The following is a 72,089-nucleotide window of genomic DNA, read 5'->3' on the forward strand; positions in this document are numbered from 1 at the left end:
CTTGGAAAGAAAACCATCTGGCTATATGCCAGATCACATAGTCGTAGTAAGCAGCAATCGCAAGCAAAATCTGAACTGATTTTAACAGGGCTACAGGTAAAAGGCTTCATCAAAGTCAATACATCGCCTTTGTTTGAATCCTTTTGCCACAAGCCTGGCCTTAAAGGTCTCCACCTGGCCATCTGCTCTAATCTATCTTTTGTATACCGTATACATAGATTCCATTCTGGATTTCATGGTATTATGCCATTTCTCTGAGTCAACACTACTCATAGCCTCATTATAGGTCACAGGGTCGTCATCATCAATGATCGACAACTCATTGTCATTCTCAATGACAAGGCCATATTACCTCTCAGGTTGGCGAGACACTCTCCCTGATCTATGAATGGGATGTTCCACAAAAGGTTGTTCAGTCAGAACAGGTGTTTCCACTTGATCCGTAGTAGTTTGTGCTTCTTGAACTTCATCAAGTTCAATTTTGCTCCCACTGTTTCCTTCAAGGATAAACTCCTTTTCCAAGAAGGTAGCATGTCTGGAGACAAACACCCGATGATCGGTGTAAAAGTAATACCCTAAAGTCTCTATAGGATATCCCACAAAACCACATTTTACGGATCGATATTCCATCTTATCTGGGTCAGCTTTCTTGACATAAGCTGGACATCCCCAAATCTTAACGTGTTTAAGACTCGGTTTCCTTTCTTTCTATATCTCATACGGAGTTTGAGGAACAGATTTGGAAAGCACCTTATTCAGTAAATATGCTTAGGTTTCTAATGCATAACCCCATAGGAATACTGGAAGATTTGCATAGCTCATCATGGACCGAACTATGTCTAACAAAGTTCGATTTCTCCTTTCAGATACCAATCTGGAGGAGTCCACTGGGAGACTATACCATTTACTTTGAGATAATCTAGAAATACTCCATTAAAGTATTCACCACCTCGATCTGATCGAAGAGTTATAATACTATGTTTGGTTGTTTCTCCACTTCATACTTATACTCTTTGAACTTTTCAAAGGCTTCAGACTTGTGTTTCATCAAACACATATCCGAATCTAGATCTATCATCTATGAAAGTAATGAAGTATGAAAATCCACCCATGGCTTGCGTAGACATTGGTCCACATATAACTGTGTGTACCATTCCTAGCAAATCTGCAGCCCTCTCTCCATGTCTACTAAATGGAGACTGCAGTGCCACAATGAAGTGAGATTTTCATCATCCCTTTTCTTTTATTAGTTTGTTCAATCTGAAGTAAATTATGTCACATTTATACAGACCATTATTTAAAGTACCACGTCCATAAAGAATATTATCTCTAAAAATAGAACATTCATTATTCTCAATAATAAATGAAAATCCAGCCAAGTCTAACTTGGGAATAATATTCCTCACAATCGAGGGAACAAAATAACAATTATTTAAAACAATAGTCTTGCCCGTAGGCTTATGTAAATGAAATGATTCTACATCTTCAGCAGCAACTCTTGCTCCATTTCCATCAGTAGAATCACCTCCTCTTCCTCAAGAGTCCTACTTCTCCTTGGTCCCTGCAACAAATTGCAGATATGAGAACTACAGGCGGTATCTAATACCCAAGTAGAAATGACATATTCACTTCTATCATGAACATACCTGAATCAGAATCGGTAGTCTCACTACCCTTCTTCTTCAATTCTGCAAGGTAAACCTTGCAGTTCCTCTTCCAGTGTACCACCTTGTTACAGTGAAAGCAAACAACTTTGCTCTTGGGGTCTTCAGCTTTTGGTGGAACCGGCGTTTTCTCACCTACTTTCTTCTTCTTGGAAGACTTCCTCTTCCTTTTCTTAGGATTGGAACCTTCACCAATTAGAAGAACAGAACTCTTCTTAGGGGGAAAATTCGATTCCGCAGTCTTCAACATGTTGTGGAGTTCAGGCAGGCTGACATCCAACTTATTCATGTGAAAGTTCACAACAAACTGCGACAACGAACTCGGAAGCGATTGCAAGACCAAGTCTTGGCTCAGCTCCCCATCCGTGGCAAAACCAAGTTGTTCAAGACGTTCAATCAAATTGATCATCTTAAGTACATGGTCATTCACAGATGATCCCTCAGACATCCTACAACCGAACAACTCCTTTGATATCTCATATCGAGCTGTCCTCCCTGCCACATCATACAACTCTTGTAGATGCATGAAGATAGTGTGAGCATCCATATGCTCATGTTGCTTCTGTAGCTCAATGTTCATGGAAGCTAGCATGATGCATTGAGCAACATTTGCATCATCTATCCACTTACGATACACAACATGTTCATCATTATGTGCATCACTAGCAGGTTCAGTAGGCTTAGGTGAGTCAATCACGTATTCCAGCTTCTCAATCCTGAGAACAATTCTCAAGTTTCGAAGCCAGTCAGCATAATTAGGACCAGTCAATTTGTGAGCATCTAGTATGCTCCTGAGTGATAGTGCAGAAGACATAACGTACAAAGTAAATCTGTAAATGATAAACACATAACAACACTTAGCAAATATTCGATTTCATTTCAAAACACTATATGAATCGGGTCTTTATTCATAAGTGGCTCCCACTAGTTTTCCTAATTTATTCAACCCCCTACGTGAAAAATTAAGCATTCATAATGCTAGTGGGAATAGGGATCCTACATTCCATTACACGACCCCGGCTGTAGCACGAACCGCCATGTAATGTTCAATAGGCAGACAACTTTTGTCAATTACATCTCATGTTATTCCCTAATCAAACTTTAGCCTCTTGAATAATTGAGTCTCGGCTGTAGCACGACAAACTCAATATTCTAAGTCAAGTCTAACCCAACATTCCGTACTATTGAATCAGTCCCCAAAAGCCCACGGCTATTGAAACAAAAAAAAAATAAAATTATAGGGGTGTAACGTATTCCGGGAATGCGTTACACACCTGTGGCGCATTCACGGAATGCGTTACACCCTTTAAGGGCTTAAAAGGGGTGTAACGCATCACCGGAATGCGTTATAGCCCGTCTGTTGATATTAAAATTGATTTTCTGGGAGTTTCGTAACTCCGTTTTGGGCGTGCAATATACCGTTGGATTCGTTTTTTTGAGACGGATCTAATGGAGTGATCAATTTTAGTTTATATAAAAGTTTTGAACTGTTTATATTTCCATGAAGTGTTTTAAAGATATTTTTAACTGTTTAAGTTGCTTTTAAATGCTTCATGTGATACATAGAGATGTATAATGCTTAGAATAATGTGCTAGATGATATAACATGCCTACCTTGATGTTTATTCATGTTGATATATGTGATATATGCTTAGTTTATCATGCGATGATAGATTTAGGTGAACTTAAATAAATATAAGGCGTTTGTTAGACAACCTAGTATAGTGAAATTATTTCATAAGCTTAATAACAATATTATGAATACAATTATGAGATTCTTGTGTTTGTGAAACACGTTATTGAATATGAATTTTCGATATGAGAGAAAGGATGATTCTGTCAACAACAGATTTCTATCTGTAAGAAAGGGTTATTAAGTGACGCCTCTTGACAATGCTCCACCCGATCTGGGAATCATCTGATTATTGATTATTGATTTGAAATATTTAATTTAAAAGGAAGAATCTCTTTATAATATGATTATGATTGTAACGTAATATAATCCCTCTAAAATTAAATAATATCAAGTAGTAATTGGCCAATGATACAACGGGCTTGTGTCGGTCATGGCCTTCCAACATGATAGAAAGTAGTTCTTATTTTTGAATCATTGTCGTTTCGTGCCACAGCCGAGGGCTTTGATTTCGAAATAAGAAATACTTGTCTATGGATTATGATGAGATCATAATAGTGAGACCTAAAAAGATGATAACTCTAAACTTAAATAGTTCCTGGTCATAGGATTACTAACTGGTAATTAATAATCCGCAAAGATCGGTACATACTATGCTTGCTTCATTATGAAGGATGTCTGTTCTCATAGACATTTGTGTGGTGACACTATAGCTAGTATGTAGGTGCTTATTATAGAATAAGTTCACTGAACATGACTCGCACAGCTGAATAACTGATGGAGTTCACTCACGTGTCAGCAGTTATTCACATAGTGATAGTTGTACAAGTATCCTTAGACTTGAGGTCATCATAGTCATCTTGTGTACACTGAACTATGCTTTGGTTTAGTTCTTAGTCTCCAAAGACAATTATTAGGGCTCTTCTGGGTATAGGAATTTGTACACGAAGATAGTGTATGATCAATAAAGGATCTACCCCTTCCAGTGAAGGAAGCGAATGTTCAAGGCTGATCCACTTATGCTAGTTCAGGAATCTCTGGCCAGAGTGAATGAAATTAGAAAGGAGTTTCTAATTTACATAGAACTACGCATAGTAAATGGTAAGCAAGTGATTGAATTAGATAGGCTTGACACGAGATCCATGCCTTGTATTTAATCGGGACATTGTAGGGTAGAAGGAGTTTATTGTACGGTAACTATTCACTGACAGGTTCTTGGTATTCTAAGCAGTGAATTCATATTATCCGGATAGTCGCGATATGTTGAGAAGCATCACTCACGATGTAGAATAAATGTGATTAATTAATTAATCATATTTAATAAATTAGAGAATTTATATAAATAATGATAAAATAGTTTTATTATTATTTATTTCTACTACCAGCTTAATATTGAACCTACAGGGTCACACCATAAAAAGAGAATGATTTAATGGTGGAGGAATTAATTAATAATGGCTAATAATTATTTATTTATGAAATAAATAATTAATTGGAAAATTTAATAATTGATTAAATGAGATTTAATTGATTATAAATTAATTAAGAAAAGTTCTTAATATTATTAATTAAGAATTTAATTTTTGGAAATTAAATCAAGAGAGAGAATTATTTCTAAAGTGTTTAGAAAAAGGATTAATGATTAAAAGGTGTTTTAATTATTAATGAGAATAATAAATGGGATAATAATAATAATATTTATGGGAAAATTTCAGCTGAAAATTTTGCCTATAAATACACTATTATAGACCCTAATTTTATTCCAACCTTGAAACTCGAAAACCCAAAAAATTTACAAAACCCAATTTTCTCCACCTCCTTCCTCCTCCTTAACATCGTTTTCTTGGTGGATACCGGTGGAGTGCTTCACACTTGAGGAGCAACTGCTAAGGATCTCTGATCGTTGTCTCCGAATTATTTTAAAAGGTTAGATTCGATCCCTCGAATTTTTATTCACGATTTATATGCTTTTATTTGGATTTTGTATGTGTAAAAGTGTTTTGCCATGCCCCCGCTGCGTTAAAAATCCAACAGAAAGTACTTTTAATGGAAGCATAATATTTTTCTGAGTCTAGACGCGTTCGTTTCGTATTAAACGGATGAACAATCTATTTAATATGAATTTTTGAATATTTTTCAGAATTAAAAAAGGGTCTCTGAATCCTTTTATAATTAAATAATAGGGTTCGAATACTCGAATCTGACTCTAAAATAAATTTATAATAATTATCGAGCCTTGAAAATAATTTTAAATAATATTTTAAAGCTCGAAACTATTTTTCAAAATTTTTAAATCAAAATAAATAATTAAATCCAATTAAATAATCAATTAAAATTAATTAATGACTAATTAAATTAATTAATCAATGAACATTTAAATTAATTGACTAATTAAAATTTAATTATCAACTAAAATCAATCTATCAATTAATTAAGATTTATTTCAGAATTAAAAATAATTTTCAGAAAATAAATAATGATTTTTTTAAATAAATATAAATCAATTTCTGAAAATATTATAAAAATAAAATACAATATCTGAAAATAATTAAACAGAAATCTAATATTTGAAATTTTGGTAAACAGAAATCCAAGTTTTGCAAGTTCAGCAAAAACACCGGGACCTATCTGCAATTTGTCCGCGTCCCCGTCCTCGTTCGCCGACGATCGCCATTAACGGCGATCCCGAGCTTTTCCGGTGACACAAAAATAACCCAGAACGCTGTCAAATTAAAAGGGGATATTCTTGAGACTTCCAGGAATACATCTGCAGAATCAAATCACTTAAACAACTGAAGAATCAACCAGAAACGTCGCCTGAAAATCCCGCCGCCGCGGGGTTCAATTTTCCGACGAAGCCCTCCCGCCTATCGTCTTTTATCCAAATATATATCATTCGAATCGTCTTTCGACGATCTACAACTTGGTATAATCAATTTCATACTATAACCCCTACCAAAGAAACACCCAATTTCTAATTGCAAATATTCATAGTTATAAACCCTAGTTCTTCAATTCGAGAATCAAAAAATAATTTAAACATGTTATTGAACTCTAAATCAGTCATATAATATACCAAAATGACCAGGACAAAATTATCTACATGATTCAAGCATCAAATCATATAAACAACCTCAACATCAAAAATTCCTATTTTAATTACCAATTAATTCGAAGTAAAATAAATAAATAAGAAATTAACCTTGATTCATGCACTAAAATTGATGATTGATTATGAAAGAACTTTTCGAGAGCTTCGATTTGATATGTGGCACGTTCGAATCAGAGTTCGGTAACGCCTTCGTTTGTGCGTTTGATTTTCAAGAACGCAATGTTTTTAGGGGGTTTTCTCTGTATTTTATCGGTTTTAACTGACTGGTTATGATTATACGAATAAAATAAGATAACAAATAGGCAATTTATATTTATGGAATATTGGTTCATGTTGGATCGTATTGGATCGATAACTTAGTTACTTAGCCGCTAAGTAACTGCAAAAATGATCCGATTTGATACCCGTATTGGATAATTATCCAAACTGGTCTTTTAATAAAATACTTTATATGAAAATAATGTAATAATATCCTGTATTTCGAGAATACGGGTTTTGTTGATCCATCGAAATGATTATCGTATCAAAAATCCTGCGCCGGGACGCGCACGGGTCAAACCGTAATCCGGATTGAAAAAGTCAAAATACGGAAAATATCCGAAATTATCAGATTATGTTAGGAAGGAGTTTTCGGAAGAGTTCCGGGTTGTAAAAATGTAAAAATGGTTGAGGTTAGACGATTCCCGGCTTTATAAAATAGTTTTGTAATTATTCTGAAAATAATTAATAAATTCATAAATTATTATAAAATTATATAACACTCCAAAAATTACAAGAAAATATCACAATCATCTATATTTTATTCTGGACATAATAACAATTTTAATATACTGTTATTCCCAGTGGACTAACAATGAGATTTACAAAAGGGGGGTTGAATGTAAATCTCAAAACTTTTTCAAGTTTTGAGCAGTTTGTAAGACTAAGTGTTTGGGTGATCAAATGTGTGTGAATTGCTTGGAGCTGATGCAGACAGATATATATTCAAACACAAATGTACTAAACACAAAGAACTTAAAAACTTTTCTGGTGGATTTGTTGTTCCACCAGAGATGTGTTATTTCAGAAAATCTGTGATTCAAAAACTAAAATCACAGCTGCTTCCTAGTACAAACTAGATGATTTTCTCTCTTGATATTTCTAAACAGCTCAGTGAAAATTCATTTCTAATTACTAGCTGCTACTTGGTTTATATAACACCAAGTTTACAAGTGAAGACAAAGATAAAGTACAATAAGACAATAGTTCTCCACTTGTTTCTGTTCCATTTTTATCCAGTGTAATATGGAATTATCTATTGACTTTCCATTATGAACCAGACTAAAAACGGCTGCTTTTTCTGCTGTTCCTGAAATAGGCTACCACATCTCTGTCAATCCATGTGCATCTGTCAGCTTTGTTAACTGTCACTATCAACTGCTATGAGACTGAGCATCCGTTGAAGCTTTCATCCGTTGATGCTCTAGCAGTTGAAGTTTTATCCGTTGAAGCACTTATCCGTTGATGGATATTATCCGTTGAAGCATTAGAGACATCCGTTGAAGCTTAGTTTCTTATCCGTTGAAGGTCTTCAATATCCGTTGACACTTCTTCACTTATACAAAATTACAAGGCATGAAATATTTACAATTAGCCCTCCTATTTGTACATCCATTAGTAGTCAACATGACTGATTATCTCCTAACAACATCTAAGAATTACAGCTTGAAATCAGAGAGTGAGATGTGCTACAATACCAAACTTATTGCTAAGTAAGGCTACTCCTTCAACGGATAGCCAAGATGGTCTTATCCGTTGAGGCTACAAACACTAGATTTCTACTTAAGTGTTTTGCTGAACTTATCATCAAACTAATACACATATTCCTAACAATCTCCCCCTATTTATGTCTACTAGAACTGTAGGCATAAATTTGGGTTTAGCTTAATGATAACAAAACACTTAACAAATATATAAACTATAACAAAGCAGAAATTCAAAAGTGCTGCAAAAGTGTATATGCTGAGATGAAATTGAAGAAATACATTATTTCCAAGGGTGCTCCTTTAGCCTGAGCAAATTACTTTCTTTTCCTTTGATCCCTGGTTTTCTTTCCTAGCCTCCTGTCATTCTCCTCTATTTGAAGTTGAAGTTGTCTGTAGAATTCAGCTTCATCTTCTTCATTGATATCTAACTTGGATTGCATATCCTTGAGAGCTTCATTACTGGCAATCTTTAGCTGATCTTCAATTCTGAAAAATCTTCTGACTCCTTTGTTGTCTCTGAACTCCATCAACCAATGAGGTGATTTGTGAATTGTAATACCTCTCTCTTGAATGAGTAAAGTTCTAGGCAAGGCATTGGGCTCCCTCCAAGTTTTCCTTATGTTGGCAATCTTGTTGAGAATCTCAGTCCTGGCAGTTCTGGTAAAGCCAGAATCCTTATTTATGGCTGAGTAGACTCTAATCAAGGTAGAGTAGCCTTCATTCAGAATTCTGTGAAGAGGCCATGTTCTTTCCCCAGCTCCTTTGTATTTGAACACTAGTCTTTCTGGTAGCTGTCTGTAGGCAGCTATTCCCCTTACATCCTCCAGCCCATCCAGATAGAGTTCAATGTCTGAAAATTCTTTTATGTCACTGATGTGAACATAATCATCTTTAGAGGTTTGAGGTTTAGGCTTAGGCTTCTGTGTGAATTTGATTGAGGCTTTGGAGGGTGTTGATTTGATTCTTCTTTTCTGCTTCTTTGATGGTGGAGAAGAGGTTAGGAAGGTGGGCAATTTGATGGTGTCCCAATCAATTGGTTCCTCCTTGGGAATGATTGTTTCACCATGAATGTTCATGAAGGGGTCAGGTACAATGGGTTCAGGAATAGAGGGTAGTGGTTTGGATATTAATTGGGTTTCTTCAGTCTTATCTACCTTCTTTCTCTTTGCATTGACCTTCTTTCTTTTCCCTTTCTCCCATTCTTCCTTACTTCTTTCCTCCATCTCAGTACCAACCATGTCCCCCATAGCTTCATCTTCACCTTTGTCTTCAATTTCTTTCTGTTCTTCAGCCTGACTTGACTTTAGCTGTTTTTCAAGCTTTGCTTGTGCTCTTTTGTCAGCCTTTAGCTGTTTGGCTTCTTCCTTCAACCTTTTGGTTTCTTCCCTCTTGGCTATTGAGAATTTGGGATGTCCTTGCATCACACATATGCTTTTTCCCTCTCTGAAGATAATAGCCATGTTTCTCCTTACAGCCTCATCCATGGTCTCTTTGAGATATACAATACTTCTTCCTAAAAGCTTGTCCTTATCAGCTTTTGGAAGAGGAAAATCCACCTCTTTTAGAGGATTCTTTGTAGAGTCCTTATTGGATCTGTTGTTGGGCTTGAGAACCATAGGTTGCAGATCTTTGGAAGAAGTTTCTCCATCCTTATGCCTCCCTACTGGCTTGAGTTCCATAATAATTGATTCCACTTTTGTGCTATGCTTCACAGATTGTGATTGAGAAGTTGTAGAACCAAATATTAGTTGCATCTTTTCATCAATCTTCTTCCTTTGCTCTTTGACTTGCAATTCAGCTGCTGTTATCTGGATTAGATCAATTCCATCTAGCTTTCCTTTGACTTGAATTGGTGGAGAAGTTGTGATGACAGGAACTAGCACTTGAGAAATCTGAACTGTTGTAGATGGCTCTCCTTCCCCTTCCCCTTTATTCTCCCCCTTTTTGTTATCATCAAGGGTAGGGGTCAAGCCTTGTGCTTGTGCCAGCTGCATGCGTAGATTTGTTTGAGTTTGTTGATTCTGAAGAATGGTGACCATAGAGTCTTCAATGATTTGAACTCTATCTTCCAATCTGGCCAGCCTCTTGTCAGCATCAGATGCCTTCCTCAGTCTCCCCAACAAATCTTGCATAGTACCATAGGGTATAACTGAATCCAATTTCTCAGCATTGTAGGATTTCAGATCAGCAATGTCCAGCTTGAGCTCATCCACACTTAGATTTTGTTGGTAATGCTGCAACTGCAAGAGATGCAGAGATTCCAGATGAGCTTGAAGAATTGCCTTGGTACCAGCATCCTGAGTCTCCTGAATGGCCTGCTGAATTGTCATGACTTGTTTGACCAAAGTGACACCAAACTCTCCTGGTGTTGATGGTTTTGCCCATGCCCATGTAGGAAGATTAGGAACAGAACTTGAGCCTGCTACTCCCCCTAAGTTCATGCTCTCATTCAAAGAATTAGAGTCATCATCATTAGAATTTACTCCAAATTCTTCAGATGGCTCACCAGCTTGAGAAGGCAGCCTGTTGACAGCAGCTTTGTCTCTGAGAAGAGATTCTGAAGTGTGTACAATGTGTAGTGTCTGTTCTGCCTCCACATTGCCCTGTGTAGCCAATAATTGATAGGCTGAAACAGGGTGAGTAAAAGTGTCAGCATCCAAGGAAATGTTATCAATGACAGCTTTGTAGTGTTGCTGAAATTGTCTTTCCTTATCTGCATCATCCACTTTCATTAACTCACTAGCAATGGCTGGATCCACCCTTATAGCTTCTGTACCTTCCTTTCTCTCAATTTCTCTCTTTTCTTGCATCAGGGGCTCCTCCTGGCTCACACACACCCTCACACCCTCACCTTCACCTTCTTAGGTGGCACTCCTCTCACTTACTTTTGCCATGCTGGAAGAAATAGCATGCATTTGGTGATGCTCAACCTCTCCTTTTGCCTGGGAGCAACCCAGCCTCTCACTCAAAAAATCACTCCCTTCCCTCAAGCCTAAAAGTGATTGTACAGTTGCCATGTCCTCTACAGTTGGAGTTGTTTCTGGTAAGTGTGTAGAGGCCATCAACGGATAAGGAGTATCCGTTGAAGTAGAAACTGATGGTATCAACGGATAACTGCTGTTAAGCTTATCCGTTGAAGAACAACCACTTGTCAACGGATGAGAGATATCCGTTGAAGAAGGAAATGATGTAGAGATAGAAAGTGATATAATTGTTGAATCTGTGTAGATTGATTTTAAGTGTGGTGACACAGATTCTGCAACTACATCTGAAAGAATTGGCTGATGATCCAACAAATCATCTAAAAGACGATGATCACCAGGTTTTGAGTGGGGCTCCTCCCTGAGTTTTAATGAGGGAGAATCAGGAATTGATGTGAATATCATATCCACATCCAGAGAGGGTGTTGGAGAGTTTGAGGAATGATGTGTTTCTATATTGAGAGAATGGGGTTGTGATTCCACATTTGCTGGAATCACATCAAGCTGAATTTGAGAAGGCACAGATACTGGTGGATGTATCTGTGCTGTGTGTGTCCCTTGTGTGGAAACTAGGGTTTTGGCCTTCTTCTTCCTTAAAAAGGCTTGAATTCGTGAATGTGGAGCTTCAGTGTCCCTCCCTCTTTTGTTCTGTGTCCCTGGTTGGGGACTATTTTCAATAGTTACATCCTTTTGGGAGGATGCAACTAGGGATGTGCTGGACTCCTTTTGAACCACTACAGTCTTTTGAGAGACTGTGGCTTGGCTGGATTGGGTACCACTCACCTCTCCCACCTTATCCTGGGGGGGCTTTTTGATGTTCACCCCTCCCCTCACCACTCACACCCTGTTTACTCCCTTCAGGGTTTATGGTAGTTGTTACAACTGTTGTCTTTTGAGAAACAACAGAGGTAGGTTTCTTTGACTTGACTTTGGAGATTTTAGATTTGGTGGCTTTGGTAGGAGCCTGTTTGGACAATGACACAGGTTCCATAGCCACACTAGAAGGAAAAGAAACATTGGGGTTGGAAATAGTAGGAGTTATAGAAACATTTACCTCACTTACCTGTGGTGCATTCATGATTGGCAAGTATACCAATGGCACCTGGCTGTTGAGGTTCATTCTCAAAAGGTCTGCAAGGACCCTTTTCTCTTGTGCCCAGCATTTGAGTTTATTATTCTCATTGGATATAACCAAACCTTCAGCAACATGGTTAGCCAATAACATAAAGAATCTAGCAAAGTAGATGTTATGTGGTCTATTAGCTTTGTTACCTAATCTGGAACCTAATTCTAGCATAACACAGTTGCTAAAATTAAAGTACCTATCAGAAACTAGCATATAGAGCATATTAACAAGAGATGAAGTGATAGCATCAAAATTGCTAATCTTCCCAGAGAAAACCTTAATAGAGGCATCTCCAAGAAAACTCCATTCTTTCCTAAGGCCTTTCCTTCTAATAATACCTAAACTAGCAGAATCAAAAGCATAGCCTATGGAATCTAGCATAGCAGAGACATCTTTATCAGTGTGTGGTGTCATGGCATTATTCTCAGGCAACTTAAAGCAAGATTGTAAATCATCACAATTAATGCAATAGTCCTTACCTTTGAGAGAGAAGGCAATAGTCATATCTGTGGAGTTGAACTCTGCAGTTGTCCAAATCTCCTCAATCACTTCACAGTAGATGGTTGGGGCTTCCAGCATTGCATAACTCAGTTTGCAGTTCTTGATGAAGTCCATCATCTTGTGATAATCTGAATGGGCTTCCTTCTTTTCAACCAAGACTATGAAATTATTATTTTCATAAACAAATCCTGTTTGAGACATAATTTTGACTACTGGTGCCATTGTTGTGAGTAGAGGTTGCAAAGAAGAACTTGAGAATTGAGAGAGAAAGAGAATGATAATTGCAAGAAAGCGTAAAGTGAAAATAAGAATTCAATTGGGCTTTTATACTTTCTTGAATTAAAACACAAATAAAATAATTAAATGATACTTTTAAGTAAGTGAAAGCCGTTCAGGAATAAATGAAACTGTAGAAATTCTGAAAACTACCGTAAATACAAATACATACAACACTGTATATCTGTATCAACGGTTGAGTAAAAGAATCAACGGCTGTGACTCACTGTCGTGACACATCAACGGATAAGGTAAATAGTTATCCGTTGTTGAACAACCCTATTTTATCCGTTGAAGGATAAAATTACCAGAAATGTATTTGTCTTTCAACGGATAATGAATATCCGTTGATAGAACAATTTTGGCTTTCAACGGATAGGGAATATCCGTTGATAGGATAAGTCTTGATTAAAGCCAACTTTGTTCTTGCAGCAAATTCATTTCAGGCTACAAGACAGATTACATAGATGACATATATTATGAATAGTTAAGCATACCTAACTCACTTACTAATCTTGTGAATGTTGATTCATCAAGTGGCTTGGTAAATATGTCTGCAATCTGCTTTTCACTTGGAACAAAATGAAGTTCCACTGTACCTTTCATCACATGTTCCCTAATGAAGTGGTACTTGATATCAATGTGCTTGGTTCTTGAGTGCTGCACTGGATTTTCAGTAATGGCAATGGCACTTGTGTTATCACAAAATATTGGAATTTTGTCAACAGTTATACCATAGTCAAATAACTGGTTCCTCATCCACAGTATTTGTGCACAGCAACTACCAGCTGCAATGTATTCAGCTTCAGCTGTTGATGTGGAAACAGAATTCTGCTTTTTGCTGAACCATGATACAAGCTTGTTTCCTAGAAATTGACAGGTGCCTGTTGTGCTTTTCCTGTCTATTTTGCAACCTGCATAATCTGCATCTGAGTAGCCAATTAGATCAAAACCAGACTCTCTAGGGTACCAAATTCCTAGATTTGGAGTCCCCTTGAGATATCTGAAAATTCTTTTAATAGCCACTAAGTGAGATTCTTTAGGGTCAGCTTGAAATCTGGCACAGAGACATGTAGAAAACATAATATCAGGTCTACTGGAAGTTAAATATAAAAGTGAGCCAACCATGCCTCTATAACTTGTAATATCCACAGACTTTTTAGCCTTGTTTAATTCAAGCTTGGTGGTAGTGGCCATGGGAGTTTTTTCAGGTGAACAATCCATTAAGTCAAACTTCTTTAAAAGATCATAAATATATTTAGTTTGACTAATGAAAATTCCACCACTAACTTGTTTAACTTGTAAACCAAGAAAGTAAGTTAGCTCTCTCATCATGCTCATTTCATATTTACTTTGCATTAATTTAGCAAACTTTTTACAAAGTTTATCATCTGTAGATCCAAATATAATATCATCTACATAAATTTGTACAAGTATCTTAGAGCCATTAACATTTCTAAAGAAGAGAGTTTTGTCAACAGTACCTCTTGTGAAGTGATTATCTAGAAGGAACTTTGATAAAGTCTCATACCAGGCTCTAGGTGCTTGCTTTAGTCCATAGAGTGCTTTCAACAAATAATACACATGGTCTGGAAAATTTGGATCTTCAAAACCTGGAGGTTGGCTTACATAAACTTCTTCCTCCAATTCTCCATTTAGAAATGCACTCTTGACATCCATCTGATAGACTTTGAAATTGGCATTAGCTCCATAGGCTAGAAAGATTCTGATGGCTTCAAGTCTTGCAACTGGAGCAAATGTTTCATCAAAATCTATTCCCTCTTGTTGAGAATAGCCTTTGGCAACCAATCTGGCTTTATTCCTTATGACAATGCCATTTTCATCTATCTTGTTTTTGAATACCCATTTTGTGTCAATAGAACTCTTGTTCTTTGGCTTGGGTACCAGCTTCCACACTTTGTTCCTCTCAAATTGGTTTAGCTCCTCTTGCATTGCTAAAATCCAATCTGGATCCAAAAGAGCTTCTTCCACTCGCTTAGGTTCCTCCTGTGATAGAAAGCTACTATACAGACATTCATCTTGAGTAGCCCTTCTAGTTTGTACTTTAGATGTAGCATCACCAATGATCAGTTCAAAAGGGTGATTCTTGGTCCATTTCCTTTGAGGTGGTAGATTAGCCCTTGATGAGGTTGCCTCAGTATTGTCATGATGTGAGATAGAATGTTGATTTGTTGAAACTCCCCCTGAGTTGCTGATCCTTTGAAAGGAATTGGGAGTTCTATCAACTGATGAGGTGAATTGATTATCCATTGACAGACTGTGATCAACGGATGCTTCGTTATGAACTTCAACGGATGATGCACTTTGTCTTTCAACGGATGCTGCATTGCTTCTTTCAACGAAAGCTGAATTATGACTTTCAACGGATGCAGCCTTCTGTGCATTATCCAAAGGCAGACTCTGGTTTCTTCTTGAGATGCCTTCTTCATCATTCTCATCTTCACTATCATCACAATATATCTCAATATTGTCAAATTTGAGTCCTTCATGATGTCCCTCATCTGTTAGTCCATCAATCTTTTTATCATCAAACACAACATGTGCAGATTCCATGACAATGTTGGTTCTTAGATTGTAGACCCTATATGATTTTCCAGCAGAATAACCAACAAATATTCCTTCATCAGCCTTTGCATCAAACTTTCCTTTGTGATCAGATTGATTCCTTAAGATGTAACATTTGCAACCAAAGACATGTAGAAAGTTTAAAGTTGGTTTTCTTCTCTTGAATAATTGATAGGGAGTCATGCATTTTGCTTGATTGATTAGAGAAATATTCTGAGTGTAACATGCACAGTTAACAGCCTCAGCCCAAAAATAAGTTGGGAGTTTTGACTCCTCAAGCATTGTCCTTGCAGCTTCAATTAGTGATATGTTCTTCCTTTCCATCACACCATTTTGTTGTGGAGTTCTTGGAGCTGAGAACTCATGCATGATCCCATTTTCTTCACAGAACATCTTCATGGTTGAATTCTTGAACTCAGTTCCATTGTCACTCCTAATATTCCTTACTTTGAAATCAGGATGATTGTTGACTTGCTTGATATGATTGATGATGATTTCACTAGCTTCATCCTTTGATCCAAGAAAATAAACCCATGAAAACTTTGAGAAATCATCTACAATCACTAGGCAGTATCTTTTCCTTGAAATTGACAATACATTGACTGGTCCAAAAAGATCCATGTGTAGAAGTTGCAGTGGTTCATCAATTGCAGATTCAAGCTTCTTACTGAATGATACTTTCTTTTGCTTTCCTTTTGGACAAGCATCACACAGTCCATCCCTTGTGAATTCCACTAGAGGCATTCCTCTCACTAAGTCCTTTTTGACTAGATCATTCATTGTCTTGAAATTCAAATGGGACAGCTTCTTGTGCCATAGCCAACTTTCAACTGGACTTGCTTTGCTGAGAAGACAAGTAATGGATTCTGCATCCGTAGAGTTGAAATCAGCTAAGTACACATTCCCTTTTCTAACTCCAGTTAGAACCACTTTATTGTCCTTTTTACTTGTGACAATACAGGCTTCAGAATTGAAGGAAACAGTATTCCCTCTGTCACATAGTTGACCGATGCTCAATAAATTGTGTTTGAGACCATCAACCAATGCAACTTCATCAATGATGACATTTTCTTTTGAAATCAAGCCATATCCCATAGTGAATCCTTTGTTGTCATCTCCAAAGGTTATGCTAGGGCCAGCTCTCTCCTTAAACTCTGTGAGCAGGGTGAAATCTCCTGTCATGTGTCTTGAACAACCACTGTCCAAGTACCATAGATTCCTTCTTTGTCCCTGCACACAGCAAAATCAATCAAGTTGATTTTGGTACCCAAGTGTCCTTGGGTCCAGCCTTGTTAGTCTTTTTCCTAGACTTCATTCATCCTGCATCTTTTGACTTAGGTAACTTTGGGTCTACCTTGGTCTCAGATGTGGTTGGTTGAAGTGTAGGGTTAGTCACAGAATCATTTAACACATTTGATTGAATTTGATAAGGCATAGGTTGTGCAAACATGTTATTCCACATAGGCATATTGTATGGCATTTGAGGCATACTAAATGCAGTAAAGTAAGGATTGTTAATGTATGGCATGTTTGTAAAATGTGCATGGGGATTCTGGTGAGACATAACAGGCATAGTATGCAGAGGTGACATAGACATGTTAGGCATGGAGGGATTTGAAGGCATGGGAGCATTTTTAACAGATTTGCAATTATCAGATAGGTGATTAACACTTTTACAATGTACACAGCTTTTTCTAGGAGCATACCTATCAGGTGTGTAATTGTTATGTTTATTAATCCCTACCTTCCCATTTCTTTTAGATTTTCTTTTAGTTTCCTTCTTATCCTCAACCAACTTAAGCCTATCTTTCAACTGATCTAAAGTCATGTGTCCTATATTCACCTTACTGACATTTTTGGATGTGCTAGCTCCTTCTTTGACAAAGTTCTTGAGAGTTGAATCATTCTTTTTATTTTTAAAAGAACTTGCCTGTTTTAATTGATGAGCCTTCAACGGATGCTCCTTTTCTTCCTTCAACGGATAACTTTCATCATCCGTTGATTCCACATCCGTTGACAATCCATCAATTAATTCTAACTTCTTTTTGTTTTTCTTCCAGGCATCCTCACAGAATGATTCAATTCCCTGAACCTTGGCAATTTGAACACCAACATCCCTAGATGTTTTCCAGGCCTTGATTACCTCTTGCTCACTTTCTAACTGTTTAGAAAGAATTTCTACTTTCTTAACAGCTTCTTCTAGTTCACTCTCAACAGTCAAGCATTTAAGTTTAATCTTTTCAAGCTCAATTACCTGACTCTCTAACACAACATTCCTATCACTTAAAAACACATTATTTTCTTTGATCCTAGTGTTTTCTTTAGCTAGTGATTTAAGAGAAACACGCAAATGATATAATTCATTGGACATATCATTTATGGCTTCATTGCATTCATGTTTAGAAAGCTGAGAGAGATCAGTAGTAATTATCTGGTTGCTTGATGAACTAGTTTTATTTTCATCAGAATTAGCCATCAGGGCTAGGTTGACATATTCCACATCATCATCTTCATTTACCCCATCTGCTGCCCAATCATCTTGAGTGAGAAAAGCTCTTTCCTTTTGTTTGAGCAAATCAAAATACTTCCTTTTGTAATCAACTTGCTCAAATTTCTTTTTCTCAGAATTTGGCTTCCTACACTCACTTGCAAAGTGTCCACTAATGCCACAGTTGTAACATTTGAACTTTGATTTGTCCACCATGTTTTTGTTTGGCTTAGTGAACTTTGTGTTTTTCCTGAACTTCATCTTTGCAAACCTCCTGGACAGAAAGGCCAGATGTTCATCAATATCATCAGATCCATCCTGACTGGAATTGTCTTCATCCTCATCAACTTGCTCTTTACCCTTGCTTGATTCTGATTTGCTTGTGCCAATTTTGAGACTTGGCATTGTCTTTTCCTCATTTCTGGCTTCAACTTTTTCACTGTCAGCTACAAGTGCAACTGATCCTCCTTTTCTCTTTCCCTTTTCCAACAGCTCATCTTGCTCCATCTCAAGTTCATAAGTCTTCAAAATTCCATATAATCTTTCAAGTGTGAAGTCCTTATAATCTTGAGAATTTCTTAGAGAAACAGTCATAGGCTTCCATTCCTTTGGTAGAGACCTTAGAAATTTTAAATTGGAGTCCTTGACTTGGTACACTCTCCCATACAGCTTTAATCCATTCAATAGTTTCTGAAATCTGTTGAATGTATCATTCAATGATTCTCCTTCTTCAAAATGAAAATATTCATATTGTTGAATGAGAAGCTGCATTTTGTTTTCTCTAACTTGCTCAGTGCCTTCACAGATAAGCTGCACAGTATCCCAAATTTCCTTAGCAGTTTGGCTATTGATGACATTGTCAAATATATCTTGATCCAGGCCATTAAATAAAATGTTCATGGCTTTCTTGTCCTTGTGGACCTCTTCAATATCTTCAACAGTCCATTCTGCCTTTGGCTTGGGAATAGACTGTCCAATAGCAACTGTAGCAGTAGCAGCTGTGGCCACCTTGTGTGGGATGTGAGGACCATTCTCAATGCAGTTGATGTAGCTTTCATCTTTAGAGAGAAGATGTAAATGCATCTTCACCTTCCAGTGATGATAGTTATCTCTTTCCAGGATTGGAATCTTTACACCAATATCCTTCTTACTCATGATGTTAGCAGAATAGATCTTTAAACTCTTTGTATGTTAAGAGCTTGCTCTGATACCAATTGTTATTCCCAGTGGACTAACAATGAGATTTACAGAAGGGGGGGTTGAATGTAAATCTCAAAACTTTTTCAAGTTTTGAGCAGTTTGTAAGACTAAGTGTTTGGGTGATCAAATGTGTGTGAATTGCTTGGAGCTGATGCAGACAGATATATATTCAAACACAAATATACTGAACACAAAGAACTTAAAAACTTTTCTGGTGGATTTGTTGTTCCACCAGAGATGTGTTATTTCAGAAAATCTGTGATTCAAAAACTAAAATCACAGCTGCTTCCTAGTACAAACTAGATGATTTTCTCTCTTGATATTTCTAAACAGCTCAGTAAAAATTCATTTCTAATTACTAGCTGCTACTTGGTTTATATAACACCAAGTTTACAAGTGAAGACAAAGATAAAGTACAATAAGACAATAGTTCTCCACTTGTTTCTGTTCCATTTTTATCCAGTGTAATATGGAATTATCTGTTGACTTTCCATTATGAACCAGACTAAAAATGGCTGCTTTTTCTGCTGTTCCTGAAATAGGCTACCACATCTCTGTCAATCCATGTGCCTCTGTCAGCTTTGTTAACTGTCACTATCAACTGCTGTGAGACTGAGCATCCGTTGAAGCTTTCATCCGTTGATGCTCTAGCAGTTGAAGCTTTATCCGTTGAAGCACTTATCCGTTGATGGATATTATCCGTTGAAGCATTAGAGACATCCGTTGAAGCTTAGTTTCTTATCCGTTGAAGGTCTTCAATATCCGTTGACACTTCTTCACTTATACAAAATTACAAGGCATTAAATATTTATAATTAGCCCTCCTATTTGTACATCCATTAGTAGTCAACATGACTGATTATCTCCTAACAACATCTAAGAATTACAGCTTGAAATCAGAGAGTGGGATGTGCTACAATACCAAACTTATTGCTAAGTAAGGCTACTCCTTCAACGGATAGCCAAGATGGTCTTATCCGTTGAGGCTACAAATACTAGATTTCTACTTAAGTGTTTTGCTGAACTTATCATCAAACTAATACACATATTCCTAACATATACTAACATTTTATCATGTATAAACATCCAAATATCAACACCAATTATTAGATAATTCACCAAAAATCACATAATAATCACATTATAATTATTTATTGATAAAAATAATTACACGCTATATCCCGGATATTACACTTGACATGGGTTTTGACCCTCACTATCAACAGTCTAATGAAGCTCTGCTACAAGGCGAAGTACTGATTTGCTTCAGGTGGCCAAAAATGGTGTGAAATTTATTTATCTTGGGATCCAAGTAGTTGGAGGTCAAGGTGTTGCAGGGGTGTTGGAAATATATGGTGTCATTTTTTAATATCACCTTAATGATGAAGACATCCCGCTTGGTCCGGTGGTCGATCATAGGTGGAAATGGTGTTTTACATTCAACGGAAAGTTTAGATTTGAGGAACACATTATTGTAACAAAGGGCATTTTAGTCTTGGCTCGTTATGAAGTAGTTTTGTGAATGTGTCTGCGACTTTGATGTGTTTATTATTAATGGAAGCTACATTATGTTTGAAGAATTGAAAAGGATGGAAACGGAATGTTTACGCGGAATAAAGTATTTTTACCAAGAGCGCATAATCAGTTTTTTTATTGAGGATGTGGAATGCTCTTGGAGCTCGAAACTTGATACATTATGTTGTGATTATATTTGCAGTTAGACTTTACTTTTCATTTTTCTTGCAAGTTTGTGTATTATAGGTTGACATTACCTTCCACAAATGATAGAGTTGTTTTCCGATCCTATGGCAACACTGCTAAAAGAAAATGTATTTTTTATATATCTTTACCTATAATTTTTTTTACTATTATTATATTGTTTGTTAAATTGTACTCAATAAGAGTTACCTGATAACATAGTTTAGAGTAATATTATGTATTATGTTCTCAATACATATTTTGTCATGTACATATTAAGAAAGTAAAGGAAGAGGTATTTGAAACATCTAAAAAATCTCATGGGACTTCACTATGTGGATTATAAGGATGCATTAGCTAATCCTCTTATGAACACATAATCTGCAATGAACAGTCTGAATGTTAGTACAGTACTATAGTAAAAAAGTTTGTTGATGTAAGTACTAAAAACATATATATATTATGATATTTTTACTATCTCCTTTATGATCTCCGTTAAATGTTATTTTTACATATCCAATCAAGAGAGCTGTAGGTTTTTCAAGCCATTGATCTTCTAAACTTTCTCAAACAAAGTTTACTGCCCCCGAATTGTGCTTGCTACATCAGAAGTTGTGCACGAGGTGTATGTTATCTTATTTTATATTTGCACGAGGTAATAGTTAACTTAAAAAGATTCCTGAAACTGATAGATGATGAACGAAGAAAACTCGGTATAAAATAATACTGATGTGTGTATACCTGCAATGCAAATTTGCTTATTCTTTTTTATATAAAATAAATATTAACTACAAATTACGTATTTTAAAATGAATGAATTTTGGTGAATAGCTTTTTGTAATTTTTAGTTCATGTATTTATTATTAATAGATTATTAATTGATAGATAATATAATTTTATTTAAAGCTTACATAGTCATATTTAAAAGAATAATTTTATTTAAAGTTTACATAGTCATATTAAAAGAATTAACATTATTCTGTAATGTCAAATTTTAATTCTCCCTTTATATCTTTGCATGATAGACTTTATGGAAACCATTCCTTTAGTATGTAGTTAGTAATCTTATGCCTCATGTTCCAAAGAAAAGGTCATCAAACAACTCATCTTCAATGTAGCGATAAGAGGCTGCTAGTTGAAGTTTGATGCACCATATGAAGCCCAGTTCTTGGTATATTTGTTAAAATCTTAAAATTGAAAATTTATTTTGTTAAGCACTAATTCATGATAGTTAATCCTTCATGCCGCATCTTTTCATTAGTCTACTTCATATATATTATAATAGTGACCCTTCCCAACAGTTGTACCTTGTCTTGGGTCGGACATTATGCACCAGAGCCGTGCCTGAGGGTGTACGAGTGGTGCCACTGCACAGAGCCCTCAGATATGATGGGGCAAATTTTTCCATATACAGGTGTATATATATGTATACTAAAACAGGAAAACAATGTTTAGTTAAAGAATATAATTTTTTAAGGTTGAAAATTTGTAAATGAAAAATAATTGAAAAATGTTATACATTTAAATAATTTTAAATTATTACCTAAAATAAGTCACATTAATTCTAAAAATACCAATATAAAAATTATTTAAAAATAAAAAATGCCTTGTAAATCTCCTTCAATGCTCTCGACTAGGCAAACTACTAGTTTTAATAAAAAAATTATAGTTAACTAATATGATTATATACACTTACTTTTTAATGGTGACAATATATACATTATTATGTCATTTAAATAATGATTTAAATTTTAGGTATATTATTCATCTTAAATATATCCATTTTTAATGTATATATTATATGAAACAAGTAAATTTAATATAAAAAAATAAATAATGGATTTAACAGATCTAAATTACAAGTTTATGTATAAATAAGTTTTATTTGACTATTTATTTTTTTATCAATATTATATCTTACTTACTTATAAAAAAATATATCATAAATCACATGTATAACTTATCTCTTTAAGATAAATATTTAATTTCTTATATATAGCATAACATATTAAAATTTAAATGTATAACTGTTTTTTAGTTAATTTTGATTATGTCATAAAATCACTTTTTGTACTTTAATTATTATATTTTGTTTATAAAATTTAGTTTTTTTTATTATTTGATGTAAAAAAAATTAAAAATTTAGTATGGCACTTTTTTAGATTTTGAACGGGGCACTGAAAATTTCAGGCACGGCTCTGTTATGCACTATTGGACTTTTTAAGTATTGTCAAATATTTTATAAAAATGTCAATGAACATCAAAATCTTCTTAGTAGAGAGAGTTGACAGAAAGTTATGACTCATGCAAATGAACATTTTTTGCCATTAACTATACCTGTTATTCATCATAATTGAGTTAATGTACGTGTTATATTAATTATCAAAACATTCAGAGTTTTACTAAGTTCACTTATTATAATCGTCATTTGTTTAACGTTGAAATCTTCTTGGCAAAGATAATCCTGACATTGATTCGAGATTTTAATAAATCAATAGGTTCATGTAATTTTCTTTGAAAATGATGATTATGTTTTTTGGTGCATATTTATGTATTTTAATTTGCTCGTTAATATATTTAGGAATTAACCATTTCAGAATACGATATACCGATTGCTTTCATTTATATAACAGTTTATGTTTAATAAATTATCGGATAACAAGTATGCGTAGCGTGGACAAAAATCCCTAGTCTAATTTAAGAGTGATAGGAAGCATGTTTAAATAAACAAAATTACACTTTAACTACTGAGATTTTACATCCATCTTTAATTTACAAGTGTTATATTAGATATTAAAAATGATAGGTATCTGAATTCACTCCCAAAATAATTCTTACATGTTCATGTGTAACATGTATAATCGATAACTTCACTAATAATAAAATATAACCCGTGTATATACACAATTAAAACATTTTAAGTATTGTACAAAATTATTAGTGAATTTTTGTGAGAACTAGTACGGGATTCTTACCACTACCCTTTAGATATACCATCCCTTCTACTAGTACGATGAGTGAACTTGCTCCGACAAACTACGATCAGTGAACTTGCTCCGACAGACTACATTCGAACGGTGCAAGAATTTTGGTTCCATTTGACCATTTTTATCACAAATTTCATATCTTGTAACTTTGATTAGAAATATGAAATGAGGTAGTCCTTAGGGGTATGGTGAACATTTCCCATAACAATTTTATTAGTACCTCTAGCCGAACATTAGCTTATGTGAATAATATGTTGATTTTAAATTAGAGTTAGCTGGCCCGAGGATGACCTCAGGCAACAGGTAGACTAGTAGCATCAAACAAAAGTGCTACAGCCTACATATATATAACGTGAAGAACATCTCTGTATTCTAACAGTATTTTGATGAAACAAAAAACTTAAGGGCTGATATATTTAAGTACGTATGTATACATGGGAAATAAACTGGGAACAAATACTTGTTTTATTTCTACTTCTTAAAAAGAACTACATGCAGGATATATATATCCTGTAAAACAACTGAATACCAACTAAAAACTAGCAACTATCTAGCTATTTCTTCTCCACTACGTACACCCACACTCCTAGTAAGGCAGAACAACCCGAGAGACTAGGTCCAAACTGTAGACACGGACTCAATTTCACAGACTTGGTTACAACGTGTATTAATAAAACAAATAACTAAAACTAAGCTAATAAATAAATAAAAAAAAGCTAAGTTTAGATTAAAAATCCCAACAATCTCTCCCTTAATCTAAACTTAAGGAACACTTTCTCTTCGCCTGTGATGCACTTCTCACCACCATCAATTTTGATGCACTTTCTCATCAATAAAACACTTTGGAGCACTTTCTCTCCATGGTGCACTTCTCACCCACAACTCTAAAGGAGTGGTTCTCCCTCGATCAATTGTGCCATGATTTCTTCATCATTTTGTAATCTACAATTCTTTGTCAGATTCCCATATTTTTTGTATTTGTAGCATTGTGGCTTTCCTTTGTACCAACAATCATTTTCTTCATGACCAATCTTATGACAGTGGTTGCATTGAACTCTATTACCTGTGCCTTTTGAGGATGAAACTTTAGCTAATAGGAGTCCCTCATTTTTTCCTCCAATTTCTTCCTCCCTCATTGATCTCCTTTGGTCCACGGCGTGAAGTGAATTGATCAATTCTGAAACAGTTAATTTCGAGAGATCTTTAGTATCTTCAAGTGAGGAAATTTTAGTTTCATACCTCTCGGGAAGAGTCACTAAAAGTTTGTCCACAACTCTTTGACTCGAGAAGTCTCCACCAAGTAATTTGATTTGGTTAACAATGTACATCAACCTACTCCCATATTCCTTGACGCCTTCGTTACTTTTCATTCTCATCATCTCAAACTCTCTCTTGAGGTTCAGAATTTGCATCAGTTTGGTTTGTTGGTTGCCTTCAAATTCTTCCTTAATTTTTGTCCATGCTTCTTTAGGAGTATCACAACCCATAATAGTTGTAAAGATCTCTTCCGACACAGCTGCATGTAGACATGAAAGTGCCTTTGCTTCTCTTGCCACTTCTTCATCACGTTTTTTGATTTGGGCTGCTGTTGGATTTTGTGAAAGAGGGGTTAGCTCAACATCACTCTCAATTGCTTCCCACAAACTCATAGCTTTCAAATATGATTTCATTTTGATAGCCCATGAATTATAATGATCTCCTTTGAATAATGGAATAGAGACTGAAAAGTTGTTTGATGCCATTGAATATGAAAAATAAGTACTTTAATATATATAGACAGATGTATGTACAAAAAAAAAATATCAACTCACAAGCCCTAGATCATGAGCTCTGATACCAAATGATGAAACAAAAAACTTAAGGGCTGATATATTTAAGTACGTATGTATACATGGGAAATAAACTGGGAACAAATACTTGTTTTATTTCTACTTCTTAAAAAGAACTACATGCAGGATATATATATATATATATCATGTAAAACAACTGAATACCAACTAAAAACTAGCAACTATCTAGCTATTTCTTCTCCACTACGTACACCCACACTCCTAGTAAGGCAGAACAACCCGAGAGACTAGGTCCAAACTGTAGACACGGACTCAATTTCACAGACTTGGTTACAACTTGTATTAATAAAACAAATAACTAAAACTAAGCTAATAAATAAATAAAACAAAGCTAAGTTTAGATTAAAAATCCCAACATATTTTACAGTTACAGTTACAGTTACAGTTACATACATGGGTCTACTAATCAACATTAAAGAATACAAGGAGATCACCAAATGACATCCATTAGCTTGTGATTTTAAGGCTGCTGCAAAATCATCGTTTCAGTTCGTTGCAAGCATTTTACCTCCGACCAAGGGAAGGACATCTTTCCATCACGCAACAGATGCACAACTTCCGAAGTATTCACTTTTATTTACTAAACTTAGGTTCTCCCAGCAATAACTTGAGAAACCTGCGGTGAAGATATTTGCAAAGAAATCATGTACAATAGAAGGTTATAGTCTTATAAATGGTGTATTTGATAGTAACTACGTAGATGTGAAAATGCAACATGAGTTGCGTGACCAACTGAATGTACAACCTCAAAAAAAAATGTAACAGTTGAGAGATCTGTAGAGTGTGTCAAAGGTAAACAAATTTAGCTTAATACTTGCGACAAGATGTTCAAGCATGATACTGGGTGAGTCCACAAGCTTTAAATCATTAACGCATATTAACCGGTAATCTATTGGCACATACTGTCTACCGGATGAACTTTACCTACCAGGAACTACTAAAAACATATGCTCACAATATTAACATTAGGGTCAACTTTATTAAGATTCTGGAAAGTAAGACCAGGTGGCTATATTAATATATCTGTATATAAATGTCTTCCGTGTAATGTGTTTGGTCATTTGAAAACGTAGATGGGAGCACCCCCGAGACAATACAGATATAAGTAAAGTCTTACTTCAAAGGGGTTGGAGAACCAGTCCTCCGTCATCATCCTGGTGTGCTTTAGATTTTCTTCGGATGTAGAAAGGTTGGAGAGTCCATCGAATAAAACGGCTCAAAAAATCCTGTGGACCTTCCATTTCATAATGTCCAAACTTCCAATCTCGTTCAATATAAGGTCTCATTGAGGGTTCATCGAGGCCTCCTGTTAAAACAAGGATATACAGTTATATCTAGTCTATACATGAACCTCATCAAAAAGAACGGAAACTGCAACTTTTTGGTTACACGTTATTTCCCATGTATTGCAATGTGAGAATCAGCTTGGTAGGTGAACTTATAGATTTCGTTTGTGCTGTGATTAAAAAATGGACTGCTGGCAGTCTTGCAAAGCTACTCTACTCTTCTTAATAAATTAGGAAATATATTAAGAATGGAAGATGAGACGGAATTTAATTTAGGCTTCTTATTTTTCCAAATCTAGGTAATTTTCAAATTTCAGGAACTTAGATAAATGGTGGATTACACTAGGACAGGGTAAGCCAAACTGTTTCGCCCAATGTAGATAAAACACTTCAAAACTTCACTCCACAGGGGAAACCTTCAATGTGCTTAATGTGAGCGTGCATTAAGCAGATCTGTCGTATAGTGTCCATACTAAAAGCACAGGTTTCTTATTTAAGAAATAACAATGTTAGAAGCCAAGTGACAGAATGAAGTAATTAAATGGAGCCACATATTAAACTAAAAGTTTAGTATGTGAGACTGTACTAAGGAACTAAAAGAATACATAAATATACGACCTACCTGCATACATTAAACCATATTTGTTAACTATCCGGTAAAATGGTCTTGTTTTTTTCTCTCTAGCAGCTCTTTGAAGTTCATTCCATGCTTGCTTCCTCTCTTCACGAGTAATTATACCTGAAGTTGCTACCTTAAAATCCAGGATGCCAATCAAAAACTGAGTGATAAGCACAAAAGGAGGAAGAAAGAAATAAGAATAGTTAAATTCAAAGCAAACATATAGAAAGGTCTTACTTTTGTAAACAAATTATACGACGGACGTGGGATCCGTGCAAGGTCATTGAGACGATCAACTGCAACAAGTCCAAATTTGGGACCATAACCATCAGCCCACTCCCAGTTATCTGAAATTGTCCAAAACAGGTAACCAATCACACGGACACCCTGAAAAATGATCATTTACAGTTTAGCACTACAACTTAATAGATGCTAAGAAGACACTGAATACGAAAAGTAAGACGAGTTAAGAATCCAAACCATCAACATGGCTGCATAAAGTGCAAGTAAATGTTCCAACATGTATGGTCGTCGGATCAAATCGGTCTCATCAGCAACCCCATTTTCAGTAATGATGAATGGAAGATTTAGGTGTTTGTATCTTTCATGGAAGTGCAAGAGCATACGGAATAAGCCATCAGGATATACCCCACGTCCAGATTCACTATATTCATCAGTCTCTACCAGCTTCAATCCAGCCCCAGCTATAACTTCCTAGTTAGCAAACAAGAAACTTTACTGGGCTAGGAAATGGTGCTTTGCAGGGAAGTCCAGAGGGACTATTACGTGTTTAAATTTTTTTAAGCACTCTTTAAAGAGTTTAAATATACCTGTCCATAGTAATTTAACCCTATATAATCCAACTTGTTGGAGACACTATCCATAAATGGAAAGAGAGTCATGGAATTAGCAACTGATACAGAGGCGACATCAAAGAGCCCATATGGACGCATAAATGACACATGATGTGCCACTCCAACTTTAGATGTCGATGACCCATTGCTGAAATTAAAAAAGGACTTGTAATATCAAAACAATGAATAAAGAAATGGATGCCTGCAGTAATTAATATTGTGGCAATGTGCATGCACACGCCAATAACAAGACTAGATAACCTTATAGGCAGGCAGATCCATTGTCAGCAATACAGAAAATATACAGAAAATATAACAATCCATGAACCCCATTTAGGCAGAATCACAAACGAAGAAGCAAACCAGACCAAGACCCATTCTTTTCCAGAAAAACCTATCTATTAAGATATTTCTATCAGCTACAACTTATTTCATCAAGGCAAATAATAAACTTCAAACATGTAACTTTTGACTGCACAACAGAATGTCATAGTATGCTTGGTCTTTTAGCAAACCTTTGTTGATGAATATAGTCATACGCCATCGCGTGAGCAGCGGAGATGCTATTCATGGTTTGGTTAAATATACCAGTAGGTAACGCAGAAGTAGCAACCTCCAGCATGTCAGGGTTACCCCCGGGCCAAGAGCCAGCGCAATAGGTGAGCATGCAGAAGACATGAGGCTCATTAAATGTTATCCAATAGTCTACCATTTCTGATACAGAGTCCACGACAAGTCTGCAATGAGAAAGGGAGCATATCAATAAGGTAATAAACTAATGTAAGAAGTACAGGGAATTTTTTGCATGTCAATAACATGACAGACAAAAGTAGAGACCATAAGTTCTGCTTCAGGTTTCTATCACTGTTAGACAGAATACATGGAAGTTCAATTTGTATTTCTTCTTAAATTGAAACTATCAGAGAATAGTCCTACTAGCGTAGATCATTCTTTAACACCAGATCAGTTGTGCATTGTAAATTTTTTGATGGGATATAGATGGAGTTAAAAAGGTGCATCATATCCCACAAAGAAACAAATATAATCTCATATGAAGCTTGATGCCATTCTTCCTAATACCAGGGTAATATTGCATTGCCCTTCAGTTATAAATGCTTTAAACTTTGTAGGCAGGATTATGTCCGTGTCAAGCAACATTACTAGTTCTTGGGGGTCCTTCACAAGAAATACTAGGTCTGCATATGATTAAAGAAATATATAATCCTAGTCTACCGCAATCGCAGACGAACTAGATCTGCCACTGCTGCAAATAGTATACTATCTGCATAATACTACGATTTTATATATTTACCTTCCATATACTTGGCAGTTATGGTAGTTGTTAGCAGCCTGCTACATGCCAACATACCAGGTTATAATAAGTACACATCTTAATCTTTTTTTTTTCAAAATTAACAGCTGGACCTGCAAATCTCATTATTTTCTCTTGGTTGTCCGAGTATATTGTTAAACAGAAAGTAAATAATTCTTACCGGACTTTAACTAGGTATACCAGAATTTGAAGATACATTTGACTTGAATAATGCAAAAGCACTTCTCTTTTCTGTAAACAAACTATGAATTTTTACACAGGTAACAGCTGGACCAGAAAATCTCACCATTTGCTCTTGGTAGTCCTAGTATTGCTAAACAGGGAAAAAAATATATTCGTACTGGACTTTAACCAGGTATGCAATAACATATTAATATGAAGATACATATCTGATATAAATAGTGCAAAACCACTTCTATTACTGTAAACGAAGTGGAGCGGAAAAGTATTTTTTAACATGAAAAATATTAATTATTATAACAGTGATATATTCAGCTTTGTAATTCAGGGAAAGACTAACTTGGTGAAGTCCATGAAATAATTGACAGTTTTCTCCGATCTCCATCCTCCATATTCGCCAGCCCATGGAGGCAGAGAATGATGGAAGAGAGTCAGCATCACTTTCATACCATAAGAACGGACCCTATTGATGATCCACTTATATCTTTCCAATGCTGCATAGTTTACCTAAGAAAGAAATGAAGCATCTAAATTCACTGCAGCTAAAAGCTAGACAGGTACTACATAATAAAACTCTAAAAATATTACAGCAGATATATAACAAATTTGTATTGCCAATTCACTATAATAAAAAAATAAAATGGTGCACATGGTAACAAAAATAAGCACATTCGAGGAAAGCATACACAGATGGAACAGGCGCATACTTTAACATTAGCATACATAGACGGTCTTGAGGAATGCACTTATTAAAATAGTATTTTTCAGTTCTAGAATGGGCAAATCGCACATCTGAATGTCTGTGTACAATATGGTCATTATTAGGCTTACGGTTTCTTTGATCCCATTAACCGGCTCTTCAGGCATGATCCTTGTCCAATCAATCCCCATTCGAAAGACACGAATCCCGGTCTCTTTAGCCAGTTTCAACTCTGTGTCCGGATCAGACCAAAACCTTAGCCTCTCCTCCCTGAAAAACAAGGATTCTGTATACTCAGTAGTCAGTAGTAAAAATATTACAGGAAATTGGAATTTTTTTTTCTCCAATATAAGCAGGAATACATTTTCTTCAAGGCTAGACCTAGTGAAATATCATATAAGGCTAACGGAGATTATGCTAGTTGAAAACTGGAATGTTTGAGGTAATTATTAACAAACGATTAGAACAGGTTACTTTTTAAATTATATATATCAAACATCTCACTCACGGGTGTGGAACATTGTGCCAGGCAGCTACATTATGTTGAGATTCTTCAGAGACCGGGGGTGGTCCTTCCTCTTTTATGTAATTACCAAATCCTCTAATTTTAGCTTCCATGGACATCTTCAGGGGCTTCCTTCTCTTTAGAGTATTCTTTGCATCCGTTCCGGATAATGGAGCTTGCTGGGATCCACCGTCTCCGGCAGCCGAACCCATTATAGCATCTACCGTCTGCGCAATTTGCTCTTTGTTGCTAGGCTCTTTTTCCGCAAACTGGAGCCAAGCATCATTTAGTCCATCTTCAACATGTGCCGGTGCCGTTGCCAGTCCAAAAAAAAACTCATCTTCCCCTTAAATCAAAGAAACACAATGTACCAGTATTATATAAGCATTAAAACATTGACAATTGATAAATGTTTCCGAAACGAATGGAGCTCAATCCATTCTCAAGACTATATGAGTGTATAAGGTATGTCAACTCCATTGAGCAGCAAGTTGAAGATCAAACTTCAGGGGAATATTATTGAGTAATGGATGAAAAAAAAATAGAGTGGAACACGGATTGCCTCCACATATATGACTACTACGCAAGAAAGCAACTCTTAAAAGAATGTATCATTCCAGATTTCGCAAAATATGTACACATTAATTTCCAAGCAAGCAAAACCGAAAATTCAAGGATAAACATTAGGCCTAAACTTGTCAATCATCAGAAAAATGAGGGGAAAGGCTGTAAACTTGTTCATGTAGGTTTCTTTGGCATTTACAACAGTAAAATAGCAATATAACTTCACTTTTTAACCTAGTGATGCTTCCTGAGCTAGAAGACACTTTTACTTGCAGGCTATAGCAGCATAAAACAACCACAAAATTACAATAATAAATAATTAAATATACTTCACCCTATAATACAAAACTCCGAAAAAAATCCTAATTTAACCTGCATATTCGTCAGCAGCAAAATGCATATTATTTTCATCTTCAAATATTCGAGTAACACCAAAATAATAGTAACAAATTACCTAGCTCCATTTCAGATACTAACTATATCCATTTACATACTTAATTATATTAGCTTACATAATAGCCACACAATTCCTATCTCAATTTTAATTTACTCATTATGACTATAAATAAATACACAATTATGCATACAGAAAAGCAAAAAACACACTAACAAGTGGAGTAACACACTGTTACTATCAGTAAGAGGTAACCTAATATATATTTCCTAACTGTGTGCGCGAGTATTTAAATTTCTCGTAAAATTAGGATTTATAATACAGAGTATGAGTTACCTTCAGCTGGATTAACATTAAAGACGGCGAGAGTGTCGGAAGTTTCATCGATCGGAGAAACAATTGGATTGAGATTCTTTTTCCGGTAACGGTCAAACGAGAAAATGTTGGCGGCGACACTGACGGTGACTAAAATTCCGGCGAGCTTCGTTGCCGAGACGAACAAAGCTATTATCGCCATTGTTGTACGGACCGTTGATTGACAAATTAAAACGCAGTAATAAATAAAAAATAGTAGTCATAGAATATATGTAGAGTGATGTTGTGTTTTGGAATGAAATTAAATTTTAATAATTAAATAATTAGAAACGTGTGTGTGAATCATTGAATGGGTCCCCTTGAACGCAGTTAGATGTTGTGTTCAGAGATTACCCAACTTTACCTGTAACAGCATCCACGAAACACGAGAGCCTTCCAGTTTACCGCTAAAAATAATACTTCTTTTTAATACTCCCTTGCCTTGTCTCGGATTACATATTCCTTTTGAAAAAATTACATATATTAAAAAAATACTTTAATAGAATTGAACAAATATACTTAATTAAATTATCAGTCTTCATGCAGGGAGAAAAGCGATAAGTTGAAACTTGACTTGCAACCGTTATACTTAGGGTGCATGTCCCAGCGACACGGGCATGCCAAGATTGGAATGTCATGACGTTAATTAGCCAGACTTGTCTTTTCATGATTCAGCATGTTTTTTTATTAATTTTTTTATCTTTTAATAATTATTTTAATATTAGAAATATCCAGAAATAACAAATATAATTTTAAAATATTTACATATAATAATAATAATAATAATAATAATCAATTGGATTTGCATGTCGAATAATTAAAAATTGAGTTTAACTGGATCTTAATCTAATTTTAATACTTGTAAAAAACAAATCTAATTTTAATAAGTAATTTCTCTTAATATCTAATATTTTATTGAATTCTAAATTTGAAAGATTTTTAATATTATGTTCTTCAAAGAAACTTCCGAAAAAATGATGATGGCTTTTAGAGGATAATACTAATCGAAAGTATTAGGGCTGTAATTCGAGCCGAGTCGAGTTCGAGTTTTTTACAGTTGAGTTTGAGCTTTTTTTTATCGAGTCGAGTCGGGCCTGAAAATAATCGAGCATGAATTGTGTGTTCGAGTTCGGCTCGGGTAATACACGAGCCGAGTTCGAGCAGTTCGCGAGATTTCGAACTTAACGAGTTTTTTAACGAGTTTAACGAGTTTTTAACGAGTTTTCGAGTTTATCGAGTTTTTTCACATATTTTCGAGTTATCGAGTCCTTATCGAGTTTATCGAGCCTGCGAGTTTATCGAGTTTTTAACATGTTTTCGAGTTATCGGGTTCTTATCGAGTTATTCGAGTTTTATTTTTACCTTCGTAAAAATATTTCTTTTTTGAAATTTTGACTTAAAATTTTAAAACATTAGTTTCACTATTAATAACAATAAATAAATGTTCGAAATAATATACATATGTTCTGAGGTAAATCTAATAACATATTCGAATACATGTATAAACTAGAAAACAAATAACACCACTTTTGTTAGTATAATTTTTTAAATCATCTATTTTATTAATTTTGTTTAACTCTATTTTCATATTTCTTAAAAATGTACTTATTTTTCTATATTGTATATTGTATATCTTATATATATGATAAATAAAGTAAAATGATAATTTTATTATTGTCGGGACTCGGGGGAGGAAAGTAATTTTTATCTTTTTTAAAACAAAAGTACGCAATAGACATTAAATCATTAATAAATAACAATTATAAAAATAATAATTTTAATTAATAGCAATACATCATAATAAAACTTTTTTTGGTGTAATTTATATCATAGTTGTATAATATACCCATTAACTTATCACTAAATTGTAAATTTAGATCTAATTAGTTGACATCTCAATTAGAATTTAGACAACTATCAAAAGTATGAATCGAATTTATAATAAAATATCAATACAGTAGTAATACATTATTACTATAAAGGACCGTTAGATTTTGAAATAAATGATAACTTTTGAATCTAAAATAAAGGAATATTCTATAGATTTATGATTTAAACAAAAAATAGAAACCCTCTATTGAATAAATTATTTGATGTAAAATTCGCAACTATCCTTTTTATTTTAAAATAAAATCAAACGAAACTCGATAACAATTTTACTTGCTTTAACTCCAACTTGATTTTTATTGTTTTACTCTTTCAAATTAATAAATTCTTATTTTTCTATAAAATACTAATAATTGATGCAATACAAATCTAATTCAGTTCAAAACAAAATTAGTTTTGAAACAAAATAAATGTTACATGAAAAATTGATAGACTAAAAATGTGACCATAAATTTTTACTTAAAAAAATTAGTATGACAAGAAATCTGAGTCAACAAGTATTTATAAATGATACATTAGAATCAAATTAAAATATTTTTTTGATAATCATATTAGTCCTATTTTGTGTACAATAGCAATAAAGAAGACTTTATAATGTTCGTAGCTAAGATATTTTATAATTTATATGTATAATGGAATAACACAATTACATATATATTGAGAAAAATTTAAAAAATATTTAAATTAAATAATCTTTATTTAGGTGGCGTATATTAAAATAAAATTATTTTGAAATAAATTAAATATTTTAAATATATTTGAGACTATTGAACATAAACATAATAATTAAAAATAAAAAGAAATTAGTTTAGCAAAAACATAAGTAATATTAATAACATAAGTAATAACATATATAAAAATTAAAAAATATTAATAAAATATAAAAAAATTAACCGAGTTCGAGTTCGAGTTTATCGAGTCGAGTTCAAAAAAACTCGGCTCGGCTCGAGTTTTTAATTGAGCCTAAGATCTTATTCGAGCTCGAGCTCGATAACGAGTTCGAGTCGAGCTCAAAAAAGCTCGGCTTGAATTACAGCTGTAGAAAGTACACAGTCATACCAGAAAAATTAAGAAACAAATGAAAAAAGTTAAAATTAGCATTTTTATTAGAAAAATATAATTTTTAAAGTTTTTTTTTTGCAAAAATATGATTTTTAAATGTTTTATTTGCAAAAATATTTTTTTTCATTTTTTTGGTAAATATACGATTTTGTAACCCCGTACAAACTAAAATACAACCTGATGCAATAAAAAAAATGTCATTTATTTTTTAGAAAACATAACAGAAGTTGTAGATGTAGTTATTTTTTATTATAAATCGTATTTTTATAAAAAAATTCAAAAAACAATAACATCGCAAACAAATTTTAAAAAATTAGTATTGTCGGTAATTTTTGAAATTATTGTTTTCATGTTTCAAAAGTAAGGGACCTAGACATCCAGTGAAGAACCAGTTAAAACGAGGCTTTCATCTTATCTTATCCGCTTAAATATCAATTTGATCCATACAAATATATTAAGGGGGCCTACAAACGGACTAATTGCTTAAGCTGGACTCAAATTATTGGACAATGGTCAATACTGGTAAATGGCCCATAATCAAAATTAAGAAGTTACTTCTACCGATGGGCCAGCGTGATGCAAAGTTCTTCCGTAAAACCCAAATTTCATCAGAATTTTTTTTCAACCTATCTTGAATCCAGGACGTAGGTCCGTTTGACTTACAAATTCTCGCATGGGACGGAATTCACATTTTAAAACTCATGTAAAATATGGTTTTCTAAATAATTTTAAATATTTTTTTTGAATAAGAATATAATGTTTAAATTTTTTGTATACAGAAAAAAAAAAATTTAAAAATAAATTATAGAACTATACCATATAATAGCCTTAAAATGCGTGACAAACATAATGAAAAAATATATAAAAAAATGAGAGGGACGGAGGGAGTAATATTCAAAAATAATATATATGTAAGTAATATATGTAATGTAGTATCAAAACTTATGATTATTAGTTTAAAAAAAACTTATGATTATTACTATGTTAGCTTAAACTTTTTTTTAACAATAAACAACGTTTCCATAAATGAATTGTATCTAAAATATAATAAGTATAACGACTCGTATATTTTGTATTATTTAAAAGTGTAATTGATTGAATAATAAATTATATAAAATATGTGTTGGTTGTGATAGCTGGGTGTTGTTTATTATTAATTATGTGTGATTTATTGGTGTACAAGGTTATTTGCGTAATTAAATATTGAGTTGTATTGAGTTGTTTTCACCTTAAAAAGTGTTTTTATTGCAGTTTTATTTTCATAAATACTTGGATTGTCTCTAAAATTATTTATATGATTTTATAATTTCAATAATAATTTTTGGGATTTTATAATATTTAGAAAGGGTTAAATAACAAGTAAGTCACTTACTGCGTCCAAATGTATCAAGTGAGTCACTGGTTACAAAACTGACTCAAATAAATCACTCATTTGAAAATTTGTATCAAAAATATCACTCTATCGTTAATCGAAATCCTTAAAAATATTATATATTGAGTTTGACACATTTTTTATGAATAATATTACATACAAATGAAAAATTCCGAGTTCTAGTATTTTAGATAATATTTATAATTTTTTTAATTTTTTTTACTATTTATTTTTATTTAAATCAAATAAAACAATCAAAAAATTAAAAATAAATAGTTGATAAAATTTTAAAAATCTAAAAATATTATCTAAATTAGTAGAACTCGTAACCTTTCATTTGGATGTTAGATCATTCACAAAAATGTGGGAAACTCAATATATAATATTTTTAAGAATTTCGACTAACGATATATTGATATTTTTGATATAAATTTTTAAATAAGTGACTCATTTGAGTCAGTTTTGTAACCGGTGACTCACTTGAAACATTTGGACGCAGTAAGTGACCTACTTGATATTTAACCCTATTTAGAAATCAATGTTTCATTAATTATTTATCTTTAAATAATTTTCTGGTTGCATTTAATTGTAAAATCAGTATTTAATTTCAGAATTCTTCAAAGATTACGAAACTCATATTTTATGAAGTTTATAATATTCTGAGAATTTTAAAATTATTTTGAAATTTTTTGGCATTAAATTCACCCGCACGTTTGTTCGTTAAATCATAAAATGTAGGTACATTGCACGAATCAAAAATGCTTTAAAAATTACGAAAATTTTATTTTATTAGTTTTTGATTATTTGTGAAATTTTAAGATTTATTCAGAATTATTTCGAGTTATTTTTATCTGTGGGTTATATCGTTAAATCGTGTTTAGCGGAACAAAAAACTGAGCTCCAGGACGAGAAAAGACACGTGTCTGATGTTTAAGTTACAATTTGTTGCGTGTCCTTATATTTTTGGTACGTGGCTGGTTTCTACAGTTCATTTATTTTATTTTATTTTTCTTTCTTCCCCTATTTCTTCCATCACGGTAACATCAAATCTCACTTACTCCCTCACAATCTCGCACATCTCTCCCGTCTCTTTATTATCTGTTTTCTTCCCCGTGGTGTTGCCGCTTATGCCTGGTGATTTCCTATGTTTCTTTCTTTTCTGATGTGCCGCCTATGGGTTTTTCCGGCCGCCGCCGGATTCCTTTCCGGCAGGGTGGTCTGCGCGGTTGTGCGCGTGTGTTGAGGTGTGTGTTGCGTTGGTGTTGTCGCCCCTGTTTCTTCTTTTCCGAGGATTACCGCCGCTCCACTTGCTTGTTCTCTGTTTATTTTCGGCTGTGTGCTTGTCTGTGTTTGTGGGCGCGTGAAGCGCGTGTGCTGTGCTGTGTTGTTCGAGTGCTTATTTTAATTTACTAATTGAATCTTTATTTTTGCAGAAAAATATATATTTGATTAAACTTTGTGAAATAAAAATATATTCGTGCAAGAATTTATTTATCGGTGAAATTTGCGTTGGAAACCCGAATTTATTCGGGCACCCGCGAATTTTACCGCCGTCGGCGATGAGCCTCGGCGAGCCGACGGTGGACCGTGATGAAATATTCAGAGTCCTAACTCGATACAAATAATTAATTATTTTAAAAGTCGTATCGTTAATTGGATTTTGAATTGTAATTGTTGGGTTGTGATCGAATTAATTTGTAATTGCGATTGGGATTTGACGTCGATTATGTTTCGACGGGTAGGCCGATAAACAAAGGAGACGCTGCCCGATTTTCGAGAAAAATTAAATTCGAAAATATGAGGACGAGTCCTGCGATTATCGGGATTACTAGTCGAACGCATATAACTATATAATTTTAAATATTTTACGAAACGTACTTGTGTGTTGTGATAAAACATTCCATAAAATAGTGATAGCCCTACTTTACGACACGACAGACCTATGTATTTACTGAAAAAGATTATTGAACCGAGTTGTGAATGCATGAACTCAAGTTATATGTATATCATAATACTGTGTATAATTAGGAGTCAGATTATGGTATCGGTTGGGTAGAATTGTTAGCGAGGATATGTCAAATATAGTCAAATGTCTATACTAGGGTATTTCGACTCTGTAGGTTATGGTCGGAGGGCCCGAGAGTTGATGTCGGACTAAGGATAACCTAGTGATCAGTCGACAAGCTCAGCAAGATTCCAATCGAAGGACCTGAGTGTTGAAGTCGGATCCAGGATAGTCTAATAGCTAGACGATTAAGCCAAGCGTCCAAATCGGTTCAAGGTCAAGCATAAATAGTTGTAAAGCTCTGCAAGGCAAGTACCCCTGACCATTCTTTTATGGTTCAGTACATATGAATAAGCTGTTACTTTATTCTCATACAGGAACAAAAATGTTTTAAGTTACCTATTCCCTGTAGTTATAAATAATTGTTTTAAACCTGTTTTTGGGAAAAGTAACTTCGAAAAGGTACCTATCTCGAATGAAAATGATTTGTGAACCAGTTTTACGTGTGCTGTTAAATGAATGGTTTTAAAATGAGATAGGTATAAGTGTTTTAGAAACTGGATAAAAGGATCAGATATCAGATACATAGGGGTGAGAGTGGCCTGGTGAGGTTGCGTAAGAGATTAACTCAGTTGCGCGCATTACATAACCGATTAGTCCAGCAGGTCAGAGACCTAGCTAGTCTCTGAGTTCCGGAATAGGTGTATGGGATGGTAGTTGGAGCCGTCTGGTGTTGATAGCCTGATCAACTGTCTTCACATATCCGTTACGTATCTGATTTGACTTTGTGATTCCCGTAAGGGAATAAGTGATTGATACAGTTGAATAACAAATGTGAATAGCATGCTAAAATTGGACTCTGGTACTTACACAACACACAAGTACGTTTGTTTTATTAAGAGCATGCTAGTTTTGAATATCCAGTTTATACATGTTTTACTTGTTTTGTAACAAGTTATAATTTCTGTTCCGATAACTGTTTTACTTGTTATTCATATAGTGGTACTGTTGAGAAATTGATTGTTCACCCTTGCAGAATGTTTTGTATATATGTATTGCAGATGTTTAGGAGATTCTTTCATCGTAGTCAGGGCAGAGTTCCAGTTCCTTCCGTACCAGACTCTTCTGAGGTAGTTGTCTCAGATCAAAGATGGTTTGTTGAGTTGCTGTATTAAGTTAGTTTTGACAGGATTTTGTGTAATAAATTGGTTTTATAATAGTTGTAACCTAAGTCATACTTGAACCTGGATCGGATCTTGGTTTGGGGTCGTGTTAGTATAATGTTAATAGTAATCTTGTAGTTTATATTGTGGTTGTTGTGTTTAGTGACGTCAATTCCTGACCCCGGGGTTGAGGCCGTCACAATAATGGCATACATTTAATTCACAAATTTATCATGCAGAGGTGTCCCCGGAAATTTAGATAATTCAGATAATGAAACATTAATGCCCGAGAAAGTAATCCACAAAAAAATCCTTGTTAAAATCTCGCAAGGGTAAAACCTTATGAAAAAAATCAGGGAGAAAAAAGAGCGCTCCTACACAAATTACATTCTGTTATTGGGAAAAATTTGTAACAACAGAATTCGGAAGTTGCTAAAATCATGAAGCAAAATAGTAAATTTGAAGCTGCTTACACGAAGAACATGAAACGAAAATTGATGGATGTTGTAGCTGAACTTGTTTGAAGATTAGTAGAATGCTAGAGGAATAATGTTTATTATCTCTTTTTTTTAAACTTTCGATCATCCGTAAATAGGAGGCATACGTACCCTTTTATAGGGGTTTAAGCCACATGTAGTTCTTAGATGACAAGTTGTCCAGATGGGCTTGGATTTAGTTCGGTCCATCAAGGCTCATGTTCATTAACCATGGGGCCGTCCGTAAAAAACCCATATTTGTCCATGGCCCAAGCCCAATTAGGTTGTAATAGGCTGTCATGGATCTAGGAAAATATATCTCTTTGGTGAGGCACGAGAACACCTACAGGCCTCGCATGCGACCCTTTAGAGTCTGGTCATGGATGTGGCCTTATGAAGAGCACAGCCTCGCACCCTTTAGAGTCTGGTCACACAATGTGGTTGTATAGAGAGTACGTGCGATCACGGGAGACCTGGCCATGCATATCGATCATTCCTCCCTTGTGACCCCTTGAGGTCTCGTCATGGCTCTTCAAGTCATATAGAGAATATTTATATAAATTGATAGCGAAACAACTCCTTTTAGGTCTTGAATCACATGTGTTTAGTCCTTGTATTGTAATAAAGTTATTTTCATGTGATGTTTTCCCATAAATATGTAAGTATTGTTGACCTCGAAGAGGTCCTTCCAAGTGTGATATAATGTTGCAGGGACTCTATGATGCGCCTCCACGGGATCATGTAGTCATAAGTTGTTGTAAATATATCTTCTGTCCAGCTTGTATGTGAATTTATACTCCAACTGGTCTCTTAGAGCCTATAAATATGAAGAATTTACTCATTACTTGTTAATATGGGTGCAAGATTGACCTATTGATAAAATGGGGACATGCTACCCCTCATAGTGATATGGTGGTAGGGCAACCCTCCTAGTAATATGAGGTCATGCGTGTTACGAGGAGATGACTCCCCTTTTAGTAGCATAAGGACATGATTCCTCTCTTGTTGTGAGGTGGACAAGACTCGTGTCTCCCTAAGACTTGGTTGATCCTGCCTGATCTCATGCCGTTGAGAGGTGGACATGACTCTCTTCCAGATGGAGAGTTAAACATGACTCAAGTCTTGTTGAGAGGTTAACATAAATCCCTTCCCAATGGATAGGTGGACAAGACTGACCTCCTAGAAAGAGGTGGGCAGGTGTCACCTCATAATTAGAGGTGGACAAGTGTCACCTCCTATTAAGAGGTGGACATGACTATCTTCCTTTTGATTTTTCCCACGTGTCATCCAGCGATGTCTTGGTTAACATATGGGTGGCGGTCCTAGTCAATATACAATTATGGGAGCTCCTCCACATTTCTGGATAGTGTTTATATAAACCCAATATTATTAATAATTCTTGTAATGGGTCTGTTTAGACCCCATGTCCATATTTGGGCATAACAAGTACGCCCGATTCCATGTTGTCATTATGAATCCAATGTGGAATATGAAAAATATTTTTCCCCTTGAAGTGACGTATGTGAAGGGTCAAGTTACTACTCTATATGGGCATCTAAATTGGAAGCCTCTCCGAGTGACCCCTAGGAGCTTAAGAAGTGAACCTTTGTCGGGGGATCGCAACCAAATAATTGCTCAAACTAATTACCAAAGTAGGGAAATGACTCTAGTCTTTCTTCACATTCTTCTAATGTAGTAGCTCAAACCTAAGCCAATTTAAGGCTATTATGCGTGATTGACCTGAATTCTTGGTCTACATTTGCTATTGTAGAGAATAATGTTGTGATCATTGAGCTCAGCTTTGGGTGAGGCCTCTTTCACATAAGCTTCAGGCCGCAATTTTTTTTATATTGACTGCTTCTAACTTCATAATAGAAAATGAGGTTTCCATCAAGGACTTGAAGAGGGGTCTCCTCCACAAGGCAACCAAAAAGTTGAATAATTTGGAAAGGTCTTGTGTAGTTTAGCACCATAATTTTTATCTCTTTCATACCAGCCTCGTATCGCAAGATGTTGGCTCTAAACTCGCTTCATATATGATGGTTGACTATTAGAGAGTAGAGCTTTATATCTTCAACTTCTTGTAAAATATATGTTGCAAATATGATCCTTACCAAATTTGTTTTATCGCTTATATCGACCTTACATAGCAGACTCTGTCCCTAGCTTCATGTCACATGACATTAGCATGAAGGCCCTGTATTATATGTGCTAGACGCGATAAACTCGCGTCGCCTTATATTGGTATGCATAGATGTTATCTTATATATTTAAAAAATTTCTAAGTGATTTAAGATAGCTGATTGAGTCTTCAAATAATTCTCTTTGCTGATAGATTGACTTAATCACAGACACTGAGAATGATTCATAATGTATAGACTTACAGACTGACCCATCGATTGCCAATATGGCCAAGTAGCCTCACATTTCATGATGTCGATTTTGCGGCCTCGTGTCACTAGATGTTAGCCTTGTCGTACAATTTTTAATATCATGATGGATGAGGTGTATCTGTAGTAGCACTACCCCCGTTTCTTTGTTATCATAGTAGATGTGACGAGGAATCAAAATATTATAGTGCTCTTCTTGTGCTATTTGAGTTGACACCATATGTCCAACATTATCATGGCTCACATGATCTCTTCAATGCTATCCTGAGGGCATGAGGCCTCATTTACACTACCCTCGGGGTGATTGCCACTGATATCTTCATGTAATTTATCTTGAAGTGAGTCCCCTCTTCTTTATCCACACACCTCAGTAGTGATGTGTTGAAGTCTCCCTTGTAGAGAACCTTGTCATAAATAAAATAGAATGTCGTTTGTTACTTGATATTTCATGTTTCCATCCTATTTTGAGGTAGATTTTCCATTTGAATATAGTCCCGGATAGGATCATCAATTTAGGTCTCGGGGTCGTTATCTCCAAGGTAAATTCATAGATGCACTGACATTGATTTGAAATTCCAAGGAAAATAATTTCAAGTAATATGATCTCTCTTTGAGAGTCTAACTTTTCCGATGCTTATGCCCCTTGATTCTAGTCCCTTTGAATGGGCCCTACCCTACATTCATTGAGGAACTTGATGAGCCTTTCACAACAAATATGGGGAGTCACTGACATGAAGTTGTTGTAGACATTGAGATCAACCACCTTCATCTCTAGAGCTAGCTTGAGGATGTTGATAAGAGCCTCATCAATATATAAAGCCCACTGGGAGCACATTTAGCACATTCTCTAAGGGTTCCACTCCTCCCAGGTTTGTTGTGAGTTCCCTAGCGTCATCCTTATAAGGAGGCGGGAACTCAAGTATAAAGCTGGCTAATGCTTGACCCTTCAAAGTGCCTTGAGGCTAATATGCCAAATCAAAGTGACGTAGCTCCACAATCTACTTGAGAGGGGGGACTTATGTATGCCTTAAGTTTTGAGAAGCCTCTTTACACACATGCCACATCAATGCTATCCCGGGCATATGAGCTTATTAGCACTTAATTCAAGTCTTCATAATAGTCCAAGTGTGGTGGATTTCCCGCATCTTCATCTAAATCCTGTCATTGATGAGGGTTAAAGCTCCTTCTAAGGAAGTAAAGCTAGTGCACCCGTTAGAATGGTGAGATCAAATCCCTTGAAGAGGTGAGTTCGAATCCCTTAGGCAGGTGAGCTTGAATCCTTTGTAGTGGTGAGCTTGAATTCCTTAGGGAGAGAAGTGCCTGAATTCCTTAAAGAGGTGAGCTTGAATTCTGCTGGTGAGGAGATCCCAAATCCCTAAGCGAGATGCAAATTATTGCTAGTGAAGTGAGCCCGATTCTTGTTAAAGAGGAAAGTATGTACCCTTAGAGAGGTGACCCGAATCTCTATAAGAGAGGTGCCGGACCCCTTAAAGAGGTGAGTCTGAATCTCTGAGAAAGAAGAGAGCTAGAATTATTCTAGAGTGGTGACCCTAATTTTGCTAATGAGAAAAGTCTAAATACCTGAGAGAGATGAGGAGAGCCTGAATTTTGCTAAAGCCGAGGTAAAGTGCACAACTCATTAACGCCACCCAAGTAAAAAGACACATCAACACTCTTAAACTTTATAGCTTATAAGAAGCAGGAACTCCCTTGGGACACTAGTAGAGATTATTTCTTCTATATATAGAGGGGACACTAGTTCTCTATTCTACTTAGGGTGGTGTCTTCTCATCTGTTATCACCTGAGTTAGCATTCAATAGACTTATGAACAAAATCATGATCATTGAAGAGTCCTATTGGGGCCTTGCACCGCTGTATTCTCAACTTTTTCAGCCTTGCATGAGCATGTTGGCCTAGTTATGCAATTAGTTTAAATGCTAGAGCACGAGTAAAAATAACTTGTACAAGAAAAGTTAAAAACTTGAAGAAAAAACCATACAATGTAGAGATGCTTCATGGAGAGAGGCTAGCGCATACTAAAGACCTTGATAGTCGCCAGAGAAGAGGGCTCACTGAGAGGTTGCCAAACCATGAAGAAGATCAGACTTGTAGCACAAGTATGAGGCCTCATGGAGAGAGACCGACAAACAAGACCATGTTGAACATCCAAGTAGGGGGCCACACTGAAAGAGGTCGTCACTCTATAAAGAAGAAGAGGCATCCCGCTAGGGCATATCATGAAGGGGCATCCTACTTGGGGCATCCCGCTAAGGGCATCTTTGTAAAAGGCATCCCGCTAAAGGCATCTCAATAAAAGGCATTTCATGAGGGGGCATCTCATGCGAAGCGACCCGCTAAGGTGCTCACGTGAAGGCATCCCAGGAGGGAGCATCTCTGTAGAGGCATCTCATGCATAAGGACCCACTAAGGCGCTCAAGCAAAGGCATCCCACGAGGGGGAATCTCATGTAGAGGCATCTTATGCAGAGCGACCCGCTAAGGTGCTCATGTAGAGGCATCCCAGTAGGGGAATCTCATGTAGAGTAACCCGCCAAGATGCTTGTGCAGAGGCATCCCACGAAGGGGGAATCTCATGTAGAGGCATCTCGTGTAGAGCGACTTGCTAAGGTGCTCATACAGAGGTATCCCAGGAAGGGACATCTCATGTAGAGGCATCTCATATAGAGCGACCCGCTAAGGTTATCATAGAGAGGCATCCAACGAGGGGCTATCTCACCTACATGCATATCATATAGAGCGACCCGCTAAGGTGCTCACGCCGAGGCATCCCACAAGGGGGCATCTCACAAAGAGGCATCTCATGCGGAGTGACCCGCTAGGATGCTGACACGGAGGCATCCCACCGGGGGGGGGGGAATCTCAAGTGAAAAAATGCGATAAATGCCTGTGCTGACGAGAGATCATATTGATGGTTGTGCTAAGGTAGACCTCCTCCTTAGATGGACGACCACCCCTTACTGAGTAACTTACTTCAGATGAGGTTGGATTATGGTGGGCATCAAGCACTTCTCCACCACGTCTATAGGTACCAGGGGAACTCTTGCCTAAGAGGGTCAGGTGCGAGCACCCCTTCTCCTCTAGCCAGTGGTCTCCCATTGGTCCTCATTTTCGCCTCTAGGATAGTTACTGCCTCCGTTTTGTGAGATCGAGACAGACTTTTCCTATAGGTATCAAACCCCTCCTTCTAGCGCCAAATTTTGGGAGAAATTTAAAACCACACGAATCAGAGTTTGTTGGAAACACGAAGCAAAATATATCAATTTGAAGTTGCTTTCACGAAGAACGCGGAGAACATGAAGAACACGAGATGAAAATTGATGGATGTTACAGCTGATCTTGTTTAATGATTCGTAGAATGTTAGAGTAATAATATTTATTGTCTCTTAGGTCTGAGTATTTGGTTGGTTCGGTCAAAAACCGGACCGAACCGAATAGGCCAAAAAACCGAATAGTCATTTTTTCATGGACCGAACCGAACCAAAGTTGTATTATGGACCAGCCTGAACCAAAGTGAAATAATTCAGTTCGGTCTGATTTTGAGCCGAACGGATCGATTTTTTTCTAAAAAGAAAATTGTATTAAAAGTTAAACTAAAAATTATAAATCTAAAACATAATTAAAACAATGTGATATATAGAGTTATAAGAGTGTATAAATATAACTATAAATTAAAAATTATGATTATAATTTTTTAAATATATGTAAAATGTATATAATATAAAATTATAGTTATTATGATTTGATCTATTTGGTCTATTCGGTCCAGATCGAAATATTTTTTAAAAGAACCAAACCGTACTGAACCTAATTTTATTTCGGTCAATTCGGTCCGTACCGAATAGACCAAATTTCTGAAAAATCAGGACCGAACCGAACGGAATTAGCACGGTTCAGTTCGATTTTTCGGTTTCCGTTTGGTTTTACTCAGCCCTATATCTCTTATTTCAAACTTTCGATCATCCATAAACAAGAGGCCTACGTACCCTTCTATAGGGGTTTAATCCACATGTAGTTCTTAGATGATAAGTTGCCAGATGGGCTTGGGTTTGGTCTGGTCTATTAAGGCCCATGTTCGTTGATCGTGGGGCCATCCGTAAAAAGCCCATATTTGTCCAAAGCCCAAGCCCAATTAGGTTGTAATAGGTTGTCATGGAGCTAGGCAAATATATCTCGTTGGTGAGGCACGATAACACTTACAGGCCTCAAATGTGACCCCTTAGAGTCTGGTCATGGATGTGGCCTTATGGAGAGCATGGCCTCACATGCGACCCTTTAAAGTCTGGTCATGTGATGTGGCCGTATAGAGAGTACGCACGATCGTGAAAGACCTGGCATGCATTTCGATCCGACCTCTCATATAACCCCTTGAGGTCTGGTCATGGGTCTTCAAGTTGATAGTGAAGCAACTCCTTTTAGGTCTAGGATTGCATGTCTTCAGTCCTTGTATTGTAATAAAGTTATTTTATGTGATTTTTTCCAGAAATATGTAAGTAATGCTGACCTCGAAGAAGTCCTTCCAAGTGTGATATAATGTTGCTGAGACTCAATGATGTTCCCCCATGGGATCATGTAGTTATAAATTGTTGTAATTATATCTTCTATCTAGCTTGTATGTGAGTTTATACTCCAACTGGTCTCTTAGAGCCTCTTTGAAATATAAAGAGATTACTCCTTACTTCTTAATATGGGTGCAGGATTGACCTTCTGATAATATGGGGGCATGCTACCCCTCATGGTGATATGGTGGTAGGCCGCCCCTCCTAGTAATATGAGGATATGCGTGATATGAGGAGAGGACTCCTCTCTAAATAGTATGAGGACATGACTCCTTTCTTGTTGAGAGGTGGACATGTCTCATGTCTCGTGAGAGGTGGACATGACTCCCTTCCAGATGGAGAGGTGGACATGACTCAAGTCTTATTAAAAGGTGTTATTCCTAATGAACTAACAATGAGATTTACAGAAGGGGGGTTGAATGTAAATCTCAAAACTTTTTCAAGTTTTGAGCAGTTTCAAAGGCTATGTGTTTAAGATAAACAAGTGTATGAATTGCTTTAAGCTAATACAGACAGATATATATTCAAACACTAATGTAAAGAACACAACAGACCTTAAAAACTTTTCTGGTGGATTGTTGTTCCACCAGAGATGGTATTTCAGAAAATCTGTGATTCAAGAAGTTGATCACAGCTGCGTCCTAGTACAAACTAGATAATTTTTCTCTCAAGATTTTTCTAAACAGCTCTGGAAAAATTCTTTTCTAATTACTAGCTGCTACTTGGTTTATATATCACCAAGTTTACAAGTGAAGACAAAGATAAAAAGTACAATAATAAAATAAGTTCTCCACTTGTTTCTTCTCCATTTTACTCCAGTGTATTGTTGACTATTGCCTCTTTATACTAGAGTAGAACGGCTGCTTTTTCTGATGTTCCTGAAATAGGCTATCACATCTCAGTTGTCTCTGTCAACCCATGTGCCTCTGTTTGTAGGTACAACTACCACTTGTCAACTGCTATTTAACAGAACATCCATTGAAGCCTTCATCCGTTGATGGCTTTATCCGTTGATGTGTTAGCAGTTGAAGCTCTATCCATTGATGCACTCATCCGTTGAAGGATGTTATCCGTTGAAGCTTTAGAGACATCCGTTGAAGCTTTGTTTCTCATCCGTTGAAGGTCTTTAAGTTATCCGTTGACACCATTTCATTTATACAAAATTACAAGGCATGAAATATTTACAATTGGCCTTCCTATCTGCATATCCTCTAGTAGTCAACATGACTTGTAATTTCCCTCAACATTTAAGAATTATATCTCAAATTCAGAGACTGAAATGTGCTACAACACTAGACTTATTTCTAAGTAAAGCTACACCATCAACGGATAGCCAAAATGGTCTTATCCGTTGAGGCTACAAATACTAGATTTCTACTTAAGTGTTTTGTTAAACATATCATCAAACTAATGCACATATATTCCTAACAATCTCCCCCTATTTATGTCTATAAGAATTGTAGACATAAATTCAAGGTTAACTTGATGATAACAAAACACTTAACAAATATATGAACTGAAACTAAGTAGAAATTTAAAAGTGCTGCAAAAGTGTATGTACTAGAAGGTAATTGAAGATTTACAGTATTTCCAAGGGTGCTCCTCTAGCCTGAGCAAATCATCTTTTTCTTCTTTGTTCCCTGGTTTTCTTTCCTAGCCCTTTGTCATTTTCCTCAATTTGGAGTTGGAGTTGTCTGAAGAATTCAGCTTCATCTTCATCACTGATATCCAACTTAGATTGCATTTCTTTGAGAGTTTCATTGCTGGCAATCTTGAGTTGGTCTTCAAGTCTGAAAAATCTTCTGACTCCTTTATCATCTCTGAATTCCATCAACCAATGAGGTGATTTGTGAATTGTAGTTCCCCTTTCTTGAATGAGTAAGGTTCTGGGCAAAGCATTGGGCTCCCTCCAAGTTTTCCTTATGTTGGCAATCTTGTTGAGAATTTCAGTCTTGACAGTCCTGGTAAAGCCAGAATCCTTTTGTATGGCTGAAAAGACTCTGATCAAGGTAGAGTAGCCTTCATTCAGAATCCTGTAGAGAGGCCATGTTCTTTCCCCAGCTCCTTTGTATCTGAACACCAATCTCTCTGGTAGCTGTCTGTAGGCAGCAATTCCCCTTACATCCTCCAGCTCATCCAGATAGAGTTCAATGTCTGAAATTTCTTTTATGTCACAGATGTGAACATAATCATCTTTAGAATTGGGTGGCTTAGGGTTAGGTTTATGTTTTTGAGTGAATTTCTTAGAGTTTAGGGGAGGTGTAGATTTGGATTTTCTTTTCTGTTTCTTTGGTAGTGGAAGAGTGGTTAAAAAAGTAGGCAAATTGATGGTGTCCCAATCAATAGGTTCCTCTTTTGGGATGATTGGTTCACCATGGATGTTTATAGTGGGATCAGCAACAAAGGGTTCAGGTATGGAAGGTAGAGATTTAGTTTCTTCAGTGTTGTCTTCACTCCTTCTATGTGCCTTGGCCTTTCTTCTGTTTCCCTTCTGCCATTCCTCTTTTTCCTCCATACTTTCACCAAATATACTCCCAAAAACCTCATCTAAGTTTGCAATCTTGTCTTCACCCCTGACTTCAATTCCTTTCTCATTTTCAACTAGACTTGACTTTAGCTTTTGTTCAAGCTTTGCTTGTGCTCTTTTGTCAGCCTTGAGTTTTTCAGCTTCTTTCTTTAACCTTTTAGTTTCTTCCCTCTTGGCTATTGAGAATTTGGGATGTCCTTGCATCACACATATGCTCTTTCCCTCTCTAAAGATAATAGCCATGTTTCTCCTTACTGCCTCATCCATGGTCTCCTTGTGTTTTATGATGCTAGCACCCAAAACTTTGTCTTCATCAGGCTTTGGAAGAGGAAAGTCCACTTCTTTCATCTGAGCAAAGTCTAGAGGGTTCTTTGTGGAGTCCTTGCTGGATCTAGTGTTGGGCTTGAGAACCATAGGTTTTAGATTCTTGAAAGAAGTCTCTCCAACCATATTTCTCCTTTCTGGCTTGTGCTCCATATTGATTGGTTCAACCTTTGTGCTATGTTTCACAGATATTGATTTATCTTGTGTAGAGCCAAACAACTGTTGCATCCTTTCATCAATTCTCCTCCTTTGCTCTTTCACTTGAATTTCAGCTGCTGCTAGCTGGATTAAATCAATTCCATCAGGCTTTCCTTTGATTTGAATGATTGGAGAAGTAGTGATGGCAGGAACTAGCACTTTAGATGTTTGGATTTTTGTAGATGGCTCTCCTTCCCCTTCCCTTTTACTCTCCCCCTTTTTGTTATCATCAAGGAGAGGGGTCAAGCCCTGTGCTTTTGCCAGCTGCATAAGTAGATTTGTTTGAGATTATTGGTTGTGAAGAATGGTGGCCACAGAATCTTCAATAACTTGAGCTCTGTCTTCCAATTTGGCCAGCCTCTTTTCAGTATGTGATTCCTTTTTCAATCTCAACAAAATGTCCTGCATTGTACCATAGGGCATGACTGAATCCAATTTTTCAGAATTGTAGGATTTCAAGTCAGCAATATCCTTTCTGAGTTCATCCACACTCAGATTCTGTCTTACTTGCTGCAACTTCATGAGATGCAGTGAGTCCAAGTGAGCTGTAAGGATAGCCTTTGTACCAGCATGAGAAGTTTTCTGAATGGCCTGTTTGATAGTACTGATTTGTTTGACTAAGGAGACATTGAATTGCCCTGTTGTAGACTCCTTTGTTAAGGCCCATTCAGGTAGATTTGGAATAGAACTAGGGCCTTCATCTCCCCCTAAGTTCATGCTTCCATCAGAAGAAACAAAGTCATCATCATCAGAATTTACTCCAAATTCTTCAAATGACTCACCAGCTGTTGAAGGCATCTTGTTAATAGCAGCTTTGTCCCTTTGAAGAGATGCTGATGTATGTACTAGATGTAGTGTCTTTTCTGCCTCCACATTGCCCTGTGCAGCCAATAATTGATAGGCTGAAACAGGATGAGTAAAAGTGTCAGCATCCAAGGAAATGTTATCAATAACAACTTTGTAATGTTGCTGAAATTGTCTTTCCTTTTCAGCATCATTCACAATCATTGACTCACTAGCAATGGCTGGATCCATCCTTATATCTGCTGTACCTGCCTTTCTCTCATTTTCTCTATGTTCTTGCATCAGGGGCTCCCCCTGGCTCACACAACTCACTCCCTCACCTTCACCTACTAAGGTGGTACTCCTCTCACTTACTTTTGCCATGCTGGAAAAAATAGCATGCATGTTTGAGCTCTCAATCTCTCCTTTTACCTGGGAGCAACCCAGCCTCTCACTCAAATTGTCACTCCCTTCCCTCAGTCCTAGAAGTGATTGTACAGTAATCAAGTCTTCTACACTTGGAATTGTTTCAGTTGTGTGTGTAGAGACTATCAACGGATGAGGAATAGCCGTTGAAGGTGAAACTGATGGTATCAACGGATAACTGCTGTTAAGCTTATCCGTTGAAGAACAACCACTTGTCAACGGATGAGTGATATCCGTTGAAGAAGGAAAAGAAGTAGAAATTGAAAGTGATATAACTATTGAATCTGTGTAGATTGATATGAGTTTTGGTGACACAGATCCTTCAATTACATCTGAAAGAATTTGCGGGTGATCCAACAAATCATCTAAAAGATGATGATCACCTGTATTTGAGTGGGGCTCCTCCCTGAGTTGCAAAGAGGGAGAATCAGGAATTGATGGGAATAACATATCCACATCTAGAGATGGTGATGAAGTGTGTGGTGATTGATGTGTGTTAATTGTGAGAGAATGGGGTTGTGACTCCACATTTGTTGGAGCCACATCAAACTGAGTTTGAGAAGGCATAGATACAGATGGATGTATCTGTGCAGTGTGTGCGACCTGTGTAGATGATTGGGTTCTTGCTCTCTTTCTTCTAATAAAGGCTTTTGTTGGTGAGTGTTTGGCTTTAGTGTCCCTCCCTCGTTTGTTCTGTGTTCCTGGTTGGGAACTATTTTCAATAGTTACATCCTTTTGGGAGGATGCAGCTAGGGATATGCTAGTAACCCTTTCAACCACCACAGCTTTTTGAGAAACTGTGGCTTGGCTAGCTTGGGAAGCACTTATCTCTCCTTCCTTATCCTGGGGGTTTCTTTGATGTTCACCCCTCCCCTCACCACTCACACCCTGTTCACTCCCCTCAGGGTTAATGGTAGATGTTACAACTGTTGTCTTTTGAGAAACAACAGAGGTAGTTTTCTTTGTCTTTGATTTTGAAAGTTTAGTTTTGGTGACCTTGGTAGGAATCTGTTGGGGCATTGTCACAGATTCCATGGCCACACTAGAAGATAAAGAAATAGAGGGGTTGGAAGAAGTAGGAGTTGTAGAAGCAATTACCTCACTTACCTGAGGTGCATTCATGATTGGTAAATATACCAATGGCACACTGCTGTTGAGATCCATTCTCAATAAATCTGCAAGAACTCTTTTCTCTTGTGCCCAGCACTTGAGTTTATTATTCTCATTGGTTATGACCAAACCTTCAGCAACATGGTTAGCCAATAACATAAAGAATCTAGCATAATAGATGTTATTAGATCTATTAGCTTTGTTACCTAATCTAGTACCCAATTCTAGCATAACATAGTTGCTAAAATTAAAATACCTATCAGAAACAAGCATATAGAGCATATTAACAAGAGATGAAGTTATGGCATCAAATTGCTAATTTTCCCAGAGAAAACCTTGATAAAGGCATCCCCAAGAAAACTCCATTCTTTCCTAAGGCCTTTTCTTTTAATACTCCCTAAACTAGCAGAGTTAAGAGAATAACCTATGGAATCTAACATGCTGGATACATCATTATCAGTGTGTGGTGTCATGGCATTGTTCTCAGGTAATTTAAAACATGCTAGTAAATCATCACAGTTAACACATTGATTTTTACCTTTGAGGGTGAAGGAGATAGTCATATCTATTGAGTTGAACTCAGCAGTTGTCCAAAGCTCCTCAACTACTTCACAGTAAATCGTTGGGGCTTCCAGCATTGCGTAGCTAAGTTTACAGTTTTTGATGAAGTCCATCATTTTGTGATAATCGGAGTGGGCTTCATTCTTTTCTACCAAAGCTATGAAATTGTTCTTCTCATAGATGAATCCGGATTGAGACATAATCTTTACTACTGGTGCCATTGTTGTGAGTAGAATTTGCAGAGAATAACTTGAAGGTTTTGCAGAGAGAAAATGGTAAAAGCTTTGAAATTTCAAGAAAGCGTAAAGTAAAAATGAAAAATCAGAAGGGCTTATATACTTTCTCAAATTAAAAAGCATAAATAAAAGATTAAACAATAAATATATGTAAGTGAATTTCAGCCGTTTAAGAATAAACTGTAAGTATTCTAAAAACTACCTTTAAAACAAATACATACAGTTGTATGTATGAGTATCAACGGTTAAGACAATAGAATCAACGGCTGTGAAACACCTGAATCGACTGATGTGATATTTCAACGGATAAAGTAAACTGTCATCCGTTGAAGAGCACTTCAGTTTTATCCGTTGACGGATAAAAATTTCCAGAAATGTATATGTCTTTCAACGGATAATGAACATCCGTTGACATAACAATTTTGACTTTCAACGGATAGGGAATATCCGTTGATGGAATAATCTGTGTTAAAAATCAAATTTGTTCTAGCAGCTAATACATTTCAGGCTTTAATACAGATTGCAATAAGGACATGAATTTTAAGAGTAATTAAGCATACCTAGCTCACTTACCAATCTTGTGAATGTTGATTCATCAAGTGGTTTGGTAAATATGTCTGCAATTTGTTGTTCACTTGGAACAAAATGAAGTTCCACTGTACCTTTCATCACATGTTCCCTAATGAAGTGGTACTTGATATCAATGTGCTTGGTTCTTGAGTGCTGCACTGGATTTCCAGTAATGGCAATGGCACTTGTGTTGTCACAAAATATTGGAATTTTATCAACAGTCATACCATAGTCAAATAACTGGTTCCTCATCCATAGTATTTGTGCACAACAACTACCAGCTGCAATGTACTCAGCTTCAGCTGTTGATGTGGAAACAGAATTCTGCTTCTTGCTGAACCATGATACAAGCTTGTTCCCTAGAAATTGACAGGTGCCTGTTGTGCTTTTCCTGTCTATTTTGCAACCTGCATAATCTGCATCTGAGTAGCCAATTAGATCAAAACCAGACTCTCTAGGGTATCAAATTCCTAGATTTGGAGTCCCCTTGAGATATCTGAAAATTCTTTTAATAGCCACTAAGTGAGATTCTTTAGGGTCAGCTTGAAATCTAGCACAGAGACATGTAGAAAACATTATATTAGATCTACTAGCAGTTAAATATAAAAGTGAGCCAACCATGCCTCTATAACTTGTAATATCCACAGACTTTTCAGCCTTGTTTAATTCAAGCTTAGTGGCAGTGGCCATGGGAGTTTTTGCAGGTGAACAATCCATTAAGTCAAACTTCTTTAAAAGATCATAAATATATTTAGTTTGACTAATGAAAATTCCACCACTAACTTGTTTAACTTGTAACCCAAGAAAGTAAGTTAGCTCTCCCATCATGCTCATTTCATATTTACTTTGCATTAATTTAGCAAACTTTTTACAAAGCTTATCATCTGTAGATCCAAATATAATATCATCTACATAAATTTGTACAAGTATCTTAGAGCCATTAACATTTCTAAAGAAGAGAGTTTTGTCAACAGTACCTCTTGTGAAATGATTATCTAGAAGGAACTTTGACAAAGTCTCATACCAGGCTCTAGGTGCTTGCTTTAGTCCATAGAGTGCTTTCAACAGATAATACACATGGTCTGGAAAATTTTGATCTTCAAAACCTGGAGGTTGGCTTACATAAACTTCTTCCTCCAATTCCCCATTTAGAAATGCACTCTTGACATCCATCTGATAGACTTTGAAATTGGCATTAGCTGCATAGGCTAGAAAGATTCTGATGGCTTCAATTCTTGCAACTGGAGCAAATGTTTCATCAAAATCTATTCCCTCTTGTTGAGAATAGCCTTTAGCAACCAATCTGGCTTTATTCCTTATGACAATGCCATTTTCATCCATCTTGTTTCTGAATACCCATTTTGTGTCAATGGAACTCTTGTTCTTTGGCTTGGGTACCAGCTTCCAAACTTTATTTCTCTCAAATTGGTTCAGCTCTTCCTGCATAGCTAATATCCAATCTGGATCCATTAAGGCTTCTTCCACTTTCTTAGGTTCCTCCTGAGATAGAAAACTACTATACAGACATTCATTTTGAGTAGCTTTTCTTGTTTGCACTTTAGATGATACATCACCAATGATCAGTTCAAAGGGATGATTCTTGGTCCATTTCCTTTGAGGTGGAAGATGTGCTCTAGATGAGGTGGCCTCAGTATTGTCGTGATGTGAGACAGAGTTTTGATCAGTTGAAACTCCCCCTGAGTTGTTGGTCCTTTGCAGGGAACTTGGAGTTCTATCAACTGATGATGTAAATCGATTATCCGTTGATGAACTATGATCAACGGATGCTTCATTATGTACTTCAACGGATGATGCACTATGTCTTTCAACGGATACTGCATTGCCTCTATCAACGGATGCAGAATTCTGACTTTCAACGGATGCAGTATTTTGTGCATTATCCAAGGGCATATCTTGAATCCCTTTTGAAGTGTCATTTCCATCAATCTCCTCTTCACTATCATCACAATATATCTCAATGTTGTCAAATTTGAGTCTTTCATGGTGTCCCTCATCTGTTAGTCCATCAATCTTTTTATCATCAAACACAACATGCACAGATTCCATAACAATGTTGGTTCTTAGATTGTAGACCCTATAAGATTTTCCAGCTGAGTAACCAACAAATATCCCTTCATCAGCCTTTGCATCAAACTTCCCTTTATGGTCAGATTGATTTCTCAGTATAAAGCATTTACATCCAAAGACATGAAGAAAGTTTAGAGTTGGTTTTCTTCTCTTGAACAACTGATAAGGAGTCATGCCTTTAGCTTGATTGATCAAAGAAATATTCTGAGTGTAGCAGGCACAATTAACAGCTTCAGCCCAGAAATATGTTGGTAACTTTGATTCTTCAAGCATTGTTCTGGCAGCCTCAATTAAAGATCTGTTCTTTCTTTCAACTACCCCATTTTGCTGAGGTGTTCTTGGAGCTGAGAACTCATGCATGATTCCATTTTCTTCACAGAACAGCCTCATTGTCAAATTCTTGAACTCAGTTCCATTGTCACTCCTGATATTCCTAACCTTCAAGTCAGGATGATTATTGACTTGCCTGATGTGATTGATAATGATTTCACTTGCTTCATCCTTTGATCCAAGAAAATAGACCCATGAAAACTTTGAGAAATCATCTACAATCACCAAGCAATATCTTTTTCTTGCAATTGACAATACATTTACTGGTCCAAACAAATCCATATGTATCAGCTGTAATGGTTCATCAATTATTGTTTCAAGCTTCTTTTTGAATGATGCTTTCCTTTGTTTGCCTTTCTGACAAGCATCACACAAACCATCCCTTGAGAATTCAACAAGAGGAATTCCTCTAACTAAGTCCTTTTTGACTAGATCATTCATTGTCTTGAAATTCAAATGGGATAGCTTCTTGTGCCATAGCCAACTTTCAGCTGAACTTGCTTTGCTGAAGAGACAAGTAATAGATTCTGCATCTGTAGAGTTGAAGTCAGCTAAGTACACATTTCCTTTTCTAACTCCAGTTAGAACCACTTTGTTGTCTTTCTTACTGGTGACAACACAGGCTTCTGAATTAAAGGAAATTGAATTCCCTCTATCACATAGTTGACTAATGCTCAGTAAGTTGTGCTTGAGACCATCAACTAATGCAACTTCATCAATTATGACATTCTTTGTTGAAATCAAGCCATATCCCATAGTAAACCCTTTGCTGTCATCTCCAAAGGTTATGCTAGGGCCAGCTCTCTCCTTAAACTCTGTGAGCAGGGAGAAATCTCCTGTCATGTGTCTTGAACAGCCACTGTCCAAGTACCATAGATTTCTTCTTTTTCCCTGCACACCATAAAATCAATCAAGTTGATTTTGGTACCCAAGTTTCCTTGGGTCCATTCTTGTTAGCCTTTCTCCTAGACTTCATTCCTCCTGCATCTTTAGACTTAGGTAACTTTGAGTCAACCTTGATCTTAGATGTAGTTGGTTGAGGTGTAGGGTTAGTCACAAAATCATTTAGCACATTTGGAATTTGATAAGGCATGGATTGTGCAAGCATGTTATTCCATATTGGCATATTGTATGGCATTTGAGGCATACTAAATGCAGCAAGATAAGGATTGTTAAAATATGGCATGTTTGCAAAATGTGCATAAGGATTCTGATGAGACATAATAGGCATAGCATGCAGAGGTGATGCAGACATATTAGGCATGGAAGAGGGTACAGGAATGGGAGTTTTCTTAATAGATTTGCAATTAGCAGATAGATGATTAACACTACTACAATGCACACAGCTTTTTCTAGGAGCATACTTATCAGGTGTGTAATTGTTATGTTTGTTAACCCCTACCTTCCCATTTCTATTAGATTTCCTTTTAGTTTCCTTTTTATCCTCAACCACTTTGAGCCTATTCTTTAACTGTTCTAAGGTCATGTGTCCTATATTCACCTTACTGAAATCTTTGGATGTGCTTGCTTCTTCTTTGACAAAGTTCTTGGAAGTTGAACCAAACTTTTTGTTGAGTTTCTTTAGATTTTCACTTTTAGAAACATCTGCCTGTTTTAATTGAGGAACCTTCAACGGATGCTCCTTTTCTTCCTTCAACGGATAACTTTCATCATCCGTTGATTCCACATCCGTTGACAGCCCATCAATTAATTCCATTTTCTTTTTGTTTTTATCCCAGGCAGTCTCACAGAATGATTCAATTCCTTGGACCTTGGCAATTTGAGCACTAACATCCCTAGATGTCTTCCAGGCTTTAATCACCTCTTGCTCTCTCTCTAATTGATTAGAAAGTATTTCTACTTTCTTAACAGATTCAGCTAGTTCATTTTCAACAGATATACAATGTAGCTTAGTTTTCTCTCGGTCAATCAACTTATCTTCTAACACAGCATTTCTATCACTTAAAAACAAATTGTTCTCTTTAATCCTACTATTTTCTTTAGCAAGAGATTTAAGAGACACACACAAATGATACAGTTCAGTAGACATGTCATTAAAAGCATCATTGCACTCTTCTTTAGTAAGCTGTGTTAAATCAGTAGTGATTATCTGGTTGCTTGATGAACTAACTTCATTTTCCTCAGAATCAGCCATGAGAGCCAAGTTGACATATTCCACACTTTCATCCTCTTCTTCTCCATCAGCTGCCCAGTCTTTTTCTTGAGTAGTGAAAGCCCTCTCCTTTTGCTTGAGCAGATCAAAATATTTTTTTTTGTAATCTACTTGGTCAAATTTCTTCTTTTCAGAAGTTGGCTTTCTGCACTCACTTGCAAAGTGTCCACTTGTACCACAATTATAACACTTGAACTTGGATTTGTCCACCATGTTCTTATGAGGTTTAGTGGCTCTAGTGTTTTTCTTAAATTTCATCTTTGCAAATCTTCTGGACAGAAATGCAAGATGCTCATCAATACCATCAGAGTCATATTGGCTGGAGTTGTCTTCATTCTCAGCAACTTGCTCCTTACCCTTGCTTGATTCTGATTTGCTTGTGCCATCTTTGGAGTTTGATGTAGATCTCACAGTTTCTTGTCTGCATTCTTTCTCATTTTCAGCTACCAAGGCAACTGAACCTCCTTTCTTTCTTCCCTTCTCCAATACCTCATCCTGTTCCAGCTCTAGTTCATAAGTCTTCAAGATTCCATATAATCTTTCAAGAGTGAAGTCCTTATAATCTTGAGAGTTTCTCAAGGAGACAGTCATGGGTTTCCATTCCTTTGGCAAGGATCTTAAAAATTTAAGATTTGAATCCTTCACCTGGTACACTCTACCATACAGCTTCAGTCCATTCAACAACTTTTGGAATCTATTGAATGTGTCATTTAAAGATTCATTTTCTTCAAAATGAAAATACTCATACTGTTGAATGAGAAGCTGCATTTTGTTTTCTTTTACTTGTTCTGTACCTTCACACAGTAGCTGAACTGTGTCCCAAACCTCTTTGGCAGTTGTGCAATTTATCACATTATCAAACATATCCTTGTCAAGACCATTAAACAAAATGTTCATAGCCTTCTTATCCTTGTGGACTTCTTCTGTGTCTTCCATTGTCCATTCTGCTCTAGGTTTTGGAATGGATTGACCAACAGCAATTGTGGCCGTAGCAACTGTGGCTACTTTGTGGGGAATGTGAGGACCATTCTCAATGCAGTTTACATAACCTTCATCTTGGGAGAGTAGATGAAGGTGCATTTTCACCTTCCAATGGTGATAACTGTCTTTGTCAAGAACTGGGATTTTTACTCCAATATCCTTCTTACTCATCTTTGTTAGTTTCCAAGATCTTTAAACTCTTTGTGTGTCAAGAGCTTGCTCTGATACCAATTGTTATTCCTAATGAACTAACAATGAGATTTACAGAAGGGGGCTTGAATGTAAATCTCAAAACTTTTTCAAGTTTTGAGCAGTTTCAAAGGCTATGTGTTTAAGATAAACAAGTGTATGAATTGCTTTAAGCTAATACAGACAGATATATATTCAAACACTAATGTAAAGAACACAACAGGCCTTAAAAACTTTTCTGGTGGATTGTTGTTCCACCAGAGATGGTATTTCAGAAAATCTGTGATTCAAGAAGTTGATCACAGCTGCGTCCTAGTACAAACTAGATAATTTTTCTCTCAAGATTTTTCTAAACAGCTCTGGAAAAATTCTTTTCTAATTACTAGCTGCTACTTGGTTTATATATCACCAAGTTTACAAGTGAAGACAAAGATAAAAAGTACAATAATAAAATAAGTTCTCCACTTGTTTCTTCTCCATTTTACTCCAGTGTATTGTTGACTATTGCCTCTTTATACTAGAGTAGAACGGCTGCTTTTTCTGATGTTCCTGAAATAGGCTACCACATCTCAGTTGTCTCTGTCAACCCATGTGCCTCTGTTTGTAGGTACAACTACCACTTGTCAACTGCTATTTAACAGAACATCCGTTGAAGCCTTCATCCGTTGATGGCTTTATCCGTTGATGTGTTAGCAGTTGAAGCTCTATCCGTTGATGCACTCATCCGTTGAAGGATGTTATCCGTTGAAGCTTTAGAGACATCCGTTGAAGCTTTGTTTCTCATCCGTTGAAGGTCTTTAAGTTATCCGTTGACACCATTTCATTTATACAAAATTACAAGGCATGAAATATTTACAATTGGCCTTCCTATCTGCATATCCTCTAGTAGTCAACATGACTTATAATTTCCCTCAACATTTAAGAATTATATCTCAAATTCAGAGACTGAAATGTGCTACAACACTAGACTTATTTCTAAGTAAAGCTACACCATCAACGGATAGCCAAAATGGTCTTATCCGTTGAGGCTACAAACACTAGATTTCTACTTAAGTGTTTTGTTAAACATATCATCAAACTAATGCACATATATTCCTAATAAAAGGTTGACAAGATTCCTTTCTCAGTTGAGATGTGGACAAGACTCACCTCCCAGTAAGAGGTGGGCAAATGTCACATCCTATTTAGAGGTGTACATTTGTCACCTCCTAGTAAGAGGTGGACATGACCATCGTCCTTTTTATATTCCCATGTATCATCCAGCGAGGTCTTGGTCAATATGCGGTACACGGTCCTGGTCAATATACAATTATGAGAGCTCCTCCATAGTTCCAGACATATTTATTTAAGCCCAATAATAATAATAATTCTTATAATGGGTATGTTTAGAGACCATGTCCATTTTTAAGAATAACACATTATATATAAAACTATTAAAATCTAGCGCCTTCAAATAGTTATAGGAAGTCTCTCATGTCATGAATATGTAACTAAATTGTCTTGTACTCCGAGGTCCTGACTATAATTGTGCTTTAACATCTAAAAACTCTTTCAACTATCTTGAGAATAAGAACAAATGAAACAATAAAAATATATTACTAGTAATAAAAGAAAATTAGATCAATTAATAAACAAATGTAATAAATTGTTAGAAAATAATATAAGTTCTAACTATTTTTTTAGTTAGACCTAAAAGAATAAAATAATATATAAAATAACCTAATAAAATACACAAATAAGCTAACAAGATGACACATGATTGAATCTAAAAGTTCAAATTTTATGCCATAAAAAGGCCACTCATAAATGATACAATAATATTTTGTCAAAATATGCCATTATCTTCTTCACCTCCTCACCCCACCTCTCATACGTAAAACACCTCCAACAAAAAATAAGTCTATATAAGTTAGGTAAAAATTGAATTATAACACAATAGATGCTAATAAATATTAACTACAAATTAATCTATATATTATGGAGGTAAACTAGGAGATCAAAATAAAAGAAATGACCTGTCACAAATAACTCACATTGATGTCTACGACAATCATGAAAACTAATTATGAAAATCAAAATGATCAAACATAAATGACAATTAAAACATTAAACTTTCTACAAAAGAAGTTAAAAAGGCATAATTAAGGGTACTTAAACGTAATTATATTAATAAGAAGAAATCAATTTTAAGAGAAATAAATATAGCAATTAACATGTAAAGAAGAACAATTAAAATCCAATATACAAAACTGAAAAATAAATATTACAATTAGAATTTAAGAATAAAAATCATAACATGCCATTTTGAAAAAAGTTAATTGAAATAATTAATGGCACCAACTACAGTAGATAAGATTAAAGAGTTTATATCAATAATTTGGAAATAAATTAGGAATTAACAAGAAAAAACATGTCGAAATCAATTAAGCAAAATATTCGGACACCGGACTACTACAAAAAAAAACTTAATTGTTTTTTGTCAAAAAAGCAAGTAGAATGTTAACAATATACCAGTGTATCAGAAACATTCACAAATAATAATGCTAGTTGACTAATTGATTCGTTTCCGCCGATAAGCTCCAATTGCATCATAAGAATTACAAAAAAAGTTCTTTTTCTTTCGTATACTTATAGTTATTCTCATAAATTCTTTTATTTTGATAGTTTCTATGATTAGATGGATTATACCTATTTACACAAATACCTCAACGATTCCCGCTAATTAAGACTAAATGAATGAAAAGAGAATTTACTTTCATTAAGTGATTTATTAGATAATCGAAAACAAAGGATCTTGAATACTATTCGAAATTCAGAAGAACAACGTGGGTGTGGCCCCCCAAAATCCGGGGTCAGGAATCTCAGAGGCCACGCCATCTAAACTACTACAACCACATACCTCACACTGCAATATATAAATACTCATGCTTCACGACCCCACACTTATCACACACACATACACACACACTTACAGGTTATTGTCTTGGAAACGAACCATTCATAGCTAGAGTAATTCAACCATAAAGTGATAATTATTACAATCCAAAAGTAGTTAAGTCTTACCGGGGAGTAACCTTTAAGTAAGGCTAGTCCGTCGGTCAAATATACGTTTCTTGTTTATTACCTTACATAAGTCATACTTATAAATAAGCCGAACTAAAAACAACTGAAAACCAATCCAGCTTATTCGGACTACCTTTGGTACATCACCAAACAATCTACGGAACAGCTGGCCATTTCCTACCCGTTTCCTGGCTGTGGTTCTCATGGTAGGCATCTTGATTCACTGTTGTGTTGTGTCAATTTAAGAAAACAAGTGTGAGCTATAATGCCCAGCATAATAATGTACAGTATGAAAATGACTATATGATAAACTTACGTAAAACATCATATATGATAATTATGTTTTATTCGAACATAGTTTTCCTCAGTGATACACACCTTCTTATGAAAATAATTCTTTAAGGGATTTTATTATCCTGCGAATACCTTAATAGTAAACCCAACACCTAGGCTTGGGTTACAGTATTGTATCACAATTCCAATTGGAAGAATTAGGATACCAGTTGGAGCCATCGTATACGATGATCAGTCGTAATACGAAAATAGTAACTTTTTTTACTAGTAGAAGAACGACACCTTCGTATCTCGGTTATCACCCTTGCCGCATTCGGGCTACGTGTCCCATTTTTTTGGGTATACACATACTTCACAAGTTCCTGAGTACACAGAGTACCTTCGCCTGCGGTACCTTTGGTAGTCCATCTAGCACACATAGTACCAGAGTCTACCCATCCCTTGTCCTTTAAAAAGAATTCTATCAATCTCGAGAACTCGAACCACATCGAAGTTCCCTATGCATTTTGCTTGTTGATATAAACAGTTTATCTTACTAAGATATAATTGTATATATGTATATACGTGCTTCCGAGATTTTCGGAGGAAGTACTAAGGATGTGAGTTGACCGTTGTCAACAGATAATTTAATAAGGGGGAAAAGTTTCTCCTTGAAACTATATTAAATAAGTCGGGACAATAATCTCCGACGATCTGAAATTATTCGAATGATTTTCCGAAATCAGAAAGTATATTTTTAAATCAGGATCTATGATTTTTAAATCAATAATAAACCCTTTAATGAATAATAAATAATTAAATGATAATCGATAAATAATTAAACCTCGAATGAGGTTACTCTCTAAAAGAATATTTAAAATAATATTCCTCAACTAGTTTATGTCTACGTAATTAATAATCTTTAATGTTTAATCAGGTTTGAAATAAATAATCGTTGGAGTATACTTCTCCCATAATAAAGGAATAGGTATATAGTATTTATTATTCGAACAATAAAATATAGTTGAGGGAATATGAACGTTGGGAAATCGTTTTAATAAAAGTTCGAGGTATTATAATGTTTCGTAAGTGGACGTTAAGTCCCTTTAAAACGTACTATTATGGACTTGTAATCGTCCTATAATATCACCGGAATGATTCTCGGGGTTTTATCTTAAAATTCCGACCGACACTCGGTCTTATAATCATACGTCACGCTTAAAGCGGAATTAAATATTTTATGATATATATTTATCGTACAACATCGCTACATTATGCGAAAAAGTTCAATTACTACGTATCATGGCAAGCATGGTATTTATGCAATGATAATAAAACAATTCTTTCACAGCACAACAGTAAAATGGAGTTGGGTTCGTAAACTTGCCTGGGTATCTCGAGGTGGAGGATGCTCTAGGTTCCGCTCGGAAATCTATAATCATAAACACAATTCATTTTGTTAGGTCCCGTTCAAATTTACGGTGACTCACACTCATGTGCTACTTATTATGCACCCTCTCAACTTATATTACCCTTATTATTCCTTTAAGTTCTCATTCACATCATGGTCGCTTCATTTTTCTAAGTATCTTAGGTTCATTTTCATTTTTGCCGTTGGCTCCGCTTATGGATTCACGGTTTCTAATCGCGCGGTTTCGGCTCCGATATTTTTATAAAATTGAAAAATCATTATTTTTACTTGAAATTTTTATGGCAGTTATGAAACTAAAAATAATACTCTCTGTAAAAATTTCATGATTTATGAATACTTTTAAGTCGATCCTTTATATTTTCAAAGTTCGTAATTCTTAGCAGTTTTTGTCGCGTAAATCGCTTTTAGTAAAACGACCATAACTTTTGATCCGTAAATCGGAATCAAGCGATTCAAGCACCTAAACGATTCTTATAACATTTTCTATCATAATAAAGGGTTATTTTTCAAGAAACTACAGTTTAACTCTTCGGGACTTTCTGCAGAAACTTAAAGTAACGATTTGTTCGTTTTAACGGAATTACGCTTACGATCGGAGTTTCGTTTACGCCCTAAATATTTATACAACCACCAACAATCATCATATCATAATCAACACACAAAGTTCTCTCAATAAAATCATGTTCTTGAGGAAACAACAATCACCCTTAAATCTACTTAGCTAACATCAAGATTTCAACAACATCACCTCTAAAACTAGGTATATAACTACATACTAAATGGATCTTGAAAATGAATCTTAAATAAAGTTGGGTCAAAGATTTTTACCTTCCTTGAAATCTTGAGATGTGTTCTTGAGGATGGTGGAGTCTTGGAAGTGCTTGGTATGATTTTTGGAACCTAAAACCACCATTGAAATCTAGAAACCAAAGAAGAGTTACTATTCATACTATTCACTAGTAACTTTCTTGATTTTATTTCACCCATCAAAACTTGATAAAAAGAGATCAAAGAATTTTCTTACCTTAGTTTGGTTGTTAGGAAGCTTGAGAATTAATGGGAGGATTTTACCATGGCTAGATTTTGAGATTTGATTTTGAATTCCTCCCTTGGAGATGAAATTGCCGAATGGAAGAATGAAGAAAGGGGGGGTATATGCTTGCTTCCTTTGGTTACTTCTAGGAAATGGGATGGGTGATATCTTTTTATTGATTGATATTCTTCCTAGTATAGAATCCTAGGTTTATTCCTTGTTGCCAAATCCATGAACATATCTTAAGTAGCTTCCTAGTTTACAAGCTAAACTACATGTTCCAGCTTCCCTAGCACACTATTTGGTTAGCCTTGCTTGATCATCCTACATCTAGCTCACTATTTGATAAAGTAACCATGGTTACTTTCTTACCATGGTTAGTTAGTGCGTTACGTTTATTTAATCGTTTACGCGTTCGCTCGGTCGCTTAAATGTTTTCGTAATACTTCCTCGTAAATGGTTTGCGACGTAATTCCTTTCGTATTTATCCCTTATATTTCAAATTATCATACTTGGATATAAATCCGTAAGGTTTTAATCTTGTAATTATATTGTGATTCCCGTAATCCTCGATGAGTTATAAATACGGTCGTTTTTCAAAGTTCATTTTCTTCGAAAACTAATAGGGTTTATATACACTCACTTGGTACGTATAATCATAATATGAACTCCGAAACTCATTTTCTCATGCACTACATAGTGTGGGCTCAAAAGTTTTTCTCGTTCGTCAGGGTTACTATTCATTAAACATTTTACAAGGTCTCAAAAATTCGAGTTATTACAGTGGGGGAGCCATTGAACAGCTGGAAAAGGCCCGGACTTGCTTACGAAAAGTGGAAATGGAGGCATATCAGTTTCGAGTCAATGGATACTCTGAGATAGAGCGAGAAAGATTTAATTTTATTAATTCCACTTCTAAGACCTTGAAACAACTAGAAAATTATAAAAACGAAACTATTCATTTTGAATAACAAAAGGCGATTAATCAAGTACGATAACAAGTTTAGCTAGTAGCTAGAATTTGTAAATAAAAAGTATTTTAAAGCAACAAGGATATAATTTTAAGACACAACATTATGGGAAAGATATTTGCATAGTTTCACATGGTAGATATATCAGCAATATAACAATAATATGCTGCAAACAATAGTAATCAAGATAGGTTCGATTTATAATTTAATCCAACCAATAAAAGTCCCCAAACCAATAATCCACCCATTATAGAATACTAAACGTAAAAATCATAATTATATCCAAATCATACAAATATTGAGAAATCATAAACTCAACATTAGAATTATAAAGTTTGATAAAGAATTTGCAATGTTAATGAAGGAAAAAACTTACATGTTCCGTGGCCTTAATTACATGGACTTACCTGTGTTCAAATAACCTAGCACCCAATAAAAACCAAACCGGAGAAGATTGGCTCGTCTGAATTACCATGTCTGAAGTTGAAAACAGCTTCACTGACGAGACCAGGATCGGACTGCCACTAGCCCCAACCAATGGAAGGTCTTTCTGAGGATAATTCATTTATTTGTTTGGAAAAAATTAGATTAAACAGAGAGAGATAAAAAGGCTTAGCAAAATATGGATAAACAAATCCTCAGATGATTACACTGAAGAAGAAGATGATGATGATGATGATGATGACATGTTCTCTCTTCAATCCTGGGAACCAAATTCTAATTTAAATATTGATTATGATGATGATTACACCGAAAAAATGTAATTCAAACCTTTTTTATACATAAAAGAATATAGAATTTGATATCCTATATAGTTTGTAGCTACCGTTGTTTTTTAGTTCTAAAGTAAAACAATCAAGGCTACTAAATTATGTATTAATAAATCACTTTTTATTTTAATTTTAAGAAAAAAGTTCATAAATATCAGAGTTCGGGTTGCACATTCATGCCCGCGCTACGCGTGCTTAATGATCTTACATTTTTAAAAGTTATATTTATCAAAAAAAATTGCAATCGATTTAGAGTTAATTGCATATTGGTGGATAAAGTTTCGCTAAATTTGAAAAATGTTGGATAATTTCAAAAATAACAACTTGGAGGCCGACAATATCTTCCGTCTTTTGATAGGTGGCGCTCGTCAAGTTCACCATAATGGCACCAACAGAGCATCGGTATTTTGGACTTTTAAATGACTAAAATACACACCTCCAAACATAAATACACAACCTATTCTGACACACACACATAACCCACACACATGTCTTGAACACACGCACACTGTCATCACTCCAAATCTCTCTTCTCTCCCTCTGCCCCCAATCTATTTCATTCATACGACACACATAGATACACACATTGGGCAGCACACACACACTATTTATACATTCACGTATTGTATACACACACATACACATAATCTAAGTGTACACAAATCTAAGTGTACATAATTTCTCTAATTTCAATTCGATCCAGGGCTATTACTATACATACATAATCTAAGTGTACAAAAATAAAATTGAGTAGATAAAACAGTGATTGCCTCTTACTTTCCTGCCGATGCTGGAGTAGAGACCTGGACCTTTTGCTATTTCTTGGTCTTAGCTGCTTCGTACACGGAGAGAGAGATGGATGAGTAATAAGTGAAATCAAATATACAGATATAACCAAGTACCCAACTAAACCATGTGCGTTTATTTTATTCCTCTTTTGCGGCATTAATAACTACCATGATATAGGTACAATACCTCATTATTCTAGTAAAATCTCTGAAATACCCTTTAATTATTCTTAATTTTTTTTAAGAACTTAACTGCGCAGATTTTACGGAGAGTAACGTTCGTCACCAATTCAAAATGTGGAAGATAACAATGGCCACTAAAATGTTATTTTTAAACACCATCCAATATTTTATGAATTTAGAGAAACTTTAATCACCTTCATGCATTTAACTCACTGATTTATTTTTAAAAAATAACATTTTTAATGAAATAAGTTCGCAAAAAAAAATTATAGGGAAACTGCCATCTCGTTTGAGGTTTAGGTGCAAGTACATATATAGTTTGGTAAATATGATTATGAGAAAATCTGTATTTATAACTTTTAATGTTATAAATTTGCATTTATTATCTTCTATAAGTCAAACATAAACTATGGTCTACGGGAACATATTCATGATAATGTACTAGTCCCGTACCTAATACACTCTGAAAGATATCTTGCTCTTGATACCAACTACAACGTTCAATTCCACAACTGAATACATATCGGACCCAACAACCCATCATAGGCCAGTCCAAAAAATTTAACAATTCACTATACATTAGTTTTTGACTAGTATCTATAAAGGTCTCAAACACTCTTATCCTTATCGATGTGGGATGCTACAAACATTCTATCTTATTGAGTCAACGTCCTCGTCGAGCCCTCAAACACACATACAGCATCCGGGTTTCCGACCGGATAGAGCTCTGATACCAACTATAACGGCCCGACTTTTCGAACTATTAATTTTAAAACAAAACAAAAATAAATTACAATTATTAATCCAAAATTCATTTACAAAGGTTACTTATTATACAAAAGCACAACTAAAAACGGCGGTCCAAAAATTAATCTAATTCAAAACTAGCAGAGCCTAACAAATCTGAAAATACAATCGATTCAACTAGCAGAGCCAACTCTGTAACATCCGGAAAATAACGTGTAATTATTTTATCAATAAATATTTGTTAAGTAATTTTAATGTGATTTTTGGTAAATTATCTGATGATTGGTGTTGATATGTGAATGTATATATGTGATAAAGTATAAGTATGTTAATTTTATAATGTCCAGAATAAAATATAGATAATTATGGTATTTTTCTGGTAATTTTGAAGTGTTATATGACTTTATATTGATTTATGAATTTATTAATTATTTTATGAATAATTACAAAATTATTTATAAAGCCGGGAATCGTCCAACCTCAACCGTTTTTACATTTTTACAACCCGAAACTCTTCCGAAAACTCCTTCTTAACCTAAACTGGTAATTCCGGACATTTTCCGTGTTTTAACTTTTTCGATCCGGATTACGATTTGACCCGTACATATCCCGGCGCAAAATTTTCGACACGATAATCATTTCGATAGACCAACAAAACCCGTATTCTCAAAAGAGGGATATTATTACATTATTTTTGTATAAAGTGTTTTATAAAAACCCCGGTTTGTATAATTATCTAATGCGGGTATCAAATTAGATCGTTTTTGCAGTTACTTAGCGGCTAAGTAAGTAATTTATTGATCCAATACGATCCAACATGAACCAATATTTCATAAATATAAATATCCCTTTTCTTATTTTATTTTATTCGTATAATCATAATAAATCAGTAGATACTGATAAAATATAGAGAAAACCCTAAAAACAACGCGTTCTTGAAAACAAAACGCAAATGAAGGCGTTATCGAACTCCGATTCAAGCAAGCAATATATCAAATCGAAGCTCTTGAAAAGTTCTTTCTGAATCAATCAACCATTTTTGTGCAAAAATAAAGGTGATTTTCTTATTTAATTATTTTAATTCGAATTTATAAGATTTAAAATATGAATTATTGCAAACGTGATTATCTGATTGTTTTGATGATTCCATGTTGTAGAGCATGTTTTTCTGGTCAATTTCATATATTATACTTCGAAAATATAGTTCAATAACATATAGTAATTGAGGTTTGATTTTCTGAAAATTTGAAATTAGGGTTCTTGGTGTTCTTGAGTTGAAATTTTGGGATTTTTAATTCTTGAATCGTTTGTTGATATAGATGTTTGAATAAGCTTTATTATATGATTTGCAATCGATTGGTATACCTAATTGATAATTATAACCCCCGGAAGTATCAACCCGACTTCATGGGTTTTGAAGTTTTTATTTTCGAATTTTCTGAATAATAATGATGTTGTTAAATTTTGATTACGTGATTCTTTTGTATGAGATATAAGCTTGATTTTGATCCCAGAATCGTGATGTTTCATTAAGAATTTCAGACGGTGTTGGCCGGATAATTCGCCGGCGTGACCTCGGTTTCACCGGAAACGACGAGTGAAATCGGGATGATTGAGGTTAATGTTAGAGTGTTATTGCGGGGTTGATTTGCAATGAAATTCTGCTGGAAAAATGACAGAAACGAACCGAATTGGGCCTCGCCGGAACCGGCAACGTCGCCGGAACTTCCCAGATTCCGGCCGACGTCGACCCAGATCCAGATTGATCTTGAGGACCCGTTTCTTGACCCGAATGAAAACCATGTTTGATCCTGTTTTCCCCCAAATCAGATTTTGAAATATGTTTTTGGAATTGATTTCTTTTAAATTCAAAAAATCAGTTTTTATTTATTAATAAATTGATTAATCAATTTAATTAATTGATTGATTTATTTTATAAATAAATATGAACTATTTTTAATATATTGAAAAATCCAAAATATTATTTATTTATTAATTATATATTAATTATTTAAATCGATTAATTATTTTAATAATTAATAAGTTTATTTATATAAATTATATTGAATTCATTTTAATTCCAAAAATTATGGAAAAATCATTTTTAATTCTGATGTTTCCTAAGTAATGATTTATAAATCATTTTGAGCTTTTAAAAATTATATTAGGGTATTTAAAATTCAATTAATATGATTATTAATTGAATTATTCTTATTTTCTTCATAACAGATCAACCGTTCGTCCGTTTAATACGAAACGAACATTTCTAGACTCAGAAAAATTTTCTGCTTTCATTAAAAATATTTCCGAGACCTAAATTCTTTTGTATCAAAAGGGCGTTTGCTTTATGAATCATTCTGAGTCGGTTATTGATCGATAAAATACTCTTTTCGACCCGATTTCAATTCTAAACGTATCGAGACCTATCTTTTGACGATTCAACTTATGTGCTACGTGAATTATGTGACTATGTGTTATATGAATAATATGATTACATGTCTTATGTGAATTATGAGTCAACGTGTCTTTTAAACATTATCCGATCAGAATATGATCCTTATCTGTTATTATCAGATGGGTAGACGATAAGAATAACCGTAGAATAGACAATTATACATTGTCGGTTAATTGGAATAGTATTCTCTTATGATAGATACACCTAGCTCAAGCATTCAAAGCCAGGCAGTGATAGTGAAGGTAAAGCCTGATTACGTATAGTAATGAAACGAGTGGATTCAGAATAGCGATAAAGCTGAAATGGTAAAT

The 72,089-nt window shown here is 35.3% G+C and overlaps 2 protein-coding genes across 2 annotated transcripts; both read right to left on the reverse strand.

Annotated features, from left to right (window-relative positions):
- Positions 1-24,880: 24,880 nt before the first annotated feature.
- On the reverse strand, positions 24,881-25,738 carry LOC141680519 (uncharacterized). Its single transcript, XM_074486723.1, has one exon. The coding sequence runs from the start codon at positions 25,736-25,738 to the stop codon at positions 24,881-24,883; it is 858 nt and encodes a 285-aa protein (XP_074342824.1).
- A 425-nt stretch (positions 25,739-26,163) lies between these two features.
- Positions 26,164-32,865, reverse strand: LOC141676620 (beta-glucosidase-like SFR2, chloroplastic). Its single transcript, XM_074482304.1, has 11 exons — positions 32,618-32,865; positions 31,327-31,669; positions 30,950-31,088; positions 30,459-30,625; positions 29,121-29,342; positions 28,582-28,753; positions 28,232-28,465; positions 27,989-28,138; positions 27,755-27,884; positions 26,964-27,152; positions 26,164-26,462 (listed from the first exon to the last, which is right to left on the reverse strand). The coding sequence occupies exons 1-10, from the start codon at positions 32,796-32,798 to the stop codon at positions 26,965-26,967; spliced, it is 1,926 nt and encodes a 641-aa protein (XP_074338405.1). The 5' UTR covers positions 32,799-32,865; the 3' UTR covers positions 26,164-26,462; position 26,964.
- Positions 32,866-72,089: the final 39,224 nt, after the last annotated feature.

The sequence above is a fragment of the Apium graveolens genome, chromosome 8, assembly GCF_009905375.1.
Source record: "Apium graveolens cultivar Ventura chromosome 8, ASM990537v1, whole genome shotgun sequence".
NCBI classification, from domain to species: domain Eukaryota; kingdom Viridiplantae; phylum Streptophyta; class Magnoliopsida; order Apiales; family Apiaceae; genus Apium; species Apium graveolens.

Excerpts from the sequence above, each read along its gene's own strand:
- LOC141680519 (XM_074486723.1), bottom strand. The coding sequence starts at position 25,738 with ATGGCATCAAACAACTTTTCAGTCTCTATTCCATTATTCAAAGGAGAT.
- LOC141676620 (XM_074482304.1), bottom strand. The coding sequence starts at position 32,798 with ATGGCGATAATAGCTTTGTTCGTCTCGGCAACGAAGCTCGCCGGAATT. Across the intron at positions 29,343-30,458 it reads TATTTCATGGACTTCACCAA|ACTTGTCGTGGACTCTGTAT; the intron begins GTTAGTCTTTCC and ends TTCTCATTGCAG. Across the intron at positions 27,885-27,988 it reads CGTATAATTTGTTTACAAAA|GTAGCAACTTCAGGTATAAT; the intron begins GTAAGACCTTTC and ends CTGGATTTTAAG.